The following is a 69,080-nucleotide window of genomic DNA, read 5'->3' on the forward strand; positions in this document are numbered from 1 at the left end:
TTTCCCGAATACAAAAATAGCTTATTTGTGCACAAATTTGTTTACATCCCTGTTAGAGAGAATTTCTCCTTTGCCAAGATAATCCATCTACCTGACAGGTGCGGCATATCAAGAAGCTGATTATACAGCATGATCATTACACAGGTGCACCTTGTGCTGGGGACAATAAAAGGGCACTCTAAAATGTGCAGTTTTTTCACAACACAATACCACAGATGTGTGCAATTGCGTTGCTGACTGCAGGAATGTCCACCAGAGCTGTTGCTAGAGAATTGAATGTTCATTTCTCTACCATAAGCCGCCTCCAATGTCATTTTAGAGAATTTGGCAGTATGTCCAACCGGCCTCACAACCGCAGACCACGTGTAACCACGCCAGCCCAGGACCTCCCCAGACCACGTGTAACCACGCCAGCCCAGGACCTCCACATCCGGCTTCATCACCTGCAGGATCGTCTGAGACCAGCCACCCAGACAGCTGATGAAACTGTGGGTTTGCACAGCCAAAGCATTTCTGCACAAACTGTCAGAAACCGTCTCAGGGAAGCTCATCTGGGTGCTCGTCATCCTCACCAGGGTCTTGAACTGACTGCAGTTTGGCGTCGTAACCGACTTCAGTGGGCAAATGCTCACCTTCGATGGCCACAGGCACGCTGGAGAAGTATGCTCTTCATGGATGAATCCCGGTTTCAACTGTACCGGGCAGATGGCAGACAGAGTGTTTGGCATCGTGTGGGCGATTGGTTTGCTGATGTCAACGTTGTGACCCATGGTGGCAGTGGGGTTATGGTATGGGCAGGCATAAGCTACGGACAACGAACACAATTGCATTTTATCTATGGAAATTTGAATGCACAGAGATACCTTGACGAGACCCTGAGGCCCATTGTCGTGCCATTCATCCACCGCCATCACCTCATGTTTCAGCATGAAAATGCACAGCCCCATTTCTCAAGGATCTGTATACAATTCCATGGCCTGCATATTCACCAGACATGACACCCGTTGAGCATGTTTGGGATGCTCTGGATCAACGTGTGTGACAGCATGTTCCAATTCCCGCCAATATCCAGCAACTTTGTACAGCCATTGAAGAGGAGTGGAACAACATTCCACAGGCCGCAATCAACAGCCTGATCAACTCTATGTGAAGGAGATGTGTCGCGCTACATGAGGCAAATGGTGGTCACACCAGATACTGACTGGTTTTCTGATCCATGCCCCTACTTTTGTTTTGAAAGGTAACTGTGACCAACAGATGCAGATCTGTATTCCCAGTCGTGAAATCCATAGATTAGGGCCTGATTAATTTATTTCAATTGACTGATTTCCTTATTTGAAGTGTAACTCAGTAAAATCTTAATGTTGTCATGTTGTTCAGTATCTGTGAAGACTCAATAGTGCATTTGAAAACAAGGAATTCTGGTTGAGAATGTCATGTGGGAGATCTATGTGGACAGAACATGCGCAGTTTGAGCTACTCTAGGAAGTGACGTTGCAGGCTAGCTCAGTGCTGCCCCCTCTCATTGAGTATCTCAAGTTGAAGGCCGACCAGGGTACTGCAGGCTGCCATTAGCTACTGGTTTTTAAAGTAATCGGTTCAAGGCCCATACATCTGGAGAAATAGTCAATTATTGGTCCCATGATTGTCTTTGAAATTAGTATTTATTTACACGAAGATTGACCACGAAGATTGACCACGAAGATTGCCATTTTCTGTTTTCTGAAAACTTGAACTTTGTTCTCGCCTGCTCCCAACTCATGCTGCACAAACGTTAACACACTTGAAGAATTTAACACGGCATGTAGAAATGTAGAAACTGTTCATTACTGTTCGCAAAACAATGTCCATACAGGCTAGAGTGCAAGACATACCAGGAGCTTTAATTGTAGGCTAACGTTCCTGGCTAGCTGACAGCTGACGCTAACATTCATTCACTACCCTACTACTTGGATTGGGATAATATGCTAAACTATAATGCAAAATATACTGATTTCAAAGATGATTGTCCCCAACTTTATTAATTCACTACTTCGTCTGCCTCGCCCCCCCGTCTGGTTTCCACAAAATTCCACAGCCACGTTCTGCCTCGTGACGTTCTGCCTCGTGACGTTCTGCCTCGTGACGTTCTGCCTCGTGACGTTCTGCCTCGTGTCGTTCTGCCTCGTGACGTTCTGCCTCGTGTCGTTCTGCCTCGTGTCGTTCTGCCTCGTGACGTTCTGCCTCGTGTCGTTCTGCCTCGTGACGTTCTGCCTCGTGACGTTCTGCCTCGTGCCGTTCTGCCTCGTGCCGTTCTGCCTCGTGACGTTCTGCCTCGTGTCGTTCTGCCTCGTGACGTTCTGCCTCGTGTCGTTCTGCCTCGTGTCGTTCTGCCTCGTGCCGTTCTGCCTCGTGCCGTTCTGCCTCGTGACGTTCTGCCTCGTGCCGTTCTGCCTCGTGACGTTCTGCCTCGTGCCGTTCTGCCTCGTGACGTTCTGCCTCGTGCCGTTCTGCCTCGTGACGTTCTGCCTCGTGTCGTTCTGCCTCCCGAACGTCATTCATTTCTTAGAGACACACGGTTATAAAAGAAGAGATTGCTTCTTCTGTGCAAATGTTGTTAATCAGTACAATAAAATAATATGTTCTCGTAGCAGTTGCCAATATAATAAGTCCTAAATGGAAGGGATTGTTTCATCTATAGCTCCATGAAGTCAGCTAAAATAAACTCAATACCTCAGTGCCACACTCCTATTGGATAATATGGATTCACCTCTATTGTGAATAGACCTAGGCTATGTCTTGATCCCACTCCTATTGAATAATATGGATTCACCTCTAGTGTGAATAGACCTAGGCTATGTCTTGATCCCACTCCTATTGAATAATATGGTTTCCCCTCTAGTGTGAATAGACCTAGGCTATGTCTTGATCCCACTCCTATTGAATAATATGGTTTCCCCTCTATTGTGAATAGACCTAGGCTATGTCTTGATCCCACTCCTATTGAATAATATGGATTCACCTCTAGTGTGAATAGACCTAGGCTATGTCTTGATCCCACTCCTATTGAATAATATGGTTTCCCCTCTATTGTGAATAGACCTAGGCTATGTCTTGATCCCACTCCTATTGGATAATATGGATTCACCTCTATTGTGAATAGACCTAGGCTACGTCTTGATCCCACTCCTATTGAATAATATGGTTTCCCCTCTAGTGTGAATAGACCTAGGCTATGTCTTGATCCCACTCCTATTGAATAATATGGTTTCCCCTCTATTGTGAATAGACCTAGGCTATGTCTTGATCCCACTCCTATTGAATAATATGGATTCACCTCTAGTGTGAATAGACCTAGGCTATGTCTTGATCCCACTCCTATTGAATAATATGGATTCACCTCTATTGTGAATAGACCTAGGCTATGTCTTGATCCCACTCCTATTGGATAATATGGATTCCCCTCTATTGTGAATAGACCTAGGCTATGTCTTGATCCCACTCCTATTGGATAATATGGATTCCCCTCTATTGTGAATAGACCTAGGCTATGTCTTGATCCCACTCCTATTGAATAATATGGATTCCCCTCTATTGTGAATAGACCTAGGCTATGTCTTGATTTACTCAGTTTATCAATAGAGATTTACATTTCAAATAAATGATTACCATTGTTGTTTTTGTAGTTAGATTGGTGAAAACAAAGTCAGATCGATTGTATTATTGATTCATTAATGTCTCAAAACAAATGGACATGTTCTAATGTGATGAGACTGAACAGAGCAGGAGCTGAGTTTATCTGTCTGGATAAAGGACATGTTCTAATGTGATGAGACTGAACAGAGCAGGAGCTGAGTTTATCTGTCTGGATAAAGGACATGTTCTAATGTGATGAGACTGAACAGAGCAGGAGCTGAGTTTATCTGTCTGGATAAAGGACATGTTCTAATGTGATGAGACTGAACAGAGCAGGAGCTGAGTTTATCTGTCTGGATAAAGGACATGTTCTAATGTGATGAGACTGAACAGAGCAGGAGCTGAGTTTATCTGTCTGGATAAAGGACATGTTCTAATGTGATGAGACTGAACAGAGCAGGAGCTGAGTTTATCTGTCTGGATAAAGGACATGTTCTAATGTGATGAGACTGAACAGAGCAGGAGCTGAGTTTATCTGTCTGGATAAAGGACATGTTCTAATGTGATGAGACTGAACAGAGCAGGAGCTGAGTTTATCTGTCTGGATAAAGGACATGTTCTAATGTGATGAGACTGAACAGAGCAGGAGCTGAGTTTATCTGTCTGGATAAAGGACATGTTCTAATGTGATGAGACTGAACAGAGCAGGAGCTGAGTTTATCTGTCTGGATAAAGGACATGTTCTAATGTGATGAGACTGAACAGAGCAGGAGCTGAGTTTATCTGTCTGGATAAAGGACATGTTCTAATGTGATGAGACTGAACAGAGCAGGAGCTGAGTTTATCTGTCTGGATAAAGGACATGTTCTAATGTGATGAGACTGAACAGAGCAGGAGCTGAGTTTATCTGTCTGGATAAAGGACATGTTCTAATGTGATGAGACTGAACAGAGCAGGAGCTGAGTTTATCTGTCTGGATAAAGGACATGTTCTAATGTGATGAGACTGAACAGAGCAGGAGCTGAGTTTATCTGTCTGGATAAAGTGCCATTCTAGGACTGGCTAAAACACCTTTGTTGTTTTGGTATCATGATGGTATCGAGTATCATGATACTAAACCTGTAATCGGTATCCAAGTCCAAATTCTGGTATCGTGACAACACTAGTACTGAACTGAACTGTAATCTACTGGGCTTAATGTCCAAAGTTGTGAAACATTGACGTCTATATTTGGTCCGGACCAACCGAATTTGGTCGTGTTTGGGGGAAGAGCTCGTTAAAATAATAGCCAGTATGTAGAATAATACCAAAATATGCAAAGGAGGATATTGTATATTTCTACCTTTTGTACCATTCAGGATACATCCCCATGAAGAGCATGACTTTCATATCATCATTATGGATTTCTGTGTAGTACAGATCAGGGACCCATGATGACGTTCCGTTACCGCAATTCCGTTACCGGGTATAAATCCACTTCACTTACTGTAGTTCATTAACCAAAATAGATTTTTTCAATGTGTCTTGTCATAGCTGACACCCCATTCTTTCTGCAGACATCGTTGAATCTTAATTCGGAGCAGATATGTAAGAGTTTTTGGAAAACATGGACACAAAAGAAACTGAGATTTTACCGAAATTCTGTTACCGAACTTTGCATCTGCACAGCTCCTTCAGGAAATGTGTTTTTGTAAAATGTTCAGTGTAAATTGTTATAAGTAGTCCTTGTGCATAGTTTGTTGAACATGGTTTGTTAAACTTCTATATCAATGTTTTTTTGTTTGGCATACATTTGAAGTGGAAAGTCAGTGTCGGCGCAAATCTGTTACCATGGAAATGCCTCAAGGTTAGGATAGGGGGAGGGGACACTGATCCTAGATCTGTACACAGGGAGCTCTTAAAGGTAGAGAGAAAGAAACCAAACCCCTGCTCTCTCCTCCAGGTGAAACAACATTATAATCCTAGTAGATTTAAAGAAACTAAACCCCTGCTCTCTCCTCCAGGTGAAACAACATTATAATCCTAGTAGATTTAAAGAAACTAAACCCCTGCTCTCTCCTCCAGGTGAAACAACATTATAATCCTAGTAGATTTAAAGAAACCAAACCCCTGCTCTCTCCTCCAGGTGAAACAACATTATAATCCTAGTAGATTTAAAGAAACCAAACCCCTGCTCTCTCCTCCAGGTGAAACAACATTATAATCCTAGTAGATTTAAAGAAACCAAACCCCTGCTCTCTCCTCCAGGTGAAACAACATTATAATCCTAGTAGATTTAAAGAAACCAAACCCCTGCTCTCTCCTCCAGGTGAAACAACATTATAATCCTAGTAGATTTAAAGAAACCAAACCCCTGCTCTCTCCTCCAGGTGAAACAACATTATAATCCTAGTAGATTTAAAGAAACCAAACCCCTGCTCTCTCCTCCAGGTGAAACAACATTATAATCCTAGTAGATTTAAAGAAACCAAACCCCTGCTCTCTCCTCCAGGTGAATCAACATTATAATCCTAGTAGATTTAAAGAAACCAAACCCCTGCTCTCTCCTCCAGGTGCGTGGCAGACTAAGGTGAGTAACCGGGAGAGGCGGAAGCAGAAGAGGAAGGAGAAGGGGCCTGACGGGTCAGGAAGCACGGAGGGGGTAACACACCACCAGGTGGAACAGCCCCCTCTAACCGCCCCGGTCCGCAGGAAGAACAGAGGTATGTCATCTGTATTAGGCTGGTAGGTTTCCCAGAAATCCCAGTTGGAAGTTTCTCGGAATCAGTAAGGAATAAGCAGGAATATCGCTAGCTGCAACAGAATACCACTGCAGATACCATTTTATGTCTCTGTGTCCAGTATGAAGGATGTTTCACGAGCCAATGCTAACTAGCGTTAGCGCAATGACTGGAAGTCTACAGGAACAGTTGGCATGCTAGAAATTGGAGCTAATTACAGGGTTTTTCTGTATAGAAAGTTCTTAGGCGGGCCGTCTAAGTGGTGATTTTCGGGGAAAAACGTTTAAACAACCAAAACCAGATAGAAAACATATTGAACTATACACTACTGGTCAAAAGTTTTAGAACACCTACTCATTTCAAGGGTTTTTCTTTATTTTTACTATTTTCTACATTGTAGAATAATAGTGAAGACATCAAAACTATGAAATAACACATGGAATCATGTAGTAACCAAAAAAGTGTTAAACAAATCAAAATATATTTGAGATTCTTCAAATAGCCGCCCTTTGCCTTGATGACAGCTTTGCACACTCTTGGTATTCTCTCAACCAGCTTCACCTGGAATGCTTTTCCAACAGTCTTGAAGGAGTTCCCACATATGCTGAGCACTTGTTGGCTGCTTTTCCTTCACTCTGCGGTCCGACTCATCCCAAACCATCTCAATTGGGTGGAGGTCGGGGGATTGTGGAGGCCAGGTCATCTGATGCAGCACTCCATCACTCTCCTTCTTGGTAAAACAGCCCTTACACAGCCTGGAGGTGTGTTGGTTCATTGTCCTGTTGAAAAACAAATGATAGTCCCACTAAGCCCAAACCAGATGGGATGGCGTATCGCTGCAGAATGCTGTGGTAGCCATGCTGGTTAAGTGTGCCTTGAATTCCAAATAAATCACAGACAGTGTCACCAGCAAAGCACCCCCACACCATCACACCTCCTCCTCCATGCTTTACGGTGGGAAATACACATGCAGAGATCATCCGTTCACCCACACCGCAACTCTCAAAGACACGGCGGTTGGAACCAAAAATCTCTAATTTGGACTCCAGACCAAAGGACACATTTCCACCGGTCTAATGTCCATTGGTTTCTTTGCAGCAATTCGACCATGAAGGCCTGATTCACACAGTCTCCTCTGAACTGTTGATGTGTCTGTGACTTGGGGCTGCATTTATTTGGGCTGTAATTTCTGAGGCTGGTAACTCTAATGAACGTATCCTCTGCAGCAGAGGTAACTCTGGGTCTTCCATTCCTGTGGCGGTCCTCATGAGAGCCAGTTTCATCATAGCGCTTGATGGTTTTTGAGACTGCACTTGAAGAAACTTTCAAAGTTCTTGATATTTTCCGTGTTGACTGACCTTCATGTCTTAAAGTAAAGATGGACTGTCTTTTCTCTTTGCTTATTTGAGCTGTTCTTGCCATAATATGGACTTGGTCTTGAACCAAATAGGGCTATCTTCTGTAAACCCCCCTACATTGTCACAACATAACTGATTGGCTCAAACGCATTAAGAAATTCCACAAATTAACTTTTAAAAAGGCACACCTGTTAATTGAAATGCATTCCAGGTGACTACCTCATGAAGCTGGTTGAGAGAATACCAAGTGTTCAAAGCTGTCATCAAGGCAAAGGGTGGCTATTTAAAGAATCTCAAATATAAAATATATTTTGATTTGTTTAACACTTATTTGGGCTACTACATTAATCCATATGTGTGATTTCATAGTTTTGATGTCTTCACTATTATTCTACAATGTAGAAAATAGTAAAAATAAAGAAAAACCCTTCAAATCAAATCAAATCAAATTTTATTGGTCATATGCGCCGAATACAACAGGTGCAGACATTACAGTGAAATGCTTACTTACAGCCCTTAACCAACAGTGCATTTATTTTTAATTAAAAAAGTAAAAATAAAACAACAACAAAAAAAGTGTTGAGAAAAAAAAGAGCAGAAGTAAAATAAAGTGACAGTAGGGAGGCTATATATACAGTAAAATAAAGTGACAGTAGGGAGGCTATATATACAGGGGGGTACCGTTGCAGAGTCAATGTGCGGGGGCACCGGCTAGTTGAGGTAGTTGAGGTAATATGTACATGTGGGTAGAGTTAAAGTGACTATGCATAAATAATTAACAGAGTAGCAGCAGCGTAAAAAGGATGGGGTGGGGGGGCAGTGCAAATAGTCCGGGTAGCCATGATTAGCTGTTCAGGAGTCTTATGGCTTGGGGGTAGAAGCTGTTGAGAAGTCTTTTGGACCTAGACTTGGCACTCCGGTACCGCTTGCCGTGCGGTAGCAGAGAGAACAGTCTATGACTAGGGTGGCTGGAGTCTTTGACAATTTTGAGGGCCTTCCTCTGACACCGCCTGGTATAGAGGTCCTGGATGGCAGGAAGCTTTGCCCCAGTGATGTACTGGGCCGTACGCACTACCCTCTGTAGTGCCTTGCGGTCGGAGGCCGAGCAGTTGCCATACCAGGCGGTGATGCAACCAGTCAGGATGCTCTCGATGGTGCAGCTGTAGAATTTTTTGAGGATCTGAGGACCCATGCCAAATCTTTTTAGTCTCCTGAGGGGGAATAGGCTTTGTCGTGCCCTCTTCACGACTGTCTTGGTGTGTTTGGACCATGATAGTTCGTTGGTGATGTGGACACCAAGGAACTTGAAGCTCTCAACCTGTTCCACTACAGCCCCGTCGATGAGAATGGGAGTGTGCTCAGTCCTCTTTTTTTTTTCCTGTAGTCCACAATCATCTCCTTTGTCTTGGTCACGTTGAGGGAGAGGTTGTTGTCCTGGCACCACACGGCCAGATCTCTGACCTCCTCCCTATAGGCTGTCTCATCGTTGTCGGTGATCAGGCCTACCACTGTTGTGTCGTCGGCAAACTTAATGATGGTGTTGGAGTCGTGCCTGGCCATGCAGTCATGGGTGAACAGGGAGTACAGGAGGGGACTGAGCACGCACCCCTGAGGGGCCCCCGTGTTGAGGATCAGTGTGGCAGATGTGTTGTTACCTACCCTTACCACCTGGGGGCGGCCCGTCAGGAAGTCCAGGATCCAGTTGCAGAGGGAGGTGTTTAGTCCCAGGATCCTTAGCTTAGTGATGAGCTTTGAGGGCACTATGGTGTTGAACGCTGAGCTGTAGTCAATGAATAGCATTCTCACGTAGGTGTTCCTCTTGTCCAGGTGGGAAAGGGCAGTGTGGAGTGCAATAGAGATTGAATGAGATCAATGAGTAGGTGTTCTAAAACTTTTGACAGGTAGTGTGTATATATTTTTAAATAATACCATCAGTTAGGGAGAATCAAGAATTACCAAAACCGGGCATTCAGGGCATATGCCCAGAGGAACACAGCATTAGACATGGCAAAATGCGTATGATGAGGGCTCCAGTGTAATGTGATCTCCTGAGTAGGTTGAAGGCTCCAGTGTAATGTGATCTCCTGAGTAGGTTGAAGGCTCCAGTGTAATGTGATCTCCTGAGTAGGTTGAAGGCTCCAGTGTTATGTGATCTCCTGAGTAGGTTGAAGGCTCCAGTGTTATGTGATCTCCTGAGTAGGTTGAAGGCTCCAGTGTTATGTGATCTCCTGAGTAGGTTGAAGGCTCCAGTGTTATGTGATCTCCTGAGTAGGTTGAAGGCTCCAGTGTTATGTGATCTCCTGAGTAGGTTGAAGGCTCCAGTGTTATGTGATCTCCTGAGTAGGTTGAAGGCTCCAGTGTTATGTGATCTCCTGAGTAGGTTGAAGGCTCCAGTGTTATGTGATCTCCTGAGTAGGTTGAAGGCTCCAGTGTTATGTGATCTCCTGAGTAGGTTGAAGGCTCCAGTGTTATGTGATCTCCTGAGTAGGTTGAAGGCTCCAGTGTTATGTGATCTCCTGAGTAGGTTGAAGGCTCCAGTGTTATGTGATCTCCTGAGTAGGTTGAAGGCTCCAGTGTTATGTGATCTCCTGAGTAGGTTGAAGGCTCCAGTGTTATGTGATCTCCTGAGTAGGTTGAAGGCTCCAGTGTTATGTGATCTCCTGAGTAGGTTGAAGGCTCCAGTGTTATGTGATCTCCTGAGTAGGTTGAAGGCTCCAGTGTTATGTGATCTCCTGAGTAGGTTGAAGGCTCCAGTGTTATGTGATCTCCTGAGTAGGTTGAAGGCTCCAGTGTTATGTGATCTCCTGAGTAGGTTGAAGACTCCAGTGTTATGTGATCTCCTGAGTAGGTTGAAGGCTCCAGTGTTATGTGATCTCCTGAGTAGGTTGAAGGCTCCAGTGTTATGTGATCTCCTGAGTAGGTTGAAGGCTCCAGTGTTATGTGATCTCCTGAGTAGGTTGAAGACTCCAGTGTTATGTGATCTCCTGAGTAGGTTGAAGGCTCCAGTGTTATGTGATCTCCTGAGTAGGTTGAAGGCTCCAGTGTTATGTGATCTCCTGAGTAAGTTGAAGGCTCCAGTGTTATGTGATCTCCTGAGTAGGTTGAAGACTCCAGTGTTATGTGATCTCCTGAGTAGGTTGAAGGCTCCAGTGTTATGTGATCTCCTGAGTAGGTTGAAGGCTCCAGTGTTATGAGATCTCCTGAGTAGGTTGAAGGCTCCAGTGTTATGTGATCTCCTGAGTAGGTTGAAGGCTCCAGTGTTATGTGATCTCCTGAGTAGGTTGAAGGCTCCAGTGTTATGTGATCTCCTGAGTAGGTTGAAGGCTCCAGTGTAATGTGATCTCCTGAGTAGGTTGAAGGCTCCAGTGTTATGTGATCTCCTGAGTAGGTTGAAGGCTCCAGTGTTATGTGATCTCCTGAGTAGGTTGAAGGCTCCAGTGTTATGTGATCTCCTGAGTAGGTTGAAGGCTCCAGTGTTATGTGATCTCCTGAGTAGGTTGAAGGCTCCAGTGTTATGTGATCTCCTGAGTAGGTTGAAGGCTCCAGTGTTATGTGATCTCCTGAGAAGGTTGAAGGCTCCAGTGTTATGTGATCTCCTGAGTAGGTTGAAGGCTCCAGTGTTATGTGATCTCCTGAGTAGGTTGAAGGCTCCAGTGTAATGTGATCTCCTGAGTAGGTTGAAGGCTCCAGTGTTATGTGATCTCCTGAGTAGGTTGAAGGCTCCAGTGTTATGTGATCTCCTGAGTAGGTTGAAGGCTCCAGTGTTATGTTATCTCCTGAGTAGGTTGAAGGCTCCAGTGTTATGTGATCTCCTGAGTAGGTTGAAGGCTCCAGTGTTATGTGATCTCCTGAGTAGGTTGAAGGCTCCAGTGTTATGTGATCTCCTGAGTAGGTTGAAGGCTCCAGTGTAATGTGATCTCCTGAGTAGGTTGAAGGCTCCCGTGTGTTAACTTTGTTCCCTTCATCTCCATTGAAAAAGTGTCTTCTCTTTCCCCTTAGAGCCCCTGAGGACCAGGAAAGGAGATTCTATCATGACACCAGGTAAAGTACCACTGTCTCCTAGTCTGATGATTCTATCATGACACCAGGTAAAGTACCACTGTCTCCTAGTCTGATGATTCTTAGAGGATGACACAGGAGTTAAATTCAATCTTGTATTGTCCTGTCCTCCTGTCCTGTCCTCCTGTCCTGTCCTCCTGTCCTGTCCTCCTGTCCTGTCCTCCTGTCCTGTCCTCCTGTCCTGTCCTCCTGTCCTGTCCTCCTGTCCTGTCCTCCTGTCCTCCTGTCCTGTCCTCCTGTCCTGTCCTCCTGTCCTGTCCTGTCCTCCTGTCCTGTCCTCCTGTCCTGTCCTCCTGTCCTGTCCTGTCCTGTCCTCCTGTCCTGTCCTCCTGTCCTGTCCTCCTGTCCTGTCCTCCTGTCCTGTCCTCCTGTCCTGTCCCATCAATAACTAAACTGTTCAATCCTGTACAGATATTTTATCCTGGACTGTCCTTTCCTGTGAATAAAACGGTTTGTTGCATGCAGATGAGTGTGTTCCTGAAAGGATAACATTTCCACTAAGCCAAAGTAACACTGACCGATCAATGTCTCCCTCCCTCTAGTGTCCAGCAGCTGTAGAGAGGAGCCGTCAGTGAATGGTGGAGGGTGGACAGATATCGCCACGAAGCTGCCCGCCCATTTAAGCTCTTCAGACGGGGAGAAGTGGCCGGCCATCTGTAAAGGACCCTAAAGAACTCAGAACCCACCTGGGGACAGGACACAGAAGGTAACCTGCTGGGCTTAACCCTAACCCCCCTGGGGACACCTTACCCTAACCCCCCTGGGGACACCTAACCCTTACCTTAACCCCCCTGGGGACACCTAACCCTTACCCTAACCCCCCTGGGGACACCTTACCCTACCCCCCCTGGGGACACCTAACCCTACCCCCCCTGGGGACACCTAACCCTTACCCTAACCCCCCTGGGGACACCTTACCCTTACCCTAACCCCCCTGGGGACACCTAACCCTTACCCTAACCCCCCTGGGGACACCTAACCCTTACCCTAACCCCCCTGGGGACACCTAACCCTTACCCTAACCCCCCTGGGGACACCTAACCCTTACCCTAACTCACCTGGGGACACCTAACCCTTACCCTAACCCCCCTGGGGACACCTAACCCTTACCCTAACCCCCCTGGGGACACCTAACCCTTACCCTAACCCCCCTGGGGACACCTTACCCTTACCCTAACCCCCCTGGGGACACCTTACCCTAACCCCCCTGGGGACACCTTACCCTTACCCTAACCCCCCTGGGGACACCTTACCCTTACCACTAAACCAGGGTTTTCAAACTTGGGTCCGAGATACTGCAGGGGGTCCACAAATGGACCTGAAAAATAATTATTTTATGAATATCGCTAGCTGCAACAGAATACCATTGCGGATACCATTGTATGTTTCTGCGTCCAGTATAAAGGGTTAGGTTTCACGAGCCAATGCTAACTAGCGTTAGCGCAATGACTGGAAGTCTACAGGAACAGTTGGCATGCTAGCTGTTCCTGTTCATCCGACTCTGGGGAAGTAGGGCAATGGCTTCATGGCCAAAATCTCCAACTATCAAATCCCTGCAGTGAACTATCCCTTTAATATGGAGGAAATTACAGGGAAATGCTTACTGGATCCTGGATGGCAGGGAGCTTTGCCCCAGTGATGTACTGGGCCGTACGCACTACCCTCTGCAGCCTTGGAGGAAATTACAGGAAGTCCTTAGGCGGGCCGTCTAAGTGGTGATTTTCGGGAAGAAATGTTTCAGTGTCAACTTAAACAACCAAAACCAGATAGAAAACATGCAGAAAAGTTATTGAACTATATATATTTTTAAATAATACCATCAGTTAGGGAGAATCGAAAATTACCAAAACCGGGCATTCAGGGCACATGCCTATTTTTAATTTTGTTTAATGTTTGAGCAGAGGAACACAGCATTAGCCATGGCAAACATGGCAAACATGGCAAACATGGCAAAATGCATAGAATTGCAGGAAATGTGTTTTAAAAAGGGAAAATTGTCTCTCCGCTCTAAGCCAAACTGTCTAAATTAGGTTCAAAATTACAAAATGTTCTCCCAGCTCAATGGAAAAAAATGGAATTGCAGAAAATATGCTTTACAATACAGCAACATTTTCTCAACGCTGCAAGGATGTCTTTCTAGCTAATAGACTGTTAGTTTACACTTCCTCTTCCAATGAACTTTGGGGAGGTCACAATAATCAAACTTGACCAAATCTATTCATTTTAAAATAAGAGAAGACGTGACCGTTGTTGCTAACATAAAATATTATGGGGTCGCCTATTTGCCTGGGCGGGGGTTCTTGGGCAAACCCACCTGGGGAAATCCCTGTCCTAACCCACCTGGGGAGACCCCCTGTCCTAACCCTAACCCACCTGGGGAAATCCCTGTCCTAACCCACCTGGGGAGACCCCTGTCCTAACCCACCTGGGGAGACCCCCTGTCCTAACCCACCTGGGGAGACCCCCTGTCCTAACCCACCTGGGGAGACCCCCTGTCCTAACCCACCTGGGGAGACCCCTGTCCTAACCCACCTGGGGAGACCCCTGTCCTAACCCACCTGGGGAGACCCCCTGTCCTAACCCACCTGGGGACACCCCCTGTCCTAACCCACCTGGGGAGACCCCTGTCCTAACCCACCTGGGGAGACCCCCTGTCCTAACCCACCTGGGGAGACCCCCTGTCCTAACCCACCTGGGGAGACCCCCTGTCCTAACCCACCTGGGGAAACCCCTGTCCTAACCCTAACCCACCTGGGGAGACCCCTGTCCTAACCCACCTGGGGAGACCCCTGTCCTAACCCACCTGGGGAGACCCCCTGTCCTAACCCTAACCCACCTGGGGAGACCCCCTGTCCTAACCCACCTGGGGAGACCCCTGTCCTAACCCTAACCCACCTGGGGAGACCCCCTGTCCTAACCCTAACCCACCTGGGGAGACCCCCTGTCCTAACCCACCTGGGGAGACCCCTGTCCTAACCCACCTGGGGAGACCCCCTGTCCTAACCCTAACCCACCTGGGGAGACCCCCTGTCCTAACCCACCTGGGGAGACCCCCTGTCCTAACCCACCTGGGGAGACCCCTGTCCTAACCCTAACCCACCTGGGGAAACCCCCTGTCCTAACCCACCTGGGGAGACCCCTGTCCTAACCCACCTGGGGAGACCCCCTGTCCTAACCCACCTGGGGAGACCCCTGTCCTAACCCACCTGGGGAGACCCCCTGTCCTAACCCACCTGGGGAGACCCCTGTCCTAACCCACCTGGGGAGACCCCCTGTCCTAACCCACCTGGGGAGACCCCTGTCCTAACCCACCTGGGGAGACCCCCTGTCCTAACCCACCTGGGGAGACCCCTGTCCTAAGGTAAGCTACTGGGCTTAACCCTAACCCATAACCCACCTGGGGACACCTAAACCTAACCCGCCTGGGGACACCTAAACCTAACCCGCCTGGGGACACCTAAACCTAACCCGCCTGGGGACACCTAAACCTAACCCGCCTGGGGACACCTAAACCTAACCCACCTGGGGACACCTAAACCTAACCCACCTGGGGACACCTAAACCTAACCCACCTGGGGACACCTAAACCTAACCCACTGGGGGACACCTAAACCTAACCCACCTGGGGACACCTAAACCTAACCCACTGGGGGACACCTAAACCTAACCCACCTGGGGACACCTAAACCTAACCCGCCTGGGGACACCTAAACCTAACCCGCCTGGGGACACCTAAACCTAACCCGCCTGGGGACACCTAAACCTAACCCGCCTGGGGACACCTAAACCTAACCCGCCTGGGGACACCTAAACCTAACCCACCTGGGGACACCTAAACCTAACCCACCTGGGGACACCTAAACCTAACCCGCCGGGGGACACCTAAACCTAACCCACTGGAGGACACCTAAACCTAACCCACCTGGGGACACCTAAACCTAACCCACTGGGGGACACCTAAACCTAACCCACCGGGGGACACCTAAACCTAACCCACCTGGGGACACCTAAACCTAACCCACCGGGGGACACCTAAACCTAACCCACTGGGGGACACCTAAACCTAACCCACCGGGGGACACCTAAACCTAACCCACCTGGGGACACCTAAACCTAACCCACTGGGGGACACCTAAACCTAACCCACCGGGGGACACCTAACCCACCGGGGGACACCTAAACCTAACCCACCGGGGGACACCTAAACCTAACCCACTGGGGGACACCACAAGAAAAAATATTTTGCATCTTCAAAGTGGTAGACATGTTGTGTAAATCAAATGATACAAACCCCCAAAAAAATCCATTTTAATTCCAGGTTGTAAGGCAACAAAATAGGAAAAATGCCAAGGAGGGTGAATACTTTGGCAAGCCACTGTATATTTAGATGGCTTTCTTTCATTGATCCCTAATATTCTGAACCCGTTCTCACAATATATTCTAATGAGTCTGTCGACAACATTCTAACAAAATGGTACACCGTATTTAAAGGGATGGCTTCAGATAAATGTACTGAAAACACTATTGAATTAAAACTCAACAAGAAAATCTGTTGGCCAGCAAGTGGGATGGTTTTCAGCGGTTGAATGACATTTATTCAGAGTGTGCAAGGTAGCCACACCTGCAGAGCGTGTTACACGACTGAATAGAGCCCCACAGTGGACGTGTCATAATACCCATAAAACCTAGCAGTCAAACAGGGAAATGGTTCCAATCATTTTTCCACCATTCAGTTTTCCCATAGGGAATTTTAAAAACACTTAACACTTATCGCTTAAATATTGGGATGCAAACTCAAAATGTAATACATTTCAACTCTATATGGTGGTCCTCTGTAGCTCAGCTGGTAGAGCATGGCGCTTGTAACGCCAAGGTAGTGGGTTCGATCCCCGGGACCACCCACACACAAAAAAAAATGTATGCACGCATGACTGTAAGTCGCTTTGGATAAAAGCGTCTGCTAAATGCATATTATATTATTATATTATATTATATATTATATTATTATATTATATATTATATATTATATTATTATATTATATTAAAATAAGGGCTATGTTTAGTGTAGGCTTACCTGGTGTGACGTTTTGATAACCATGTGAATCTCTCTTGGACAAGGTGACTTTTATCAATATATTCAGCTGTATTTACTCTCTGATTTGAAAAGGTTAATTAGCATGAAAGTAGACATGCAAAACTACAAATCCCAGCAAGCTCCAGCACGTCATCTCTAGCTGACATCTCTGCTAACAGGTAGTGTGTCAATTTAAAACTTACACAAGACAGTTCACAGAATTGTCCATTTAAAGATATTTAGCCAAATCATTACTACTGTTACAGGCTTTGGTTTTTCCATTTATATTTCGAGGTTGGATGTTAGCACATGGGGCTCACTGATTTGGTGTCATCTCGTTAGTCAGTATGTGTCACACCTGTGCTGGCCCAGGTGATATTTAGGAGCGGCTGGCCCAGGTGATATTTAGGAGCGGCTGGCCCAGGTGATATTTAGGAGCGGCTGGCCCAGTGCTCCAGTTGTCTTGAGAGATGTGGAGGATCAACACCTTTAGTTGGCTCTCCCTATTTCACTTTTTTTTATATCCTTCATCTGATCTTCCCTGTTTTCATTTTGCTCCACTTTGTGGTTTGATTTCTGTCTTTCAGTTTGGTGGGTTTTAATTTAGTTTGACTCTTCTTGGGTAAATTTAGTGGGCGCTCATGGTGGGTGTCTTTTAGGGCCCAGTTGTTGTTGCTAGTCAACCTCCAGTGGACACCCCCATGAGTGTCTTTCAGAACCCCTCCTAAAACCCCACCTGTTTCGTTTTGGTTGTTCAGATCACTCATTGTGAAGCCAAACTATTTTCTTACAATGTGTGGTGTCACTACTGTAGACTTGCCTTCCAAAGATCTCCCATAAGTCATTGAAGATGTATTTCCAGGACACATGTCATGTCTTTGTGTTTTCTTTTTTCTTCTTTCTGTTTCTCTTCAGAAATATCCGACCCGAGCTTTGACGTTCCCAAGCCGTCCCAGAAGAAGAAGGAAAGAGACATTAAGTAGAGAAACAAGACCCATATGAATTATATGCAAAAGGAATGTTCAATGTGTTATAAATGCAATCATTATTTTATACAGAATAGGTTTCAATATCCAAAAAAGAGAAAGAGACCAGCTCATTTAGCTGGGGTCTGGTGACCAGCTCATTTAGCTGGGGTCTGGTGACCAGCTCATTTAGCTGGGGTCTGGTGACCAGCTCATTTAGCTGGGGTCTGGTGACCAGCTCATTTAGCTGGGGTCTGGTGACCAGCTCATTTAGCTGGGGTCTGGTGACCAGCTCATTTAGCTGGGGTCTGGTGACCAGCTCATTTAGCTGGGGTTCTGGCCCTATCAGCCTATGTACATTATTATTTTCGTCTTTTTGAAGTTCTATGTTTGATTAATAACCCAAATGTGGAATTTATTTTACAAACTTTCTCAGTTTACTTTTGCTGTTCTGTTGTGGCACTTTTGTACTGGTGGATTGATTGCACACAGTGTCACCCCACCTGTGTCCCAGAGTCCTAGCTAGCTAGCACACCGTGTCAGCACACAGTGTCACCCCACCTGTATACCAGAGTCCTAGCTAGCTAGCACACAGTGTCACCCCACCTGTGTACCAGAGTCCTAGCTAGCTAGCACACAGTGTCACCCCACCTGTATACCAGAGTCCTAGCTAGCTAGCACACAGTGTCACCCCACCTGTATACCAGAGTCCTAGCTAGCTAGTACACAGTCCTTCGCCCGTGCCTGCCGAGCACCTGCCCTCACCGTAACGTTAACAGAACTGCGGGAAAGCTGTACTCGGCCGGCAGGAGTGAAGGAAGTCGCTCCAATTTGTAAGTCGCTCTGGATAAGAGCGTCTGCTAAATGACGAAAATGTAAAATGTAAGGACACTGTCTACTGGTGTTCTAGCTAGCTAGCGCTCTCTTCTTCTGTGGGGTTTATCAGACACCAGCAGAGACCAGGAGTATTGGGCTCCATTGGTTTATCAGACACCAGTAGAGACCAGGAGTATTGGGCTCCATTGGTTTATCAGACACCAGTAGGGACCAGGAGTATTGGGCTCCCATTGGTTATCAGACACCAGTAGGGACCAGGAGTATTGGGCTCCCATTGGTTATCAGACACCAGTAGGGACCAGGAGTATTGGGCTTCCATTGGTTTATCAGACACCAGTAGGGACCAGGAGTATTGGGCTCCATTGGTTATCAGACACCAGTAGGGACCAGGAGTATTGGGCTCCATTGGTTATCAGACACCAGTAGGGACCAGGAGTATTGGGCTCCCATTGGTTATCAGACACCAGTAGAGACCAGGAGTATTGGGCTCCCATTGGTTATCAGACACCAGTAGGGACCAGGAGTATTGGGCTCCCATTGGTTTATCAGACACCAGTAGGGACCAGGAGTATTGGGCTCCATTGGTTATCAGACACCAGTAGGGACCAGGAGTATTGGGCTCCATTGGTTATCAGACACCAGTAGGGACCAGGAGTATTGGGCTCCCATTGGTTATCAGACACCAGTAGGGACCAGGAGTATTGGGCTCCATTGGTTATCAGACACCAGTAGGGACCAGGAGTATTGGGCTCCATTGGTTATCAGACACCAGTAGGGACCAGGAGTATTGGGCTCCCATTGGTTATCAGACACCAGTAGGGACCAGGAGTATTGGGCTCCCATTGGTTATCAGACACCAGTAGGGACCAGGAGTATTGGGCTCCATTGGTTATCAGACACCAGTAGGGACCAGGAGTATTGGGCTCCCATTGGTTATCAGACACCAGTAGGGACCAGGAGTATTGGGCTCCATTGGGTTCTTAACCAGTCTTTTCTTCCAACCTCTGGTGAACAAAGCCGTGCCATATGTACAGAATACAAGGGCTTTTTCTAATGTGTAATTTTTCTGGAATTGATTGCACTGTGCAGGCTGGATCCTATGCATTATCTTTGTCTTTTCATGATTCTTTTTCAAGAAGACCGTTTAGCAGAATGTGAAGGTGTAATTCCTGGTTGTGATTTTAGATGGAGGTCAATGTGATGATGAGGGAGGGGAGGTACTGAAGAGGAGACGGCGTGTAGAATGGCTTTAATTCCATGTCAGTCATTTTAAACGGTATCAGGAATTGAATTATATTGCCTTAACCTGTAGTAAATTAGTATGTGCATTTCTTTACATCTCCTTTTTGATAGTGTTCAGATCAAGGACTGGGGAGTTACCGCATCCATCCTCTTGTACATTGGGTTTTAAAAAATATGACTGACAACCATCCTCATACAGTATGATTAAAGAATGGGCAGGTTAGTACTTCTGATTAGTGTTACTGTATATAGCCTTGGATGGGAGGAAGGACTGGGCTTGGATGGGAGGAAGGACTGGCCTTGGATGGGAGGAAGGACTGGGCTTGGATGGGAGGAAGGACTGGCCTTGGATGGGAGGAAGGACTGGCCTTGGATGGGAGGAAGGACTGGGCTTGGATGGGAGGAAGGACTGGCCTTGGATGGGAGGAAGGACTGGCCTTGGATGGGAGGAAGGACTGGGCTTGGATGGGAGGAAGGACTGGCCTTGGATGGGAGGAAGGACTGGCCTTGGATGGGAGGAAGGACTGGGCTTGGATGGGAGGAAGGACTGGCCTTGGATGGGAGGAAGGACTGGCCTTGGATGGGAGGAAGGACTGGCCTTGGATGGGAGGAAGGACTGGCCTTGGATGGGAGGAAGGACTGGGCTTGGATGGGAGGAAGGACTGGCCTTGGATGGGAGGAAGGACTGGCCTTGGATGGGAGGAAGGACTGGCCTTGGATGGGAGGAAGGACTTGAAGATTGAGGGCTGACAGCCTGGCTACGCTTTAGCTGAAATCAAATGGACTGTATTATTGGTAGCTTTTGAGTGTGTAAAGAAGACCATTGCTGAATGGAGGCTCTTAGCCCGGTGGTTCAGTGTTTTACAGCCCATAGTTCTCTGTAGACTGTCTCTCTCTGTTGATCATTAACCTTTAAAAGATGATTAAATCATGTATTTATACCTCGACTTTTAGGATTTTCAATAAGGATTTTGTCTATGAAGAAATGCAATGACTTTTCTATGTTTGTTGAAATAAAAATAAATAAAACCCAAAATGTTTTACTGCAACTATGACCCATCTCTTATTAGACACCAATTCAACAAATTCACATCATTTAATGTATACATACTAGGGCTTATGGCCGATTCGCAATATATACAGATGAAATGTTTTCTCCTTGTTGTACAATTAAAGGTAAAATACAGTTCAGTCAGTCAGTAATAATCTAATGTAAAATTATACCTAGGCTAGATCGAAGCCTTCCACAACCATAAGACCAACTAATTAAATTATTTTATCAAAATAGTTTAACCTGCTTTTTTGCAATAACCACTGATGTTGCTTTCAAGTCTGTCTGAAAATACGCTTTTGTTACTAATTTAACCAGAACCATGCATAATGCACATCCACTAATAATGACTAACTTCTTGTAGCAGGCATTATAGAAAATGAACACGGGTCTCAAACAATCTCTCAAGCACAAGCCCACGTGCTAGTGAGTAGCCAGCTGATCTTTATAGTTCAGTGAGTAGCCAGCTGATCTTTATAGTTCAGTGAGTAGCCAGCTGATCTTTATAGTTCAGTGAGTAGCCAGCTGATCTTTATAGTTCAGTGAGTAGCCAGCTGATCTTTATAGTTCAGTGAGTAGCCAGCTGATCTTTATAGTTCAGTGAGTAGCCAGCTGATCTTTATAGTTCAGTGAGTAGCCAGCTGATCTTTATAGTTCAGTGAGTAGCCAGCTGATCTTTATAGTTCAGTGAGTAGCCAGCTGATCTCTATAGTTCAGTGAGTAGCCAGCTGATCTTTATAGTTCAGTGAGTAGCCAGCTGATCTTTATAGTTCAGTGAGTAGCCAGCTGATCTTTATAGTTCAGTGAGTAGCCAGCTGATCTTTATAGTTCAGTGAGTAGCCAGCTGATCTTTATAGTTCAGTGAGTAGCCAGCTGATCTTTATAGTTCAGTGAGTAGCCAGCTGATCTTTATAGTTCAGTGAGTAGCCAGCTGATCTTTATAGTTCAACTTTAGCCAACTTGGATCTAGTACTGAACAGAAATATGAACGCAACAATTTCAACGACTTTACTGAGTTACAGTTCATATAAGGAAATCAGTCAATTAAAATAAATGCCTTAGGCCCTGATCTATGGATTTCACATGACTGGGCAGGGGCACAGCCATGGGTGGGCCTGGGAGGGCATAGGCCCACCCACTGAGGAACCAGGCCCAGCCAATCAGAATGAGTTTTTCCCCACAAAAGGGCTTTATTACAGGCAGAAATACTCCTCATCAGCTGTCCGGGTGGCTGGTCTCAGACTGGTCCTGGGCTGGCGTGGAGGTCCTGGGCTGGCGTGGTTACACGTGAGACATAAAAAGGGTATCGTTAGAAAGGTTAACTTCTCTATTCCTGTAAAATAATGTCTCAGTAGTCTGTGTCCATATGACCGATGACCGATTCTGTTGGACCAAACCTCAAATGCAAATACCGAGTTGGCGTAACAGTGCGTCGTGTACTTTGTAGTGTGTCGGTGTAAATAGCCTGTTTTGTTTTTTGTCTCTTTCATATATATTTCCCTATCACACTTTTCATCCTTTAACTAAATCTACTTTCCTGCAACCCGCCTCCCCAATGTGGAACGGATTCTATTATTTATTTTACCTTTTCATCCAGAACCTCCAGTTGAAACTAGCCAGCTAGCTAACTAGCTACATGCTATTAGCCACCGTTAGCGGTTTTCACCATTGTCCGTGGCCTGCACTACCTACCGGCCAGCTCTAACCTGGACTATTATCGGCCAGTCTGCACTGTCTGCACAGCACGTTATCGACCCAGAACATATCGGACTTTCTGCCGGAATCACTGAATCACTGGACCTTAACACCGGATCATCGCAACTAGCTAGCTGCAACCAAATGGCTGTTGTTGTTGTTGGCTAATCACCACCGCCCCCGAAGCAAGCACCAGTTAGCCTTGAGCTAGCCTTGAGCCAGGCCCATCTCCCGGCTATCTACCTCTCTGTCAACCGGACGGGACCTCCTAGTGTCGACACGGAGCCCCGCCGATCCATCACGACTGGTCTGCCGACATAATCGTCTGATGTGGTTTCAACAGGCTTCCCGTTGCGACGACCACGAAGATCCATCTTCTATCCCCGGCCCGCTAGCAATCAACAGCCGTGCTTCCTGCTCGCCTGTGCTGTAGCAGCCATTCAAACTGCTCCTGGTCTCACCTATTGCTGTTCACTGGACCTTATGATCACTCAGCTGCACAGCTGATGCCTGCTGGACTGTTCCTTTACACGGTACCCCATCCTGTTTATCTGTTCAGCCTCAGCCCAAACTTTCGTCGCAATTACCAGTTGTTGTCTTAGCTCTCTCGAATAACACCTGTGCTTTATGCCTCTCTCCCATGTCATTATGCCTTGCTTATTGCTGTTTCGGTTATTTCTTATTGTACTATTTCACTGTAGATCCCCCAGCCCAGCTCAACCTGCCTTAGATAGCTCCTTTGTCCCACCCCCCATACACACGGAGACCGACTCAATCGGTGCCTCCAGTGATGCTATCTCGTTCATCGTTACCCAACGCTTAGGTTTACCTCCACTGTACTCATATCCTTCCATATCCTTGTCTGTACATAATGCCCTGAATCTATTCTACAACGCCCGGAAATCTGCCCCTTTTATTCTCTGTACCCAACGCACTAGAATACCAGTTCTTAAAGCCTTTAGCCGTATCCTTATTCTACTCCTCCTCTGTTCCTCTGGTGATGTAGAGGCTAACCCAGGCCCTGTAGCCCCCAGTATCACTCCTACTCCCCAGGCGCTATCATTTGTTGACTTCTGTAACAGTAAAAGCCTTGCTTTTTTGCATGTTAACATCCGAAGCCTCCTCCCTAAGTTTGAGTTACTCACTGCATTAGCACACTCCGCCAACCCTGATGTTCTAGCAGTGTCTGAATCCTGGCTTAGGAAGACACCGAAAACTCTGAAATTTCCATCCCCAATAATAACATTTTCCGTCTAGATAGAGCTGCCAAAGGGGGCGGAGTTGCAGTCTAATGTGGAGAGAGCCTGCAGAGCTCTATCATACTATCCAGGTCTGGGCCCAAACAGTTTGAGCTTCTACTTCTAAAAATGTGGTTCTTCTTGAGCCACTCCTTTGTTGCCTTGGCCGTGTGTTTTGGGTCATTGTCATGCTGGAATACCCATCCACGACCCATTTCCAATGCCCTGGCTGAGGGAAGGAGGTTCTCACCCAAGATTTGACGGTACATGGCCCCGTCCATCGTCCCTTTGATGCAGTAAAGTTGTCCTGTCCCCTTAGCAGAAAAACACCCCCAAAGCATAATGTTTCCACCTCCATGTTTGACGGCGAGTTGAGTTGATGCCAAAGAGCTCGATTTTGGTCTCATCTGACCACAACACTTTCACCCAGTTCTCCTCTGAATCATTCAGATGTTCATTGGCAAACTTCAGACGGGCATGTATATGTGCTTTCTTGAGCAGGGGGACCTTGCGGGCGCTGCAGGATTTCAGTCCTTCACGGCGTAGTGTGTTACCAATTGTTTTCTTGGTGACTATGGTCCCAGCTGCCTTGAGATCATTGACAAGATCCTCCCGTGTAGTTCTGGGCTGATTCCTCACCGTTCTCATGATCATTGCAACTCCACGAGGTGAGATCTTGCATGGAGCCAGAAATCTTTCTGATTTGAGAGGGGGTCAAATACTTATTTCCCTCATTAAAATGAAAAATAAATTTACAACATTTGACATGCGTTTTTCTGGATTTTTTGGTTGTTATTCTGTCTCTCACTATTCAAATAAACCTACCATTAAAATTATAGACTGATCATTTCTTTGTCAGTGGGCAAACGTACAAAATCAGCAGGGGATCAAATACTTTTTTCCCTCACTGTATACAGTGGGGGAAAAAAGTATTTAGTCAGCCACCAATTGTGCAAGTTCTCCCACTTAAAAAGATGAGGCCTTTAATTTTCACCATAGGTACACGTCAACTATGACAGACAAAATGAGAGAAAAAAATCCAGAAAATCACATTGTAGGATTTTTAATGAATTTATTTGCAAATTATGGTGGAAAATAAGTATTTGGTCAATAACAAAAGTTTCTCAATACTTTGTTATATACCCTTTGTTGGCAATGACACAGGTCAAACGTTTTCTGTAAGTCTTCACAAGGTTTTCACACACTGTTGCTGGTATTTTGGCCCATTCCTCCATGCAGATCTCCTCTAGAGCAGTGATGTTTTGGGGCTGTCGCTGGGCAACACGGACTTTCAACTCCCTCCAAAGATTTTCTATGGGGTTGAGATCTGAAGACTGGCTAGGCCACTCCAGGACCTTGAAATGCTTCTTAAGAAGCCACTCCTTCGTTGCCCGGGCGGTGTGTTTGGGATCATTGTCATGCTGAAAGACCCAGCCACGTTTCATCTTCAATGCCCTTGCTGATGGAAGGAGGTTTTCACACAAAATCTCACGATACATGGCCCCATTCATTCTTTCCTTTACACGGATCAGTCGTCCTGGTCCCTTTGCAGAAAAACAGCCCCAAAGCATGATGTTTCCACCCCCATGCTTCACAGTAGGTATGGTGTTCTTTGTCCTCCAAACACGACGAGTTGAGTTTTTACCAAAAAGTTCTATTTTGGTTTCATCTGACCATATGACATTCTCCCAATCCTCTTCTGGATCATCCAAATGCACTCTAGCAAACTTCAGACGGTCCTGGACATGTACTGGCTTAAGCAGGGGGACACGTCTGGCACTGCAGGATTTGAGTCCCTGGCGGCGTAGTGTGTTACTGATGGTAGGCTTTGTTACTCTGCAGGTCATTCACTAAGTCCCCCCGTGTGGTTCTGGGATTTTTGCTCACCGTTCTTGTGATCATTTTGACCCCATGGGGTGAGATCTTGCGTGGAGCCCCAGATCGAGGGAGATTATCAGTGGTCTTGTATGTCTTCCATTTCCTAATAATTGCTCCCACAGTTGATTTCTTCAAACCAAGCTGCTTACCTATTGCAGATTCAGTCTTCCCAGCCTGGTGCAGGTCTACAATTTTGTTTCTGGTGTCCTTTGACAGCTCTTTGGTCTTGGCCATAGTGGAGTTTGGAGTGTGACTGTTTGAGGTTGTGGACAGGTGTCTTTTATACTGATAACAAGTTCAAACAGGTGCCATTAATACAGGTAACGAGTGGAGGACAGAGGAGCCTCTTAAAGAAGAAGTTACAGGTCTGTGAGAGCCAGAAATCTTGCTTGTTTGTAGGTGACCAAATACTTATTTTCCATCATAATTTGCAAATAAATTCATTAAAAATCCTTCAATGTGATTTTCTGGATTTTTCTTGCTTAATTTGTCTGTCATAGTTGACATGTACCTATGATGAAAATTACAGGCCTCTCTCATATTTTTAAGTGGGATAACTTGCACAATTGGTGGCTGACTAAATACTTTTTTTCCCCACTGTATATATATATATATACATACACTACCAGTCAAAAGTTTGGACACACCTACTCATTCAAGGGTTTTTCTTTATTTTCTACATTGTAGAATAATATTGAAGACATCAAAACTATGAAATATCACATATGGAATCATGTAATAACCAACAAAGTGTTAAACAAATCAAAATATATTTTATATTTGAGATTCTTCAAATAGCCACCCTTTGCCTTGATGACAGCTTTGCACACTCTTGGCATTCTCTCAACCAGCTTCACCTGGAATGCTTTTCCAACAGTCTTGAAGGAGTTCCCACATATGCTGAGCACTTGTTGGCTGCTTTTCCTTCACTCTGCCGTCCGACTCATCCCAAACCATCTCAATTGGGTTGAGGTCGGGGGATTGTGGAGGCCAGGTCATCTGATGCAGCACTCCATCACTCTCCTTCTTGGTAAAATAGCCCTTACACAGCCTGGAGGTGTGTTGGGTCATTGTCCTGTTGAAAAACAAATGATAGTCCCACTAAGCCCAAACCAGATGGGATGGCGTAACACTGCAGAATGCTGTGGTAGCCATGTTGGTTAAGTGTGCCTTGAATTCTAAAGAAATCACAGACAGTGTCACCAGCAAAGCACCCCCACACCATAACACCTCCTCCTCCATGCTTTACGGTGGGAACTACACATGCGGATATCATCCGTTCACCCACACCGCGTCTCACAAAGACACGGCGGTTTGAACCAAAAATCTCCAATTTGGACTCCAGGCAAAAGGACACATTTCCACCGGTCTAATGTCCACTGCTCGTGTTTCTTGGCCCAAGCAGGTCTCTTCTTATTATTGGTGTCCTTTAGTAGTGGTTTCTTTGCAGCAATTCGACCATGAAGGCCTGATTCACACAGTCCCCTCAACATGTTGAGATGTGTCTGTTACTTGAACTCTGTGAAGCATTTATTTGGGCTGCAATTTCTGAGGCTGGTAACTCTAATGAACTTATCCTCTGCAGCAGAGGTAACTCTGGGTCTTCCTTTCCTGTGGCGGTCCTCATGAGAGCCAGTTTCATCATAGGGGTTGATGGTTTTTGCAACTGCACTTGAAGAAACATTCAGTTCTTGAAATGTTCAGTATTGACTGAGTAATGATGGACTGTCGTTTCGCTTTGCTTATTTGAGCTGTTCTTGCCATAATACGGACTTGGTCTTTTACCAAATAGGGTATACTTCTGTATATTTAGTGACAATGACTGAGGGCCAGAGAAATATGGTGGAGAGGTCACAGAGAAAGACTAGGAAGTACTGTAGCATAGCCTTTGGTTTAGACAACAATATCCTGAGGAAGTACTGTAGCATAGCCTTTGGTTTAGTTTCAACAGAGGATGCAGAAAGACAACAATATCATGCAGGTGACAGTGGTTGTTGCCAGGGTTAGGGTTAGTCACCAGAGGCATCTGCCAGGCTGTGGCTGCGTGTGAAATGATGTTATTCCCTATATATATTGTTCCCTACCTTTAGCACCCTACTTTTGACCTGAGCCTAGTGTCCCATTGGGGATATAGCCTGGGTCTCTGGACTACACACCACCCTAACCCTAACCCTAGCCTGGGTCTCTGGACTACACACCACTCTAACTCTAACCCTAACCCATTGGGGATATAGCCTGGGTCTCTGGACTACACACCACTCTAACTCTAACCCTAACCCATTGGGGATATAGCCTGGGTCTCTGGACTACACACCACTCTAACCCTAACCCTAGCCTGGGTCTCTGGACTACACACCACTCTAACTCTAACCCTAACCCATTGGGGATATAGCCTGGGTCTCTGGACTACACACCACTCTGACCAAACATGCAAACTGCAGTTCTTGTACATTAAAAAAAAAATGCTACGCTGCCCTTTTTCCAATTCAATGGTTACAGAATGCATTTCAGCACATACAACACATTGCAGCCTTTGCCTTGTAATGTTGCAACTTAACAGACACGTCTTTCGACTGTAGCGGACATCTTTAGTAGGTCATGTGATCCCTGCAGGACTTGAACCCATGACCTGGGGGGTAATTTCACCTGTATTTATCATGGCCAAAAAGCACATTTTTGTTATGAATTTGTAAAATATAATTTTTACTTTGTGGCTGTGGAATATAGTGGAAACTGTATAACCATCAATCACAAAGGCTTGAACATAACTGCACCAGTTTAAGCACCGCCTTCGCCCAATCCTGATACGTCCAAATAATCGGCAAAAAGCCAAAACCAGGAACTACTGGCTCGTAATCACAATTCTACTTGAGCTTTGACAGATTGTCAGTTTCATTTGAGAGAGATGATGCTCTTACCAACAGCCACACAGAACGGTGTTAAATATTTGAATAAGACGTGTGGGAGTACTGGGAGGAACGCCTACATTACTGTCAACAAACTAGAATGGTCAGTTCATGTGGTGGCGCAGCGTAGCTGTCAGCAAGCGGTACAAATCATGTCTAAAAATATGAAATGTCATATGGTTACACCATTCCTTCCAGTTCTCTGCTGCCAATGACTGGAACGAACTGCAAAAATCTCTGAAGCTGGAGACTCTTATCTCCCTCACTAACTTTAAGCATCAGTTGTCAGAGCACCTTACCGATCACTGCACCTGTACACAGCCCATCTGAAATTATCCCACCCAACTACCTCATCCCCATATTGTTATTTATTTTGCTCATTTGCACCCCAGTATCTCTATTTGCACATCATCTCTTGCACATCTATCATTCCAGTGTTAATACTAATTGTAATTATTGTGCACTATAGCCTATTTATTGCCTTACCTCCATAACTTGCTACATTTGCACACACTGTATATATATTTATTTATTTTCTATTGTGTTATTGACTGTACATTTTGTTTACCCCATATGTAACTCTGTGTTGTTGTTTTTATCGCACTGCTTTGCTTTATCTTGGCCAGGTCGCAGTTGTAAATGAGAACTTATTCTCAACTGGTTTACCTGGTTCCAATCGTTTTTCCACCATTCATCTTTCCATGTGGGATTTTTCATTTAAGGTCTGTGTTCGTGTACCCAGGCGTGTCCCTCAGACAAGGTAACGCATCACTAATTAGCATTGCTAATTTTTGCGAGTAAATGGAGGCAAATATTGATTAAAATCACCTTGTCCGAGAGAGAATTACACAGCTATCAAAACATCACGCCAAGGTAAGCCTACACCAAAAATGTAATTATATTTTGTGAAATTCACAATGTGAAAAAATGGCAGAAAAAACATTGGAACCATTTCCGTGTTATGGGTATTGACGCGTCCACTGTGGCAGAGTGTAAAACCCTTCCATAACTCTAGCCTCAAGGCCTTGGCCTACTGCAACAGGATAGAATACAACTACAGTTGAAGTCAGAAGTTTACATACACTTAGGTTGGAGTCATTCAAACTCGTTTTTCAACCACTCCACAAATGTCTTGTTAACAAACTATAGTTTTGGCAAGTCGGTTAGGACATCTACTTTGTGCATGACACAAGTAATTTTTCCAACAATTGTTTACAGATTATTTCACTTATAATTCACTGCATCACAATTCCAGTGGGTCAGAAGTTTACATACACTAAATTGACTGTGCCTTTAAACAGCTTGGGAAATTCCAGAAAATTGGCTTTAGAAGCTTCTGTTAGGCTAATTGACATAATTTGAGTCAATTGGAGGTGTACCTGTGGATGTATTTCAAGGCCTACCTTAAAACTCAGTGCCTCTTTGCTTGACATCATGGGAAAATCAAAAGAAATCAGCCAAGACCTTAGGAAAAAATTGTAGACCTCCACAAGTCTGGTTCATCCTTGGGAGCAATTTCCAAACGCCTGAAGGTACCACGTTCATCTGTACAAACAATAGTACACAAGTATAAACACCATGGGACCACGTAGCCGTCATACCGCTCAGGAAGGAGACACGTTCTGTCTCCTAGAGATGAACGTACCTTGGTGCGAAAAGTGCAAATCAATCCCAGAACAACAGCAAAGGGACCTTGTGAAGATGCTGGAGGAAACAGGTACAAAAGTATCTATATCCACAGTAAAACAAGTCCTATATTGACATAACCTCAAAGGCCGCTCAGCAAGGAAGAAGCCACTGCTCCAAAACCACCATAAAAAAGCCAGACTACGGTTTGCAACTGCACATGGGGACAAAGATTGTACTTTTTGGAGAAATGTCCTCTGGTCTGATTAAACAAAAATAGAACTGTTTGGCCATAATGACCATCGTTATGTTTGGAGGAAAAAGGGGGTTGCTTGCAAGCCGAATAACACAATCCCAAACGTGAAGCACGGGGGTGTGGCAAAATGGCTTAAGGACAACAGTCAGCTTGTGGAAGGCTACCCGAAATGTTTGACCCAAGTTAAACAATTTAAAGGCAATGCTACCAAATACTAATTGAGTGTATGTAAACTTCTGACCCACTGGGAATGTGATGAAAGAAATAAAAGCTTAAATAAATCATTCTCTCTACTATTATTCTGACATTTCACATTCTTTAAATAAAGTGGTGATCCTAACTGACCTAAAACAGGGAATTTTTACTAGGATTAAATGTCAGGAATTGTGAAAAACTGAGGTTAAATTTATTTGGCTAAGGTGTATGTAAACTTCCAACTTCAACTGTCCATTATATCCTGACACGGCCTACTAACCCAAGTAGCTAAATGTTTCACTAACAAGAGAAAGACAGACCAAAGAAAGAACATTCAACCAAGTTTATTTCTAACAACAAGAGTCTGAAATGTCTACTTCTCCCCCTGCGGCTGGTCCGGCATACTCCTGATGATGTCTGAATCACCTGTTGAGAGAACAATATTACATTTAGCATACAAGATCCAATCAACAGCACAGGTGATATACTTAAAACCAAGCTTTAGTTTGACAGTGTTTAACCCATATGAGTCTAAACTCAGTCTATGCCGGGGAAGGTTCTACTAAGCTATATAGAATTGTTTTAAGGTCATACCAAGGATCATTTTGCTATTTGATTTGGAATTTTAAGACCCCCTGAAGTATCCCAAAAAAGGATTGATTAAAAAAAGATTTGGGCCTTACTGCTATTAGCCCATACAAACACATTGAATAACAGATTCACTACAGGGAACAGATAGTCCCCAAAACAATAATCTAAGTGAAGTTTGTTCTGAAGTGTTTGTCCTGTCTTAGATGTAAGAAAGATCAGGAAACATTTTTCTTCATGTATTTAACCCCTTATTTTGTCAGTAAACAATTCAAATCAAATTCTATTTGTCACATGCACCAAATACTACAGGTATAGACCTTAGAGTGAAAAGCTTACTTACAAGCCCTTAACATTTATTTTTCTTAACTGCATTGTTGGTTAAGTAAACAATAGATAATTAGAAAATAAAAGCAGTAAAATAACAATAAAAATAACAGTAGGGAGGCTATATACAGGGGGTACCGGTACAGAGTCAATGGGAAATAACAGTAGGGAGGCTATATACAGGGGGTACCGGTAGAGTCAATGGGAAATAACAGTAGGGAGGCTATATACAGGGGGTACCGGTACAGAGTCAATGTGAAATAACAGTAGGGAGGCTATATACAGGGGGTACCGGTACAGAGTCAATGGGAAATAACAGTAGGGAGGCTATATACAGGGGGTACTGGTACAGAGTCAATGGGAAATAACAGAGTCAATATGCAGGCTATATACAGGGGGTACCGGTACAGAGGCAATGGGCGGGGCACCGGTTAGTCGAGGTAATATGTAACTGTAGGTAGAGTTAAAGTGAAAATGCATAGATAATAAACAGAGTAGCAGCAGCGTAAAAGAGGGGGGGACAATGCAAATAGTCCGGGTAGCCATGATTAGCTGTTCAGGAGTCTTATGGCTTGGGGGTAGAAGCTGTTAAGAAGCCTTTTGGACCTAGACTTGGCGCTCTGGTACCGCTTGCCGTGCGGTAGCAGAGAGAACAGTCTATGACTAGGGTGGCTGGAGTCTGACAATTTTGAGGGCCTTCCTCTGACACCGCCTGGTATAGAGGTCCTGGATGGCAGGAAGCTTGGCCCCAGTGATGTACTGGGCCGTACGCACTACCCTCTGTAGTGCCTTGCGGTCGGAGGCCAAGCAGTTACCATACCAGGCAGTAATGCAACCAGTCAGGATGCTCTCGATGGTGCAGATGTAGAACTTTGAGGATCTGAGAACCCATGCCAAATCTTTTCAGTCTCCCGAGGGGGAATAGGCTTGGTCGTGCCCTCTTCACGACTGTCTTGGTGTATTTGGACCATGATAGTTTGTTGGTGATGTGGACACCAAGTCCACAATCATCTCCTTTGTCTTGATCACGTTGAGGGAGAGGTTGTTATCCTGGCACCACACGGCCAGATCTCTGACCTCCTCCCTATAGGCTGTCTCATCGTTGTCGGTGATCAGGCCTCCCACTGTCGTGTCGTCAGCAAACTTAATGATGGTGTTGGAGTCGTACCTGGCCACGCAGTCATGGGTGAACAGGGAGTACAGGAGGGGACTGAGCACGCACCCCTGAGGGGCCCCTGTGTTGAGGATCAGCGTGGCAGATGTGTTGTTACCTACCCTTACCACCTGGGGGCGGCCCGTCAGGAAGTCCAGGATCCAGTTGCAGAGGGAGGTGTTTAGTCCCAGGATCCTTAGCTTAGTGATGAGCTTTGAGGGCACTATGGTGTTGAACGCTGAGCTGTAGTCAATGAATAGCATTCTCACGTAGGTGTTTCTCTTGTCCAGGTGGGAAAGGGCAGTGTGGAGTGCAATAGAGATTGCATCATCTGTGGATCTGTTGGGGCGGTATGCAAATTGGAGTGGGTCTAGGGTTTCTGGGATAATGGTGTTGATGTGAGCCATGACCAGCCTTTCAAAGCACTTCATGGCTACAGACGTCAGTGCTACGGGTCGGTAGTCATTTAGGCAGGTTATCTTAGTGTCCTTGGGCACGGGGACTATGGTGGTCTGCTTGAAACATGTTGGTATTACAGACTCAGTCAGGGACATGTTGAAAATGTCAGTGAAGACACTTGCCAGTTGGTCAGCACATGCTCGGAGTACACGTCCTGGTAATCCGTCTGGCCCTGCGGCCTTGTGAATGTTGACCTGCTTAAAAGTCTTACTCACATCGGCTACGGAGAGCGTGATCACATAGTCATCCGGAACAGCTGGTGCTCTCATGCATGCTTCAGTGTTGCTTGCCTCGAAGCGAGCATAGAAGTGGTTTAGCTCGTCTGGAAGTCTTGTGTTACTGGGCAGCTCGCGGCTGTGCTTCCCTTTGTAGTCTGTAATAGTTTTCAAGCCCTGCCACATCCGACGAGCATCAGAGCCGGTGTAGTACGATTCAATCTTAGTCCTGTATTGACTCTTTGCCTGTTTGATGGTTCGTCAGAGGGCATAGCGGGATTTCTTATAAGCGACCGGGTTAGGCAAACTATTAGAATTTTAGCAACCGGGAAATGGTGGAGCGATTTCGGCGTAGTGCGTTTAACTTCAGGAGAACTAAGGCATTGTCACCAATGAAGCAGGAAGTAACTGGCTAGAGAGGCCAGTCAGTTCAGGTAAACGCTCCATTGGGCGTTTATCTAGTGAATCACTAGTGCTAGTCAGACCACCAGGCGCAAAAATTCACAACGGGCAAATTTGAGAGCAGCAGTGAAAGAAAAATATCTACACATTCGCGAGTACAAAACGATTAAATTTAACATGCTCATGTCATTTGAAAGTAGAGCAGTTTGATACGGTTTATTCTACATTCAGACAGTTTCACCATTCTCCTCAGATGTTCATGTCATCTTTGAAAACAATGATAAATGTATGGATGAAAACTAAACGGTATCAAACTGCTCACTACTAAAGGATTGTCCAACTCTGCAGACAACAATACATCAACAGAATGGCCGTGGTAAACAGGACACCCAGACACTCACCGGGGTCGATGATGGCCAGTGTGCACACCCTGAAGTACTTTCCGCAGGCTGTGCCCAGCTCGATGTTGTTCCCGCTGTAGTGGTGGACGCCAGTCTTGGCCAACATGGCATAGTACTCCACTTCAGACTTCCTGAGGAGCCAGAAATACCTTTTAGAAAAGTGTGACGCAGGCAGCAAAATTCTGAACAAACAATACAAGTTTTTATATATCACCATTCAATTAAACATGATCCTTTTCGGAGTGAGGGGAAAGCAACATGAGTACAAGCTACACTGCAACGTAACATGTTTCCGTTGTGTGAAGGGAGACAACGTAACAGTGATCCACTTCAGTCTAACGCTGTAGTTGTACCGGTTGTTTTCTCAAGGTGTCTGATTGGCTGAATGACCAACTGCAGGTGCAGCCAGTAACACCAAATCATTTTAATGTTCCTCCGGTTCTTACGCACCTGCAAGCAGACCAATACAGGTGCGCTTTTGTGGGAGGACTACATAAAAAAAACATAAGAACGCACAAGCAACACTTGATATAGTTATTTGGTCAATGCAATATGACTTGTTCAATATCTAAATCAATCAATATGACTTGTTCAATATCTAATCAATCAATATCTAACTACTGGGCTGGCTTTACTGGGGCCCCATTAGGAAGAAGTCATCATGCCAAGCCTAACTACTGGGCTGGCTTTACTGGGGCCCCATTAGGAAGAAGTCATCATGCCAAGACTAACTACTGGGCTGGCTTTACTGGGGCCCCATTAGGAAGAAGTCATCATGCCAAGACTAACTACTGGGCTGGCTTTACTGGGGCCCCATTAGGAAGAAGTCATCATGCCAAGACTAACTACTGGGCTGGCTTTACTGGGGCCCCATTAGGAAGAAGTCATCATGCCAAGACTAACTACTGGGCTGGCTTTACTGGGGCCCCATTAGGAAGAAGTCATCATGCCAAGACTAACTACTGGGCTGGCTTTACTGGGGCCCCATTAGGAAGAAGTCATCATGCCAAGACTAACTACTGGGCTGGCTTTACTGGGGCCCCATTAGGAAGAAGTCATCATGCCAAGACTAACTACTGGGCTGGCTTTACTGGGGCCCCATTAGGAAGAAGTCATCATGCCAAGACTAACTACTGGGCTGGCTTTACTGGGGCCCCATTAGGAAGAAGTCATCATGCCAAGACTAACTACTGGGCTGGCTTTACTGGGGCCCCATTAGGAAGAAGTCATCATGCCAAGCCTAACTACTGGGCTGGCTTTACTGGGGCCCCATTAGGAAGAAGTCATCATGCCAAGACTAACTACTGGGCTGGCTTTGATCATCCTTTCACGTGGTCTGTTCCACATGGTTCCAGACACTATGGTGGATGAGGGATCTGGGTTGTATTCATTAATCGGATTCCGTTACAAAATGCTTTGCAACGGAACCTGTTAACTATTTACTCTAGGAACCAAACGTGGAAGAGACCTACATGAATTTGTCCAATAGCAACTCTAGTTTTCGTTGCAAAACGTTTTCCATTTGACGTAAAGGTTTTCCATTGCAAAACTTTAGCTCACCAAATGTATTAGTGATAGCTTTAACATCAGCTAATACCGCTAAATAATTGTAATGCAGGCCTTAGTTACCTGAGGGCAGGTGTGTTGTTGGCCAGGATGACCAGCTTGGCTTTGCCCTGGCGGATCATCTTCTGAGACTGCTTGTATCCCAGAACGTATTTACCGCTCTTCATCACCAACTGGAGACGGGAGTTGATGGACTCCAGGGACTTTTTCTGCCACCAAAGAAACAATTGTGTTAAGTGACAAACATTTTGGTGAACTATGAACCAAACATGTTATTTGGTCTTCTAATGTGATTTGAGTACATAAAACAAGCTAGTTTATTTCTTCATCCACTATCAACATTCCACCCCGCTGAGTAGATAACTAGTTATACACGCCACCATTGCATTGCAGAAGAGCTGTTAACTAGCTAACTGGATTTATCAAATCAAATTGTATTTGTCACATGGCAGAATACAACAGGTGTAGACCTTACCATGAAATGCTTACTTTACAAGCCCTTAACCAACAATGCAGTTCAAGAAATAGAGTGAAGAAAATATTTACTAAATAAACTAAAGTAAAAAAATAAAATAAAAAGTTACCATAAAATGACATAACAATAACGAGTCTATATACAGGGGGTACCGGTTCCGAGTCAATGTGCGGGGGTACAGGATAGTCGAGGTAATTTCTACATGTAGGTAGGGGTAAAGGGACTATGCATAGATAATAAACAGACATGTAGGTAGGGGTAAAGGGACTATGCATAGATAATAAACAGACATGTAGGTAGGGGTAAAGGGACTATGCATAGATAATAAACAGACATGTGGGTAGGGGTAAAGGGACTATGCATAGATAATAAACAGACATGTAGGTAGGGGTAAAGGGACTATGCATAGATAATAAACAGACATGTAGGTAGGGGTAAAGGGACTATGCATAGATAATAAACAGACATGTAGGTAGGGGTAAAGGGACTATGCATAGATAATAAACAGACATGTGGGTAGGGGTAAAGGGACTATGCATAGATAATAAACAGACATGTAGGTAGGGGTAAAGGGACTATGCATAGATAATAAACAGACATGTAGGTAGGGGTAAAGGGACTATGCATAGATAATAAACAGACATGTAGGTAGGGGTAAAGGGACTATGCATAGATAATAAACAGACATGTGGGTAGGGGTAAAGGGACTATGCATAGATAATAAACAGACATGTAGGTAGGGGTAAAGGGACTATGCATAGATAATAAACAGACATGTAGGTAGGGGTAAAGTGACTATGCATAGATAATACACAGACATGTAGGTAGGGGTAAAGGGACTATGCATAGATAATACACATCAGACAGAATATTTCCGATGACTGTACTGTTACATAGCGTTTCTTGATTAGCCAACTATAATGTCAAAATACCCCCAAAGCAATCATTCAACTTGCCGTTTGGCTAACTAGTTAACGAGTTGCTAACCGATAGAGCTAGCTATCTGGCTAGATTAAGCAAGTTGGCAACAACTAAAGCTAGACATGTCCTGGAAATTAGAAAATGGTAGGTTGGAGCAAGTTAAACATATGTACGGGCCACATCGACAGTTAATAAAAACGTGTAAACCCAGACAGCACCACGCTGCCACCATGCATGCGTTCACGACAGCTCGACTCACCGTCTTCTTTGCGGCCACCATAGCTGCGGTCTAGTCCGTTCTGGCCAACCTGAACACAACATTTAACATTGGACAATCTTACGTTAGTGATCAACCGGGCGACGTGCACCAAAATGGCCTAAATAGATTTATTTTAAAGAATAAACACAGAGCTGAACTTACAAGCTTCTCGCTCCAATATGGCCTCAGGAAGAAAGGAAGTCCCAGCGTGCTTTGCGGCCGTTTGGACCGGGGACCGGGGACCGGGACCGGGACCGGGGTGGTCCTGCGCAGATTCACTGATCTGTGAAGAAGACATATAAAAGAAAGCCAGTGTGCGCCAGTTGAGGTGATTTGTAGATCAGATCATGTACGCAGCCCGACATGTTATCGCGAGAAAGCAAGGGCCCAATACACTACAGATCTAGAAACAGCTTTTATAATGGAACGTGTGTTTTTACCAACTGGAGGACAAACACAAAACTGATCCTGATCTGCTTTTAGTCTGCTGTTTGTGTAATAATAATGTCACGGAGTCGGAGCGTTGAGTAGAATTAGCCCAATTCGGCAGAAAATCTGTCTCCCTCCAGCAAGGACTTTTTGTATGTAGGTCAATGAGTGTCGAATTTGGTCAACAAAAAAGGAATGGCTTATTTGCTACGTGAGGTTTATTTGATCTAATAGAAGTTTCGTAATGACTAAGTTGTTAAGAGTGTACTGATATAAGTAGGACACGTGACATCCCGGCAACTTTATATCGGAGTTGTCTCGAGATGGCTATGCATATTCATATCCATCTACCCTACAAACAGACCCCACACAGCCCCAGGACAACAACAACAACACAATTAGACCCAACCAAATCATGAGAAAACAAAAAGAGAATTACTTGACAAATTGGAAAGAACAAACAAAAAAACAGAGCAAACTAGAATGCTATTTGGCCCTAAACAGAGAGTACACAGTGGCAGAATACTTGACCACTGTGACTGACCCAAAATTAGGGAAAGCTTTGACTATGTACAGACTCAGTGAGCATAGCCTTGCTATTGAGAAAGGCCGCCGTAGGCAGACCTGGCTCTCAAGAGAAGACAGGCTATGTGCACACTGCCCACAAAATGAGGTGGAAACTGAGCTGCACTTCCTAACCTTCTGCCAAATGTATGACCATATTAGAGACACATATTTCCCTCAGATTACAGCGATCCACAAAGAATTCGAAAACAAACCCAATTTTGATAAACTCCCATATCTACTGGGTGAAAAACCACAGTGTGCCATCACAGCTGCAAGATTTGTGACCTGTTGCCACAAGAAAAGGGCAACCAGTGAAGAACAAACACCATTGTAAATACAACCCATATTTATGTTTATTTATTTTCCCATTTGTACTTTAACTATTTGCACATTGTTACAACACTGTATATATACATAATATGACATTTGAAATGTCTTTATTCTTTTGAAACTTCTGAGTGTAATGTTTACTGTTCATATTTATTGTTTATTTCACGTTTGTTTATTATCTACTTCACTTGCTTTGGCAATGTTAACATACGTTTCCCATGCCAATAAAGCCCTTAAATTGAAATTGAATTGAATTGACATTGAATTGAGAGAGAGAGAGAGAGACAGAGAGAGAGACAGAGAGACAGAGAGAGAGGGGAGAGAGATATACATAGAGGGGAGAGAGAGAGACAGAGAGAGAGAGAGAGACAGAGAGAGAGAGAGACAGAGAGAGAGAGAGAGAGAGAGAGAGAGAGAGAGAGACAGAGATATAGAGGGGAGAGAGAGAGAGAGAGAGAGAGGTTAGAATCACCATTTGGAAGAGTATTACATCTTTAATATGAAGTAGATACATAATAAGTAGATACTTGTGGTCAGGGGCGCAACTTTGGTTTTAGAAGTGGGGGGGACATATATATATATTTGATCCAGTTGGATAAACACTCCAAACAGCCTTCCTGACCGCTCAGAAGCGCCCGCATGGTCCCAAAGCACACCGTTGCCTCGTTTTGTATCACATTCCAATGATAAAATTGGGGGGGACATGTGAGACATCATGAGAGATGTTATGTCGTCTTATTCTGGAGTCACGAGGAAGTAGATTGAAGCTAAAGATTAATGATTTGAGGGAGTACAGTGGAATTATCTTCATCATGTTTTGTTTGTAATTAAAATGTTTGGGTAGCTGATTAAGATGTGCTATAGTGAATGTTAACGACATGTACACTTTCTCTTCCAGGAGAATAGGGGTTTCATTATCTCTCTTTGGAATGTTTCCAGAGTCTGTTGTCTTGGGGAGAGGAGTTGGTGAAATTCAGCAGTTTTATAAGTATACAAGTATCCGGATTAGTCCATAGAAGGGGCTCCCAGATAAGTAAGGTCTGTTCATGTGTGTGTTTTTGGCCTACGGTTTACCATACACACACCCCAGTACGCACACACAACTTACCGGTTATGTTTATGGGTTAGTACCGAAGTATCTTAAAGGGGCACACATGGAGTTTTCTGAAGTTTTAAACACGTGATTTCTTTTGATACATTTTACATTTTAGTCATTTAGCAGACGCTCTTATCCAGAGCGACTTACAGTTAGTGAATACATATCTTTTTATACTGGCCCCCCGTGGGAATCGAACCCACAACCCTGGCGTTGCAAACGCCATGCTCTATCAACTGAGCTACATCCCTGCCGGCCATTCCCTCCCCTACCCTGGACGACGCTGGGCCAATTGTGCGCCACCCATGAGTCTCCCGGTCGCGGCCGGCTGCGACAGAGCCTGGATTTGAACCAGGATCTCTAGTGGCACAGTTAGCACTGCGATGCAGTGCCTTAGACCACTGCGCCACTCAGGAGATAAGAACTGTACTGAAGACTTACTGTACACCTGGCATACGAAATGTATGAAATGTTTGACTGTTTTTTAATAATTAGTCTACTATAGAATGAAGCACTTCTTTGAAGGGTTTGAATGACCTCTGACATCGGTCCTGACTTTCTAGTGTGGTTTGATCACCTTCACTGCCGAGAGAAATTGTGTGAAGCTTTAAAGGTCATATGTGATACTGATTTGAAGGTTATTTGTAATACTGATCATTAGGATGAAGTTTGTAGTTCATAGCCCTATTTGTGATTCGGTCCACGGGGGTCAGAGACGGCTGTCTTAACTCTATTTTCCTATGACCGTATGCATATTTTTATTTATTTATGGAGTTATTATGGATGTTATTTTAAATAGGTTTTTATTTCACCAGTAATGTTGTTGTTTTTACACATTAATCACATTGGAGTTACCAAATTTACACACCTTGAGTGATATGAAGGAGTGTATCGAGTGATGTATGAAGGAGTGTATCGAGTGATATGTAGGAGTGTATCGAGTGATGTATGAAGGAGTGTATCGAGTGATGTATGTAGGAGTGTATCGAGTGATGTATGAAGGAGTGTATCGAGTGATGTATGAAGGAGTGTATCGAGTGATGTATGAAGGAGTGTATCGAGTGATGTATGTAGGAGTGTATCGAGTGATGTATGAAGGAGTGTATCGAGTGATGTATGAAGGAGTGTATCGAGTGATGTATGAAGGAGTGTATCGAGTGATGTATGAAGGAGTGTATCGAGTGATGTATGAAGGAGTGTATCGAGTGATGTATGAAGGAGTGTATCGAGTGATGTATGTAGGAGTGTATCGAGTGATGTATGTAGGAGTGTATCGAGTGATGTATGAAGGAGTGTATCGAGTGATGTATGTAGGAGTGTATCGAGTGATGTATGAAGGAGTGTATCGAGTGATGTATGAAGGAGTGTATCGAGTGATGTATGAAGGAGTGTATCGAGTGATGTATGAAGGAGTGTATCGAGTGATGAATGAAGGAGTGTATCGAGTGATGAATGAAGGAGTGTATCGAGTGATGTATGAAGGAGTGTATCGAGTGATGTATGTAGGAGTGTATCGAGTGATGTATGAAGGAGTGTATCGAGTGATGTATGAAGGAGTGTATCGAGTGATGTATGAAGGAGTGTATCGAGTGATGTATGAAGGAGTGTATCGAGTGATGTATGTAGGAGTGTATCGAGTGATGTATGAAGGAGTGTATAGAGTGATTTATGTAGGAGTGTATCGAGAAATGTATGAAGGAGTGTATCGAGTGATGTATGTAGGACTGTATCGAGTGATGTATGTAGGAGTGTATCGAGTGATGTATGAAGGAGTGTATCGAGTGATGTATGAAGGAGTGTATCGAGTGATGTATGAAGGAGTGTATCGAGTGATGTATGTAGGAGTGTATCGAGTGATGTATGAAGGAGTGTATCGAGTGATGTATGATGGAGTGTATCGAGTGATGTATGAAGGAGTGTATTGAGTGATGTATGAAGGAGTGTATCGAGTGATGTATGAAGGAGTGTATCGAGTGATGTATGAAGGAGTGTATCGAGTGATGTATGAAGGAGTGTATCGAGTGATGTATGAAGGAGTGTATCGAGTGATGTATGAAGGAGTGTATTGTATTATTCTGTTTTGTTCCGATACAAATCTCACCAGATTGGGTCTGCTGGATTGTTGGGATTTCTCCCGAAGGGTTAGAGGTCTAACTTCCTGATCATGTGACACTACGGTGAAGCCGACAGGTATTAAATTGGTATTAAGAATAATTGGTAAAAGTAATAATTTGTCATATAGTTAATGCTTGTCTGGATTTCCTGAATCAGAAATTAACTAAACTGTTGTTCTGTCCCCTCGAGGTGTCCCCTCGAGGTGACTACAGATGGTATATAGATGTATGGAAGGGACAATTTGACCAAACTGTGTGAAACTCAAAACCCCTCTAACCGGCTGAAGAAAGAGAGAGATGGCGTTCAATACGGTCCCTGTCCTGCACCACTTCTACCGAGAGACCTGAGTCCGAGCCAGAAACCTGTACACAGCATCCAATCTAAGCTATCAACTGCTTTTTCTCTCATGCCTTTTCTCTCAGGAGCGTGATGATGACATGAGTCCACGTGGAGTGTGCATGGAGAGAGATCTGTTCCAAAACTTCTCTCATGTTGCTGGTATACTGGTTGGCAAATGGACAAGACATAATAGGCGTTGTGGTGGGGCTCAGGTGAGACATTAGTCTGTCTGGGAAAATCAGATTATTTCTTAGACATTGAAATTGGGCCATCATCATGGGCCATCCATTTGGAACTATAAAGCTATCTGAAGAAGAAAATGAAGAGACGCCAGAAGATTGAGTGCCGGGAAGGAGGGGGGTGGTCAACTGTACCCGTAATTTATTTAGGCTTGTCTAAAATGGTTTATTTTGGGGTATCAGGTTGATTGTGGGAGGTCTATACATGGCTAAATGTATAGTAATTTAGACTAAGAATGCATTGAGATACCGATCTGTAATTATGAACCGTGATGAGAAAGTTAATACAAAAATTATAAGATGAATTATACTGTATGTTAATAGAAATGTACATTCTGCCAGTGTTGACGTGTCCTACATTGAGGGTTTTAACTATAAGTGATAGGACCAATGTGAATCACTAAGAATTGTCATTCTAAATTTGGGTTGGATAATTAGTTGGGTTTTGATTCTGATTTGTAAACTGACTGATTGATTTGAGTAAGTTGTTAGTACGTTAAAACGATATGAGTGAAGTAATTAATGTATAAGGGATTGATTGTTTTGATTGTTGTTATACTAACTGTGACATGGGTGGAGAGGTTGTGTGAACTAAAGATGTTGACACTATTCTCAGCATGTCCTGGTGAATGGAGAGGGTGAACTCTGACCCTGGTGAACTCTGACCCTGGTGATCTATGACCCTGGTGAATGGAGAGGGTGAACTCTGACCCTGGTGAACTCTGACCCTGGTGATCTCTGACCCTGGTGAATGGAGAGGGTGAACTCTGACCCTGGTGAACTCTGACCCTGGTGATCTATGACCCTGGTGAATGGAGAGGGTGATCTCTGATCCTGAGAGTGAAACTGATCCTAATCTATTTGACCTATGTCCATTACCAAATTACATTTTGATGATAATGATAATGCTCAGGATGATGCGTGTCCTGGGTCATGTTCATTAGGCACTAAACAGAAAACATTTTACTTAAACCGGGAGTCACTACCTGGATTTATCCAACAAGATATGCTAATTTTAGTTTCTACAGATGGTGTTATGGGGATGGAAAGAGTTCTTTCCTCCATGCTGATCCATCGGAGTGTGATGGAAAACTAAAGCTTATTTTATTAAACTCCATTGTTGCATGCACTGCATTATGCATTAAATATTTGCTTTTCACTGTCTAGGAAGATATAGCCTTGAATCATTTTATTTTTTAATATTTTTAGTCATTTTAGCAGAGGCTCTTATCCAGAGCGACTTACAGTTAGTGAGTGCATACATTTTCATATAAACTGTATGCATCTTTTGTTTTTCTTCATGGGTTCGTGCAGGTGACTGTGTATCATGACCTCCCCAGACAAATTGGTAGAATGTTTAGAAAACGTGTTGGAGGTTGAAATGGGAGACATCGCTAAGAGGCTGAGCCCGTGCTATAGCAGCCGGTCACACGTAGGAACCCATGCAATTAATTATTGCTTTTATGCTTCTTGTTCTATGAAGAACGTATGCACTTTCTACATGTGTATTAATGTCTCTTTAAACCTTGTAATTTTCTTTTAAATTGAGGGAATTCTCAAAATGGGGGAATGTGAGAGCAAAATTTCAAGATTATGTTATAATACTGTTATTGCATCAAATGGTTGTTTTCTGCAATATATTAGGGTTCTTAGAACTGTCCTGTATCTGTGTTAACACTGACAGTAGATTAGGGTTCTTAGAACTGTCCTGTATCTGTGTTAACACTGACAGTAGATTAGGGTTCTTAGAACTGTCCTGTATCTGTGTTAACACTGACAGTAGATTAGGGTTCTTAGAACTGTCCTGTATCTGTATTAACACTGACAGTAGATTAGGGTTCTTAGAACTGTCCTGTATCTGTGTTAACACTGACAGTAGATTAGGGTTCTTAGAACTGTCCTGTATCTGTGTTAACGCTGACAGTAGATTAGGGTTCTTAGAACTGTCCTGTATCTGTGTTAACGCTGACAGTAGATTAGGGTTCTTAGAACTGTCCTGTATCTGTGTTAACACTGACAGTAGATTAGGGTTCTTAGAACTGTCCTGTATCTGTGTTAACGCTGACAGTAGATTAGGGTTCTTAGAACTGTCCTGTATCTGTGTTAACGCTGACAGTAGATTAGGGTTCTTAGAACTGTCCTGTATCTGTGTTAACGCTGACAGTAGATTAGGGTTCTTAGAACTGTCCTGTATCTGTGTTAACGCTGACAGTAGATTAGGGTTCTTAGAACTGTCCTGTATCTGTGTTAACACTGACAGTAGATTAGGGTTCTTAGAACTGTCCTGTATCTGTGTTAACACTGACAGTAGAGTAGGGTTCTTAGAACTGTCCTGTATCTGTGTTAACACTGACAGTAGATTAGGGTTCTTAGAACTGTCCTGTATCTGTGTTAACACTGACAGTAGATTAGGGTTCTTAGACCTGTCCTGTATCTGTGTTAACACTGACAGTAGATTAGGGTTCTTAGAACTGTCCTGTATCTGTGTTAACACTGACAGTAGATTAGGGTTCTTAGAACTGTCCTGTATCTGTGTTAACACTGACAGTAGATTAGGGTTCTTAGAACTGTCCTGTATCTGTGTTAATACTGACAGTAGATTAGGGTTCTTAGAACTGTCCTGTATCTGTGTTAACACTGACAGTAGATTAGGGTTCTTAGAACTGTCCTGTATCTGTGTTAACACTGACAGTAGATTAGGGTTCTTAGAACTGTCCTGTATCTGTGTTAACACTGACAGTAGATTAGGGTTCTTAGAACTGTCCTGTATCTGTGTTAACACTGACAGTAGATTAGGGTTCTTAGAACTGTCCTGTATCTGTGTTAACACTGACAGTAGATTAGGGTTCTTAGAACTGTCCTGTATCTGTGTTAACACTGACAGTAGATTAGGGTTCTTAGAACTGTCCTGTATCTGTGTTAACACTGACAGTAGATTAGGGTTCTTAGAACTGTCCTGTATCTGTGTTAACACTGACAGTAGATTAGGGTTCTTAGAACTGTCCTGTATCTGTGTTAACACTGACAGTAGATTAGGGTTCTTAGAACTGTCCTGTATCTGTATTAACACTGACAGTAGATTAGGGTTCTTAGAACTGTCCTGTATCTGTATTAACACTGACAGTAGATTAGGGTTCTTAGAACTGTCCTGTATCTGTGTTAACACTGACAGTAGATTAGGGTTCTTAGAACTGTCCTGTATCTGTATTAACACTGACAGTAGATTAGGGTTCTTAGAACTGTCCTGTATCTGTGTTAACACTGACAGTAGATTAGGGTTCTTAGAACTGTCCTGTATCTGTGTTAACACTGACAGTAGATTAGGGTTCTTAGAACTGTCCTGTATCTGTGTTAACACTGACAGTAGATTAGGGTTCTTAGAACTGTCCTGTATCTGTGTTAACACTGACAGTAGATTAGGGTTCTTAGAACTGTCCTGTATCTGTGTTAACACTGACAGTAGATTAGGGTTCTTAGAACTGTCCTGTATCTGTGTTAACACTGACAGTAGATTAGGGTTCTTAGAACTGTCCTGTATCTGTGTTAACACTGACAGTAGATTAGGGTTCTTAGAACTGTCCTGTATCTGTGTTAACACTGACAGTAGATTAGGGTTCTTAGAACTGTCCTGTATCTGTGTTAACACTGACAGTAGATTAGGGTTCTTAGAACTGTCCTGTATCTGTGTTAACACTGACAGTAGATTAGGGTTCTTAGAACTGTCCTGTATCTGTGTTAACACTGACAGTAGATTAGGGTTCTTAGAACTGTCCTGTATCTGTGTTAACACTGACAGTAGATTAGGGTTCTTAGAACTGTCCTGTATCTGTATTAACACTGACAGTAGATTAGGGTTCTTAGAACTGTCCTGTATCTGTGTTAACACTGACAGTAGATTAGGGTTCTTAGAACTGTCCTGTATCTGTGTTAACACTGACAGTAGATTAGGGTTCTTAGAACTGTCCTGTATCTGTGTTAACACTGACAGTAGATTAGGGTTCTTAGAACTGTCCTGTATCTGTGTTAACACTGACAGTAGATTAGGGTTCTTAGAACTGTCCTGTATCTGTGTTAACACTGACAGTAGATTAGGGTTCTTAGAACTGTCCTGTATCTGTGTTAACACTGACAGTAGATTAGGGTTCTTAGAACTGTCCTGTATCTGTGTTAACACTGACAGTAGATTAGGGTTCTTAGAACTGCCCTGTATCTGTGTTAACACTGACAGTAGATTAGGGTTCTTAGAACTGCCCTGTATCTGTGTTAACACTGACAGTAGATTAGGGTTCTTAGAACTGCCCTGTATCTGTGTTAACACTGACAGTAGATTAGGGTTCTTAGAACTGTCCTGTATCTGTGTTAACACTGACAGTAGATTAGGGTTCTTAGAACTGCCCTGTATCTGTGTTAACACTGACAGTAGATTAGGGTTCTTAGAACTGCCCTGTATCTGTGTTAACACTGACAGTAGATTAGGGTTCTTAGAACTGTCCTGTATCTGTGTTAACACTGACAGTAGATTAGGGTTCTTAGAACTGTCCTGTATCTGTGTTAACACTGACAGTAGATTAGGGTTCTTAGAACTGTCCTGTATCTGTGTTAACACTGACAGTAGATTAGGGTTCTTAGAACTGTCCTGTATCTGTGTTAACACTGACAGTAGATTAGGGTTCTTAGAACTGTCCTGTATCTGTGTTAACACTGACAGTAGATTAGGGTTCTTAGAACTGTCCTGTATCTGTGTTAACACTGACAGTAGATTAGGGTTCTTAGAACCGTCCTGTATCTGTGTTAACACTGACAGTAGATTAGGGTTCTTAGAACCGTCCTGTATCTGTGTTAACACTGACAGTAGATTAGGGTTCTTAGAACTGTCCTGTATCTGTGTTAACACTGACAGTAGATTAGGGTTCTTAGAACTGTCTTGTATCTGTGTTAACACTGACAGTAGATTAGGGTTCTTAGAACTGTCCTGTATCTGTGTTAACACTGACAGTAGATTAGGGTTCTTAGAACTGTCCTGTATCTGTGTTAACGCTGACAGTAGATTAGGGTTCTTAGAACTGTCCTGTATCTGTGTTAACGCTGACAGTAGATTAGGGTTCTTAGAACTGTCCTGTATCTGTGTTAACGCTGACAGTGGATTAGGGTTCTTAGAACTGTCCTGTATCTGTGTTAACGCTGACAGTGGATTAGGGTTCTTAGAACTGTCCTGTATCTGTGTTAACGCTGACAGTAGATTAGGGTTCTTAGAACTGTCCTGTATCTGTGTTAACGCTGACAGTAGATTAGGGTTCTTAGAACTGTCCTGTATCTGTGTTAACGCTGACAGTAGATTAGGGTTCTTAGAACTGTCCTGTATCTGTGTTAACGCTGACAGTAGATTAGGGTTCTTAGAACTGTCCTGTATCTGTGTTAACGCTGACAGTAGATTAGGGTTCTTAGAACTGTCCTGTATCTGTGTTAACGCTGACAGTAGATTAGGGTTCTTAGAACTGTCCTGTATCTGTGTTAACGCTGACAGTAGATTAGGGTTCTTAGAACTGTCCTGTATCTGTGTTAACGCTGACAGTAGATTAGGGTTCTTAGAACTGTCCTGTAGCTGTGTTAACACTGACAGTAGATTAGGGTTCTTAGAACTGTCCTGTATCTGTGTTAACACTGACAGTAGATTAGGGTTCTTAGAACTGTCCTGTATCTGTGTTAACACTGACAGTAGATTAGGGTTCTTAGAACTGTCCTGTATCTGTGTTAACACTGACAGTAGATTAGGGTTCTTAGAACTGTCCTGTATCTGTGTTAACACTGACAGTAGATTAGGGTTCTTAGAACTGTCCTGTATCTGTGTTAACACTGACAGTAGATTAGGGTTCTTAGAACTGTCCTGTATCTGTGTTAACACTGACAGTAGATTAGGGTTCTTAGAACTATCCTGTATCTGTGTTAACACTGACAGTAGATTAGGGTTCTTAGAACTGTCCTGTATCTGTGTGAACACTGACAGTAGATTAGGGTTCTTAGAACTGTCCTGTATCTGTGTTAACACTGACAGTAGATTAGGGTTCTTAGAACTGTCCTGTATCTGTGTTAACGCTGACAGTAGATTAGGGTTCTTAGAACTGTCCTGTATCTGTGTTAACGCTGACAGTAGATTAGGGTTCTTAGAACTGTCCTGTATCTGTGTTAACGCTGACAGTAGATTAGGGTTCTTAGAACTGTCCTGTATCTGTGTTAACGCTGACAGTAGATTAGGGTTCTTAGAACTGTCCTGTATCTGTGTTAACGCTGACAGTAGATTAGGGTTCTTAGAACTGTCCTGTATCTGTGTTAACGCTGACAGTAGATTAGGGTTCTTAGAACTGTCCTGTATCTGTGTTAACGCTGACAGTAGATTAGGGTTCTTAGAACTGTCCTGTATCTGTATTAACGCTGACAGTAGATTAGGGTTCTTAGAACTGTCCTGTATCTGTGTTAACACTGACAGTAGATTAGGGTTCTTAGAACTGTCCTGTATCTGTGTTAACACTGACAGTAGATTAGGGTTCTTAGAACTGTCCTGTATCTGCGTTAACACTGACAGTAGATTTATGATGGTTTGGTGATAGAACCTACAGCATTCCATAGAATGAGTTGGTGTTTGTGAGGGCTGGACTTCACACCTGGCTGAACACTGTGACTTTAAGAAACTCTGAGCATAACCACATCACATCGTATATTCATGGTCACATCAAAATCACCCAGCTGGTCCAAGCTTCTGCCTCTTTTTACCACACTGCTTGAGAGTACAGTTGGTAGTATTCACTCTAAACTAAGGTCATGGGCATGAGACGTATTCTCCAGGCCATATATTAGATCTAGTTCTATGAACTTCATGGCTGGTTGCAGTATTGGCTGACTGGACCCGTGTGGCTACAGGCAGGACCCAGGGAGAGGGTTGGGTCGGGTCGGGTTTCAGACAGGACCCAGGGAGAGGGTTGGGTCGGGTTTCAGACAGGACCCAGGGAGAGGGTCGGGTCGGGTTGGGTTTCAGACAGGACCCAGGGAGAGGGTTGGGTCGGGTCGGGTTTCAGGCAGGACCCAGGGAGAGGGTTGGGTCGGGTCGGGTTTCAGGCAGGACCCAGGGAGAGGGTTGGGTCGGGTCGGGTTTCAGGCAGGACCCAGGGAGAGGGTTGGGTCGGGTCGGGTTTCAGGCAGGACCCAGGGAGAGGGTTGGGTCGGGTTGGGTTTCACAGAGCTTCCCTGTATCCTCTTCCACTCTGACACACACCAGGGTTCAGTTCCACTGTGATCAAAGAGGAAATACCCATGCAGCCAGAGTACCATTGAGGCCTCTGGAAAAGGAACTATGGGAAACGTACCTTGGCAAGGCAAAGCCAGACAATAGTTTAATTATGAAGGGCAGAGGTACAGCTATGCATCAATTTGAACTTTAGCAATGTGTGACGATGTGAACACATCCTCATTTAAGACTGAACATTTACCCCCAAGTTTTGCTATTTGTATATTTTTGTATAGGACCCTAGCCAGGCCATTCCATCACGACCCCTCCTACGATTAGCACCAGTGGCCCCCAATCTATCTTGGCACACTGACCTTCTGGCCCCCCATCTGTGACCGACACAACTCATGGCGTGTCCTTCTCCTCTCTCTCACCTAGAGCTCATGAGTTTACAGACATTGACAAATCCTGTATAAAAAGTCGTTATATATCAGGGATATTAAACTCTCTGTGGATAGGAAACTGGACCCCTACCCGTTTGAATCCCTGCTGTTTGTTGTTTTCAATCTTCCCTGTGACCTGCCCTTTCTGGAACTGAGAGGAGTAACAGCGTAACCTACGTTGCTAGCTACCATGACAAAGACCAAAGCCGGCGGGAGTACCGTTGAGGACAGTGGTGTCTCTCTATCACACGTGAAAGATATTTTCAACTAACAAAAATAGTTCTACAAGCAGTTGTTACAATAAGAAGAAAATAGCTTCAAGTATTTTGTCCAAATACTGGTGGATTCAACTAAAACTAATGGGAGGACCTGCCCAGAGAGGTCCAGGACCTGAAGAACAGTTCTCCCAGGGTCAACTCGATGAGTTGAAACAGGAGAATGGCAAGATGACAGCAATCTGTAAGTCATTGAGAGAGGACATCAGTTCGGTGTGTGAATCCATTATAACATTGACGGATAAATCAGAATATCTCGAGGGACAATCAAGGCGGAATAACATGGTTGTGGACGGAATAGCAGAATCTCCACATGAGACCAGGACGGAGTCTGAGGACAATGTGAGGGAAAGGATCTCTGAGAAACTGAAGATGGACCTCAGGAAGATTGAGGTGGAGCGTGTCCACAGGACTGGAAAACCCACCACCTGCCCAGGTGACAGGCCCAGGCTGATAGTGGTCAAGTTCCTGAGGTTCAAGGACAAGGTAGCTGTTCTGGAAAGAGGGGACATTGCTTCCATCCGCCATGACAGGCTCATTGTCCTCCCTCCCTCCAAACAGCCTGGAAGGGATGAGAGCCAAGCCTATGGGTTCGTAGCTTCAACCCTGCAGCACACAAACACACACTAATTGATTAATGTATATTTTTTTCTCTTGCTTTGTTTGCTCTTTTCAGTATTATGTCTATCTCTGATAAGCTACCCAGGAAAGGGCTGAAAATAGCCCATATTAATATATGTAGCCTTAGAAATAAGGTTCATGAAATCAATAACTTGCTAACATCTGATAACATTAATATATTAGCCATTTCTGAGACTCACTTAGATAACTCATTTGATGATACAGCAGTAGCAATACAAGGATATAACATCTATAGAAGAGACAGAAATGCTTATGGGGGAGGTGTTGCTGTATATATTGAGAGCCATATCCCTGTAATGCTTAGAGACGATCTTATGTCAAGTGTGGTCCTCTGTAGCTCAACTGGTAGAGCACGGCGCTTATAACGCCAAGGTAGTGGGTTCGATCCCCGGGACCATCCATACACAAAAATGTATGCACGCATGACTGTAAGTCGCTTTGGATAAAAGCGTCTGCTAAATGGCATATTATTATTATTATTATTATTGAAGTGTTGTGGTTGCAGGTTCACCTGGCACATCTAAAGCCTTTTCTTTTGGGGTGTTGCTATAGGCCACCAAGTGCTAACAGTCAGTATCTAAATAATATGTGTGAAATGCTTGATAGTGTATGTGATGTAAACAGAGAGGTCTACTTTCTTGGGGACCTGAATATTGACTGGTTTTCATCAAGCTGTCCGCTTAAGAGCTTCTTACTGTAACCAGTGCCTGTAATCTGGTTCAGGTTATTAATCAACCTACCAGGGTGTTTACAAACACTACAGGAACAAGATCATCCACATGTATCGATCACATTTTTACTAATACTGTAGAACTTTGTTCTAAAGCTGTATCCGTACCCATTGGATGCAGTGATCACAATATAGTGGCTATATCCAGGAAAGACAAAGTTCCAACAGCTGGGCCTAAAATAGTATACAGTAGGGAAAAAAAGTATTTAGTCAGCCACCAATTGTGCAAGTTCTCCCACTTAAAAATATGAGAGAGGCCTGTAATTTTCATCATAGGTACACGTCAACTATGACAGACAAATTGAGGGGAAAAAATCCAGAAAATCACATTGTAGGATTTTTTATGAATTTATTTGCAAATTATGGTGGAAAATAAGTATTTGGTCACCTACAAACAAGCAAGATTTCTGGCTCTCACAGACCTGTAACAACTTCTTTAAGAGGCTCCTCTGTCCTCCACTCGTTACCTGTATTAATGGCACCTGTTTGAACTTATCAGTATAAAAGACACCTGTCCACAACCTCAAACAGTCACACTCCAAACTCCACTATGGCCAAGACCAAAGAGCTGTCAAAGGACACCAGAAACAAAATTGTAGACCTGCACCAGGCTGGGAAGACTGAATCTGCAATAGGTAAGCAGCTTGGTTTGAAGAAATCAACTGTGGGAGCAATTATTAGGAAATGGAAGACATACAAGACCACTGATAATCTCCCTCGATCTGGGGCTCCACGCAAGATCTCACCCCGTGGGGTCAAAATGATCACAAGAACGGTGAGCAAAATGGATGAGGTGGCGGATGGTCTCCTGAGGGATCTCCTCCCAGACCTGGACTAAAGCATCCGCCAACTCCTGGACAGTCTGTGGTGCCACGTGGCGTTGGTGGATGGAGCGAGACATGATGTCCCAGATGTGCTCAATTGGATTCAGGTCTGGGGAACGGGCGGGCCAGTCCATAGCATCAATGCCTTCCTCTTGCAGGAACTGCTGACACACTCCAGCCACATGAGGTCTAGCATTGTCTTGCATTAGGAGGAACCCAGGGCCAACTGCACCAGCATATGGTCTCACAAGGGGTCTGAGGATCTCATCTCGGTACCTAATGGCAGTCAGGCTACATCTGGCGAGCACATGGAGGGCTGTGCGGCCCCCCAAAGAAATGCCACCCCACACCATGACTGACCCACCGCCAAACTGGTCATGCTGGAGGATGTTGCAGGCAGCAGAACGTTCTCCACGGCGTCTCCAGACTCTGTCACGTCTGTCACATGTGGTCAGTCAAAACTGTTCGCTGCTCTGGCACCCCAATGGTGGAACAAGCTCCCCCCCAGGACAGCGGAGTCACTCACCACCTTCCGGAGACACTTGAAACCCCACCTCTTTAAGGAATACCTGGGATAGGATAAAGTAATCCTTCTACCCCCCCCCCAAAAAAACAAAATAATAATAAAAAAAAACATTGTAAAGTGGTTATCCCACTGGCTATAAGGTGAATGCACCAAATTGTAAGTCGCTCTGGATAAGAGCGTCTGCTAAATGACGTAAATGTAAATGTAAATGTCAGTGTGAACCTGCTTTCATCTGTGAAGAGCACAGGGCGCCAGTGGCGAATTTGCCAATCTTGGTGTTCTCTGGCAAATGCCAAACGTCCTGCACGGTGTTGGGCTGTAAGCACAACCCCCACCTGTGGACGTCGGGCCCTCATACCACCCTCATGGAGTCTGTTTCTGACCGTTTGAGCAGACACATGCACATTTGTGGCCTGCTGGAGGTCATTTTGCAGGGCTCTGGCAGTGCTCCTCCTGCTCCTCCTTGCACAAAGGCGGAGGTAGCAGTCCTGCTGCTGGGTTGTTGCCCTCCTACAGCCTCCTCCACGTCTCCTGATGTACTGGCCTGTCTCCTGGTAGCGCCTCCATGCTCTGGACACTACGCTGACAGACACAGCAAACCTTCTTGCCACAGCTCGCATTGATGTGCCATCCTGGATGAGCTGCACTACCTGAGCCACTTGTGTGGGTTGTAGACTCCGTCTCATGCTACCACTAGAGTGAAAGCACCGCCAGCATTCAAAAGTGACCAAAACATCAGCCAGGAAGCATAGGAACTGAGAAGTGGTCTGTGGTCACCACCTGCAGAACCATTTCTTTATTGGGGATGTCTTGCTAATTGCCTATAATTTCCACCTGTTGTCTATTCCATTTGCACAACAGCATGTGAAATGTATTGTCAATCAGTGTTGCTTCCTAAGTGGACAGTTTGATTTCACAGAAGTAATTGACTTGGAGTTACATTGTGTTGTTTAAGTGTTCCCTTTATTTTTTTGAGCAGTGTATAATACATTTAGGAAACTATACCCTTTTATTTGCTCCTTAAACTCAAAACTTATGCAGGATGTAGCATCAAAGCTGACTGCCAAGGAACACCATGAGCCCTAAGGGCAGACCCTGGAGAACACCATGAGCCCCAAGGGCAGACCCCTGGAGAACACCATGAGCCCTAAGGGCAGACCCTGGAGAACACCATGAGCCCTAAGGGCAGACCCTGGAGAACACCATGAGCCCTAAGGGCAGACCCCTGGGGAACACCATGAGCCCTAAGGGCAGACCCCTGGAGAACACCATGAGCCCTAAGGGCAGACCCCTGGAGAACACCATGAGCCCTAAGGGCAGACCCCTGGAGAACACCATGAGCCCTAAGGGCAGACCCTGGAGAACACCATGAGCCCCAAGGGCAGACCCCTGGAGAACACCATGAGCCCTCAGGGCAGACCCTGGAGAACACCATGAGCCCTAAGGGCAGACCCTGGAGAACACCATGAGCCCTAAGGGCAGACCCTGGAGAACACCATGAGCCCCAAGGGCAGACCCCTGGAGAACACCATGAGCCCTAAGGGCAGACCAGTTGGAGATAAAATAAAAATTATGAGCCAGGTAGTTTAAAACTGTCTTTAAGATCTTGGAATGAACGAAGGCCGTCATCCCCGTAGATATCACCCAGTATATGAATTCCCCTACCCTTCCATTGAGGAAAACGTGTTGTTCGACGACCAAGTAAAAGACCTGAGTTGTTGAAAACAGGGGAACCCACATGCCATTTACATGAGATATTACAGAATTGTTCTGCAGTGCGCCAGGTAATAACTTGCTGCGTTACAAAAACGTAGCTTGGCATTGTTTGATAGAAATATTAGAAAATAGATCTTGGAGTCTCCAAGGGTGCACCAACCTTTCCTCCAAAGCACGCCATGACACCGTAGAGGAAGAATCAACCTTTCCTCCAAAGCACGCCATGACACCGTAGAGGAAGAATCAACCTTTCCTCCAAAGCACGCCATGACACCGTAGAGGAAGAATCAACCTTTCCTCCAAAGCACGCCATGACACCGTAGAGGAAGAATCAACCTTTCCTCCAAAGCACGCCATGACACCGTAGAGGAAGAATCAACCTTTCCTCCAAAGCACGCCATGACACCGTAGAGGAAGAATCAACCTTTCCTCCAAAGCACGCCATGACACCGTAGAGGAAGAATCAACCAAGTGACTAGAGGGTGTAAACTAAAAAGACCAGTAATACAGTTACACATTTGGAAGAGATAAACGTCCATCTAGAGTACCATTTGTATTATTGAGAATTCCACAAGAGGGCGTTTGCTCTCCCAAATGAACTTGGAGATAGCTGAATGCAGTTACTCCAGTATCCCGCAGGGGGAGCAAGCAGCAACATTGAGCTGAAAAAATTTACACGGGGAAGCGCATTCATTTTAATAATAGCAAATCGAGCTCAAAGGGAAATTTGGCAAGCTAGACCATCTGTCTAGATCACTAGTGACCTTATTGATAGTGTATGCAGTTACTCTTAGCAATACCATTTAAGGAGGGGGAGATTTCAATACCAAGATATTTGAAATGCTGAACTACTGAGATAAAAACAGGAAGGCTGGTGAACTTTGCAGCATCATTGAGCGGCAATAGCGCGGATTTCAGCCAATTGATCTTAAAACCTGATAAGCTACCAAAATGATCAAATATCAACAACAGGTGAGGAATAGACTTGCATCCTCACCAAACAGCAGTACATCACCGTCATATAGAGAGATATGATGAGGAGTGGATTGTTATCGGTGAGACAAGGGTAGACTAACATACGGTCCGAGCTAAAGGCTTAAGAGCTGGGGAGAAAAGCAGAGGCGACAGTGGGCATCCCTGGTGACTTCCTCTACAAACAGGAAATAGAGGACAGCAATTCTTACCTGTCAAAGTGTTTGATGGGATATCTCCAGAGGCCCATTATCAGCAACCATCAGTCCTGTGCTCCAATGGCACGTTGTGTTTACTAATCCAAGTTTATCATTTTAAAAGGCTAATTGATCATTAGAAAACCCTTTTGCAATTATGTTAGCACAGCTGAAAACTGTTGTGCTGCTTAAAGAAGCAATAAAACTGGCCTTCTTGAGACTAGTTGAGTATCTGGAGCATCAGCAATTGTGGGTTCGATTACAGGCTCAAAATGGCCAGAAACAAATAACTTTCTTATGAAACTTGTCAGTCTATTATTTTTTCTGAGAAATGAAGGCTATTCCATGCGAAAAATTGCCAAGAAACTGAAGATGTCGTACAACGCTGTGTACTACTCCCTTCACAGAACAGCGCAAACTGGCTCTAACCAGAATAGAAAGAGGAGTGGGAGGCCCCGGTGCACAACTGAGCAAGAGGACAAATACATTAGAGTGTCTAGTTTGAGAAACAGACGTCTCACAGGTCCTCAACTGGCAGCTTCATTAAATAGTACCCGCAAAACACCAGTCTCAACGTCAACAGTGAAGAGGCGACTCTGGGATGCTGACCTTCTAGGCAGAGTTGCAAAGAAGAAGCCATATCTCAGACTGGCCAATAAAAAGAAAAGATTAAGATGGGCAGTCTGAGATATAGCTTTTTCTTTGCAACTCTGCCTAGAAGGTCAGCATCCCAGAGAAGAAGAAAGTTATTTGTTTCTGGCCATTTTGAGCCTGTAATCGAACCCACAATTGCTGATGCTCCAGATACTCAACTAGTCTCAAGAAGGCCAGTTTTATTGCTTCTTTAATCAGCACAACAGTTTTCAGCTGTGCTAACATAATTGCAAAAGGGTTTTCTAATGATCAATTAGCCTTTTAAAATGATAAACTTGGATTAGCAAACACAACGTGCCATTGGAGCACAGGACTGATGGTTGCTGATAATGGGCCTCTGTACGCCTATGTAGATATTCCATTAAAAATCAGCCGTTTCCAGCTACAATAGCCATTTACAACATTAACAATGTCTACACTGTATTTCTAAACACTTTGATGTTATTTTAATGGACAAAAAAATTGCTTTTCTTTCGAAAACAAGGACATTTCTAAGTGACCCCAAACTTTTGAATGGTAGTGTATATATATATTTATTTTAACAACAAAAGAATAATTTTACAATCTGAAATACTGAAATTTCCAACTTTAATTACTGAACAGTAATTCCATTATTGCCAGCAGTCTAAATGACACCCTGCAACATCGCCTATAGCTTTATTAAATGTTAGGATAAATAAATAAAACGTTTTACAACCAATAAATATTTAACCATTAGCTAAAGCAAAGCTATTAGGCTACATGCCCTGGCACCACAGAAAGCCTATGATCAATTCGATAGGCAGCCAACTCCAACCTTGCAGGGGTCCAGAGAAACTGCGTACAGGTTAGGGAACTAAATGAAGAGGAACTACTGCTAAATATTAAAAGCTGAAGAGTTTTTCCATATTACAAATACTTCATATGGGAATCTCCCATCTATGGAAAGGGTCTTCCAGGTTGTGTAATGGTACTGTAAAGTAGTTTGTTAAAAGCTGAGGAAGAGAAGTGTGAACCATGACAGTACTATACACAGATACATTCTGTATAGTATATCAATGTCATTCTGATGAAAAGATCGACATGCAGAGTATTAGTCAAACATAATGAAGCATTAAAGAAACCAGAGACATCTGATAGGACCACAACAAGTCTTCCAGAAATGTTTCAGAACATTAAATAATGAAGGTTTTGCTACGTGAATAGACGATGCAAGGTAAATCCATGGTTAGCGTCAAAAGGAGTTCAGTCTTCCTTCACTCTCACTGTCCACCTAAAGCAATGCTGGTCCTATTGGGCTTAGTGATTCTCATCAAGCAGTAGTAGCCTCTGTCTGAACCCTACAATGTAAGATATTACACAATGCCATCAATCATCAACTGGATAAATACCCTTTGATATGATTGTAAAAGAGCAGTTATTAGGATACATTATTACATGTTTGACAGGAGATAATCTCTCTTCTGTCCATCAAGGTTTGTTTCCTTCACTATTATCAAACCTCCCAGGGAACAAAGAACAGTCAGTAATCTCTAGAGAAAGTCCTACAGAATCACTACTCACAGGAGTAACATGCATGTTAGAGAGGAGCTGCTCTCTGTCTCTAGGAATATACATGGTCAGTCTGGGACAGGGAGAGGAGCTGCTCTCTAGGAATATACATGGTCAGGCAGAGACAGGGAGAGGAGCTGCTCTCTAGGAATATACATGGTCAGGCAGAGACAGGGAGAGGAGCTGCTCTCTAGGAATATACATGGTCAGGCAGAGACAGGGAGAGGAGCTGCTCTCTAGGAATATACATGGTCAGGCAGAGACAGGGAGAGGAGCTGCTCTCTAGGAATATACATGGTCAGTCAGAGACAGGGAGAGGAGCTGCTCTCTAGGAATATACATGGTCAGGCAGAGACAGGGAGAGGAGCTGCTCTCTAGGAATATACATGGTCAGGCAGAGACAGGGAGAGGAGCTGCTCTCTAGGAATATACATGGTCAGGCAGAGACAGGGAGAGGAGCTGCTCTCTAGGAATATACATGGTCAGTCAGAGACAGGGAGAGGAGCTGCTCTCTAGGAATATACATGGTCAGGCAGAGACAGGGAGAGGAGCTGCTCTCTAGGAATAGGGTTAGGGTTAGGGTTAGGGTTAATATACATGGTCCAAATGGCACACTATCCCCTATGTAGTACCTATGGGTCCTGGTCTAAAGTAGTGCACTATATAGGGAATAGGGTTCCATTCTCTGGTCTAAAGTAGTGCACTATATAGGGAATAGGGTGCCATTCTCTGGTCTAAAGTAGTGCACTATATAGGGAATAGGGTGCCATTCTCTGGTCTAAAGTAGTGCACTATATAGGGAATAGGGTGCCATTCTCTGGTCTAAAGTAGTGCACTATATAGGGAATAGGGTGCCATTCTCTGGTCTAAAGTAGTGCACTATATAGGGAATAGGGTGCCATTCTCTGGTCTAAAGTAGTGCACTATATAGGGGATAGGGTTCCATTCTCTGGTCTAAAGTAGTGCACTATATAGGGAATAGGGTGCCATTCTCTGGTCTAAAGTAGTGCACTATATAGGGAATAGGGTTCCATTCTCTGGTCTAAAGTAGTGCACTATATAGGGAATAGGGTGCCATTCTCTGGTCTAAAGTAGTGCACTATATAGGGGATAGGGTGCCATTTGGGACATAAGCCAGAGAGTATGGAAATCATATGACAGTGAGATCACGTTATGAAAACAACTAGCTCAGAATATGGAGAAACTACTAGCAGACGAAGGTTTAACTTCATGGTGCACATAAGATCACATCACCTCCATTAGGTTTCCAGATCTATCTATCTATCTATCTATCTATCTATCTATCTATCTATCTATCTATCTATCTATCTATCTATCTATCTATCTATCTCTATCTCTCTCTCTCTCTCTCTCTCTCTCTATCTATCACATCACCTCCATTAGGTTTCCAGATCTATCTATCTATCTATCTATCTATCTATCTATCTATCTATCTCTCTCTCTCTCTCTCCTATTGGGAGAAAACAGTCTGTTCACTCAGATCACAGGAATTCATTCCTGTTTTTAAACTAACTTTCACTATTTTAAGGCTCTTTCTCATCAAGATCATCTTTGGTAGTGGACAAACCTCCACAGCTTTCTGTAACTAGATTATATACAGTATTACATCATGATAATATCAGAACACACACCACAGGTTGGGGTTGGGGTTAGGGTTAGGGTAACCCTAACCCTAACCCTAACCCAAACCTCCACCGCTTTCTGTAACTAGATTATATACAGTATTACATCATGATAATATCAGAACACACACCACAGGTTGGGGTTAGGGTTAGGGTTAGGGTTAGGCTAACCCTAACCCTAACCCTAACCCAAACCTCCACCGCTTTCTGTAACTAGATTATATACAGTATTACATCATGATAATATCAGAACACACACCACAGGTTGGGGTTAGGGTTAGGGTTAGGGTTAGGCTAACCCTAACCCTAACCCTAACCCAAACCTCCACCGCTTTCTGTAACTAGATTATATACAGTATTACATCATGATAATATCAGAACACACACCACAGGTTGGGGTTAGGGTTAGGGTTAGGGAAAGAGGTTGTTCTACTGTCCCCAAGGCTGGCTATCACTCCCATAGTGGAATGTACCAACAGCTATGAATAGTAGGGCTATATTCAAGGTGCTGCTGTAGATGGACAATGTCCCACCCATGTGGAAGCTTGGTGAACTGCAACTAGGCTGCACTCCAAACAACTTCCATCCCTACCCTAAACATAACACTAACCCTAACCCCAACCCCAACCCCAACCCTAACCCTAACCCTAACCCCAACCCCAACCCTAACCCTAACCCTAACAACTTCCATCCCTACCCTAAACATAACACTAACCCCAACCCCAACCCCAACCCCAACCCTAACAACTTCCATCCCTACCCTAAACATAACACTAACCCCAACCCTAACCCCAACCCCAACCCTAACAACTTCCATCCCTACCCTAAACATAACACTAACCCCAACCCTAACCCTAACCCTAACCCCAACCCCAACCCCAACCCCAACAACTTCCATCCCTACCCTAAACATAACACTAACCCCAACCCCAACCCTAACCCTAACCCCAACCCCAACCCTAACCCTAACCCCAACCCCAACCCTAACCCTAACCCTAACAACTTCCATCCCTACCCTAAACATAACACTAACCCCAACCCTAACAACTTCCATCCCTACCCTAACCCTAACCCCAACCCCAACCCCAACCCCAACCCTAACCCCAACCCTAACAACTTCCATCCCTACCCTAAACATAACACTAACCCCAACCCTAACCCTAACCCTAACCCCAACCCTAACAACTTCCATCCCTACCCTAAACATAACACTAACCCCAACCCTAACCCTAACCCCAACCCCAACCCCAACCCCAACCCTAACAACTTCCATCCCAACCCCAACCCTAACCCTAACCTCAACCCTAACCCCAACCCTAACCCTAACCCCAACCCTAACCTCAACCCTAACCCCAACCCTAACAACTTCCATCCCTACCCTAAACATAACCCTAACCTAACCCCAACCCTAACCCCAACCCCAACCCCAACCCTAACCCCAACCCTAACCCCAACCCTAACCCTAACCCTAACCCTAACCCCAACCCTAACCCTAACCTCAACCCTAACCCCAACCCTAACCCCAACCCTAACCCTAACCTCAACCCTAACCCCAACCCCAACCCTAACAACTTCCATCCCTACCCTAAACATAACCCTAACCCTAACCCCAACCCCAACCCTAACCCTAACCTCAACCCTAACCCCAACCCTAACCCTAACCCTAACCTCAACCCCAACCCTAACCCCAACAACTTCCATCCCTACCCTAAACATAACCCTAACCTAACCCTAACCCTTCATAACACTAACCTAACCTTAACCCTAAACATAACCCTAACCTAACCTTAACCCTAACCCTAACCCTTCCATCCCTACCCTAAACATAACACTAACCTAACCTTAACCCTAACCCTTCCATCCCTACCCTAAACATAACCCTAACCTAACCTTAACCCTAACCCTAACCCTAACCCTTCCATCCCTACCCTAAACATAACACTAACCTAACCTTAACCATTTTAAATGTTCAACTTCCATGGGGTAACGTTAGAGTTACATTCTCAGGTCCAATACAGTCGTTATGGTTACAGATTGTACAAGGATACCGGATAGCATGGACAATAGTGGTGGACGTCCTAAGGATCCCGGATAACAATTTACTTTCAGTTTTGTCCACCATCTTTAAACAGCCGTAAAAACGTAATTTTTTGTTATTGAAAATATATTTAATAGCGATTTAGATGGTTTCTCACACAAATTATTGTTTTTCTCACAATCTGATATTGAGCGAAAAGTGAAGGATTTCAGCACCTGGAAATGACAGAGCGATTTCTACATTGGCCGCTTTCCCCAGTCTGCCATTGTTCGTTGTGCTTGAGGAGACGACCACGCCTCTGAGTGAGCCCGATGTAAGAGGGAGGGAAGTAGGAAGTCAGCATTTTACAATGCCTTCTTGTATCCTCCTTTAACATTATTTTCCATATCTGCTGGTCATTTCCCAAGAGCCAAATAACATAGTAGCAGAGTTGGAGAAACCCAGCCAGTACTGATCAGTCAGAGGTCGCTTTAAAAGGGGAGAAACTTCTCTTTAAGAAAATATGTTATCAATCATACTTTGGGACGTAAGGCTACCTCCGGGTTCATAACTAACAGAGGGGGAGTCACAGGAAGATAGGATGACTCCAGGTCACACTGACTACTGGGGTGGTGATGATGAGAGACAAAATGGAGGACATGTAGGAGCACAGGGTGAATTCATTTCCAGACAGGTTTCAGGTCTCTCCTCTCCCTTGGCCAGGTCAGAATGCCTTCTCTAAGGTCCTCAGCAGTTCTGCTGCAAGAGTGCTGATCTAGCATCAGTTGTCCCTTTTAGATCATAAGGAAAAAGGTGACATGGAAAGTGGACGACCTTATCCTAGATCAGCACTCCTGAATCTGAGACGCTGTCTGAAAACGGGCCCAGGTCAGAATGTCTTCCTCAGGTCAGGCTCTTCAGAAGTTCTGCTGTCTGCGTTTCTTTGCGTCCATTGCGTCGAGGATGGGTTGTCTCTTGGCGGTGTAACGCTGTCGGAGCTCCTCGATCTCTCGCTCCATCATGGGGTCCAGAGCCGTCAGACGCTGCTGCAACTCCTCAAAGTCAAGGTTCTTCAGCTGCTTAGACAGAGAACACACACACACACACACACACACACACAACGCAGGGAGACACACACAGGGACGCAGACAGACAGGGACACACACACACACACACACACACACACACAGGGAGAGAGGCAACTTTAGAACCAGTGTGTCAGAGAGGAAGTAAAGACCAAGAGATGAACAGAGATGCTGTCACATGACTATTGATCACAGAGATGCTGTCACATGACTATTGATCACAGAGATGCTGTCACATGACTATTGATCACAGAGATGCTGTCACATGACTATTGATCACAGAGATGCTGTCACATGACTATTGATCGCAGAGATGCTGTCACATGACTATTGATCACAGAGATGCTGTCACATGACTATTGATCAGAGATGCTGTCACATGACTATTGATCACAGAGATGCTGTCACATGACTATTGATCACAGAGATGCTGTCACATGACTATTGATCACAGAGATGCTGTCACATGACTATTGATCAGAGATGCTGTCACATGACTATTGATCCCAGAGATGCTGTCACATGACTAATGATCAGAGATGCTGTCACATGACTATTGATCCCAGAGATGCTGTCACATGACTATTGATCACAGAGATGCTGTCACATGACTATTGATCACAGAGATGCTGTCACATGACTATTGATCAGAGATGCTGTCACATGACTATTGATCCCAGAGATGCTGTCACATGACTATTGATCAGAGATGCTGTCACATGACTATTGATCACAGAGATGCTGTCACATGACTATTGATCAGAGATGCTGTCACATGACTATTGATCAGAGATGCTGTCACATGACTATTGATCCCAGAGATGCTGTCACATGACTATTGATCCCAGAGATGCTGTCACATGACTATTGATCAGAGATGCTGTCACATGACTATTGATCCCAGAGATGCCGTCACATGACTATTGATCCCAGAGATGCTGTCACATGACTATTGATCACAGAGATGCTGTCACATGACTATTGATCACAGAGATGCTGTCACATGACTATTGATCAGAGATGCTGTCACATGACTATTGATCACAGAGATGCTGTCACATGACTATTGATCACAGAGATGCTGTCACATGACTATTGATCAGAGATGCTGTCACATGACTATTGATCCCAGAGATGCTGTCACATGACTATTGATCCCAGAGATGCTGTCACATGACTATTGATCCCAGAGATGCTGTCACATGACTATTGATCCCAGAGATGCTGTCACATGACTATTGATCCCAGAGATGCTGTCACATGACTATTGATCACAGAGATGCTGTCACATGACTATTGATCAGAGATGCTGTCACATAACTATTGATCAGAGATGCTGTCACATGACTATTGATCACAGAGATGCTGTCACATGACTATTGATCACAGAGATGCTGTCACATGACTATTGATCAGAGATGCTGTCACATGACTATTGATCCCAGAGATGCTGTCACATGACTATTGATCCCAGAGATGCTGTCACATGACTATTGATCCCAGAGATGCTGTCACGTGACTATTGATCACAGAGATGCTGTCACATGACTATTGATCCCAGAGATGCTGTCACATGACTATTGATCCCAGAGATGCTGTCACATGACTAATAATCACAGAGATGCTGTCACATGACTATTGATCACAGAGATGCTATCACATGAATATTGATCACACAGATGCTATCACATGACTATTGATCACAGAGATGCTATTAAATTACTATTGGGATTCTAGATGTAGTTCTATGGATGGTTCTACAGTGCATTCGTAAAGTATTCAGACCCCTTGACTTTTTCCAAATTTTGTTACGTTACAGCCTTATTCTAAAACGGATCAAATAAAAAAAATGCTCATCAATATAGACACAGTACCCCATAATGACAAAGTGAAAACAGGTTATTAAAAATAAAAAAAAGTACCGTATTTTCCGCACTATAAGGCGCACCGGAGTATAAGCCGCAGCAGCTAAATTGAATGATATTGAATGATGTGTACATATATAAGCCGCACTGGACTATAAGCCGCAGGTGTTTTAATGTTTAATTACCATATGTAAGGGTTCGTGCACAGAGGGGATTGTCGGGAAAGAGATGGCTGCTTGAGGAAGCTCCCATTTATTAACATTTCAACAAACAAGTTGCATATTTGCATAACGTATTCAAGTGTTACCATTTAGTGCAATAGTAGCTACAGAACATATCCTGTGCTGTGTAAACTGTACTGTATCACATAGCGTTTCAGACACACAAACTTTTCAACTTTCAAACTTCAAACTGTCTCGCTCTCGTAATGTCTGTCTGTCTTGCTCTCGTTCTGTCTCTCGTATCACTCTCGGTTCCACTTTTGCGCGCTACCTGTCTCACTCTTTTCCGGCCTCCAGCTTTTCCTGCTGGAGCCCGCCGCTTAAAGGTGGGGGGGCGCGGACCGGTCATAGAGCCCATAGAGTTAAAGTTGGTGGACTGTAACCTGTAAAATCCATAGATTTAGGAGGTCTTCTAGTGGCCGTTAGCTGTAAGAATCCATAGATTAGCCGCACCGTTATATAAGCCGCAGGGTCGAAAAATTGGAAAAAATGCGTGGCTTATAGTCCGAAAATTACGGTACTCAGACCCTTTGCTATGAGACTCAAAATTGAGTTCGGGTGCATCCTGTTTCCATTGATCATCCTTGAGATGTTTCTACAACTTGATTGGAGTCCACCTGTGGTAAATTCAATTGATTGGACATGATTAGGAAAGGCACACACCTGTCTATATAAGGTCCCACAGTTGACAGTGCATGTCAGAGCAAAAACCAAGCCAAGAGGTCGAAGGAATTGTGCATAGAGCTCCGAGACAGGATTGTGTCGAGGCACAGATCTGGGGAAGGGTACCAAAACATGTCTGCAGAATGGGAGAAAGTCCCCAAATACAGGTGTGCCAAGCTTGTAGCATCATACCCAAGAAGACTCAAGGCTGTAATCGCTGCCAAAGGTGCTACAACAAGGTACTGGGTAAAGGGTCTGAATACTGTAAACGTCATTTTTCAGTTTTTATTTTTAATACATTTCCCAAAATGTCTAAAAACCTGTTTTTGCTTTGTCATTATGGGGTATTGGGTCGTTATGGGGCATTGGGTCGTTATGGGGCATTGGGTCGTTATGGGGCATTGGGTCGTTATGGGGCATTGGGTCGTTATGGGGCATTGGGTCGTTATGGGGCATTGGGTCGTTATGGGGCATTGGGTCATTATGGGGCATTGGGTCATTATGGGGTATTGGGTCATTATGGGGTATTGGGTCATTATGGGGTATTGGGTCATTATGGGGTATTGGGTCATTATGGGGTATTGGGTCATTATGGGGTATTGGGTCATTATGGGGTATTGGGTCATTATGGGGTATTGGGTCATTATGGGGTATTGGGTCATTATGGGGTATTGGGTCATTATGGGGTATTGGGTCATTATGGGGTATTGGGTCATTATGGGGTATTGTGTGTAGATTGATGAGGGGGAAAAAACTATTTAATCCATTTTAGAATAAGGCTGTAACGTAACAAAATGTGGAAAAAGTCAAGGGGTCTGAATACTTTCAGAATGCACTATATGTAGTTCTATAGATGGTTCTAGATGTAGTTCTATGGATGGTTCTAGATGTAGTTCTATGGATGGTTCTAGATGGTTCTATGGATGGTTCTAGATGTAGTTCTATAGATGGTTCTAGATGTAGTTCTATGGATGGTTCTAGATGTAGTTCTATGGATGGTTCTAGATGTAGTTCTATGGATGGTTCTAGATGTAGTTCTATAGATGGTTCTAGATGTAGTTCTATGGATGGTTCTAGATGTAGTTCTATGGATGGTTCTAGATGTAGTTCTATGGATGGTTCTAGATGTTCTATGGATGGTTCTAGATGTCAGTTCTATAGATGTTCTAGATGTAGTTCTATGGATGGTTCTAGATGTAGTTCTATGGATGGTTTCTAGATGTAGTTCTATAGATGGTTCTAAGATGTAGTTCTATGATGGTTCTAGATGTAGTTCTATGGATGGTTCTAGATGGTTCTATGGATGTTCTAGATGTAGTTCTATGGATGATTCTAGATGTAGTTCTATGGATGGTTCTAGATGTAGTTCTAGATGGTTCTAGATGTAGTTCTATGGATGGTTCTAGATGTAGTTCTATGGATGGTTCTAGATGTAGTTCTATGGATGGTTCTAGATGTAGTTCTATGGATGGTTCTAGATGTAGTTCTATGGATGGTTCTAGATGTAATTCTATGGATGGTTCTAGATGTAGTTCTATGGATGGTTCTAGATGTAGTTCTATGGATGGTTCTAGATGTAGTTCTATGGATGGTTCTAGATGTAGTTCTATAGATGGTTCTAGATGTAGTTCTATGGATGTTCTAGATGTAGTTCTATGGAGGTTCTAGATGTAGTTCTATAGATGTTCTGATGTAGTTCTATAGATGGTCTAGATGTAGTTCTATGGATGGTTCTAGATGTAGTTCTATGGATGGTTCTAGATGTAGTTCTATGGATGGTTCTAGATGTAGTTCTGGATGGTTCTAGATGTAGTTCTATGGATGGTTCTAGATGTAGTTCTATGATGGTTCTAGATGTAGTTCTATAGATGGTTCTAGATGTAGTTCTATGGATGGTTCTAGATGTAGTTTATGGATGGTTCTAGATGTAGTTCTATGGATGGTTCTAGATGTAGTTCTATGGATGGTTCTAGATGTAGTTCTATGGATGGTTCTAGATGTAGTTCTATGGATGGTTCTAGATGTATTCTATGGATGGTTCTAGATGTAGTTCTATGGATGGTTCTAGATGTAGTTCTATGGATGGTTCTAGATGTAGTTCTATAGATGGTTCTAGATGTAGTTCTATGGATGGTTCTAGATGTAGTTCTATGGATGGTTCTAGATGTAGTTCTATAGATGGTTCTAGATGTAGTTTCTATGGATGGTTCTAGATGTAGTTCAATGGATGGTTCTAGATGGTTCTATGGATGGTTCTAGATGTAGTTCTATGGATGGTTCTAGATGTAGTTCTATGAGTTAGGTTCTAGATGTAGTTTCTATGGATGGTTCTAGATGTAGTTCTATGGATGGTTCTAGATGTAGTTCTATGGATGGTTCCTAGATGTAGTTCTATGATGGTTCTAGATGTAGATTCTATGGATGGTTCTAGATGTAGTTCTATGGATGGTTCTAGATGTAGTTCTATGGATGGTTCTAGATGTAGTTCTATGGATGGTTCTAGATGTAGTTCTATGGATGGTTCTAGATGTAGTTCTATGGATGGTTCTAGATGTAGTTCTATGGATGGTTCTAGATGTAGTTCTATGGATGGTTCTAGATGTAGTTCTATAGATGGTTCTAGATGTAGTTTCTATGGATGGTTCTTAGATGTAGTTCTATGGATGGTTCTAGATGTAGTTCTATGGATGGTTCTAGATGTAGTTCTATGGATGGTTCTAGATGTAGTTCTATAGATGGTTCTAGATGTAGTTCTATGGATGTTCTAGATGTAGTCATGATGGTTCTAGTATTCTATTGTTCTAGATGTAGTTCTATGGATGTTCTAGATGTATTCTTGGATGGTTCTAGATGTAGTTCTATGGATGGTTCTAGATGTAGTTCTATGGATGGTTCTAGATGTATTTCTATGGATGGTTCTAGATGTAGTTCTATGGATGGTTCTAGATGTAGTTTCATGTTTAGATGGATGGTTCTAGATGTAGTTCTATGGATGGTTCTAGATGTAGTTCTATGATGGTTCTAGATGTAGTTCTATAGATGGTTCTAGATGTAGTTCTATAGATGGTTCTAGATGTAGTTCTATGGATGGTTCTAGATGTAGTTCTATGGATGGTTCTAGATGTAGTTCTATGGATGGTTCTAGATGTAGTTCTATGGATGGTTCTAGATGTAGTTCTATGGATGCGATGGGGTGCAACTCACAAAGTCAAAGTCTCCGTCCTGAGGAACCTTCCAGTTGTCAGGGGAAGACGTTCTTAGC

General features: G+C 44.1%; 2 protein-coding genes across 2 annotated transcripts in view; one reads left to right on the plus strand and one right to left on the minus strand.

Annotated features, from left to right (window-relative positions):
* Positions 1-12,472, plus strand: part of LOC311115978 (protein LYRIC-like) — a gene marked incomplete at its 3' end in the record, with an annotated part of 22,942 nt that extends 10,470 nt beyond the window's left edge. Inside the window, 4 exon segments of the mRNA XM_084191094.1 lie at positions 6,168-6,317; positions 11,693-11,734; positions 12,295-12,419; positions 12,422-12,472. Of these exon segments, the coding sequence (XP_084047220.1) occupies positions 6,168-6,317; positions 11,693-11,734; positions 12,295-12,419; positions 12,422-12,472 (368 nt within the window).
* Positions 12,473-31,043: 18,571 nt separating this feature from the next.
* On the minus strand, positions 31,044-37,764 carry rpl30 (ribosomal protein L30). The gene is made up of 5 exons (XM_084191095.1): positions 37,644-37,764; positions 37,482-37,530; positions 35,890-36,035; positions 34,261-34,391; positions 31,044-31,141 (listed from the first exon to the last, which is right to left on the minus strand). Exons 2-5 carry the CDS (start codon positions 37,500-37,502, stop codon positions 31,089-31,091), a joined length of 351 nt encoding a protein of 116 aa, XP_084047221.1. The 5' UTR covers positions 37,503-37,530; positions 37,644-37,764; the 3' UTR covers positions 31,044-31,088.
* Positions 37,765-69,080: the final 31,316 nt, after the last annotated feature.

Source organism: Coregonus lavaretus, assembly GCF_964263955.1.
Source record: "Coregonus lavaretus genome assembly, contig: HAP1_SCAFFOLD_1831, whole genome shotgun sequence".
Classification (NCBI taxonomy): domain Eukaryota; kingdom Metazoa; phylum Chordata; class Actinopteri; order Salmoniformes; family Salmonidae; genus Coregonus; species Coregonus lavaretus.

Excerpts from the sequence above, each read along its gene's own strand:
- rpl30 (XM_084191095.1), bottom strand. The coding sequence starts at position 37,502 with ATGGTGGCCGCAAAGAAGACG. Across the intron at positions 36,036-37,481 it reads TGGTGGCCGCAAAGAAGACG|AAAAAGTCCCTGGAGTCCAT; the intron begins GTGAGTCGAGCT and ends CTTTGGTGGCAG. Across the intron at positions 31,142-34,260 it reads ACTGGCCATCATCGACCCCG|GTGATTCAGACATCATCAGG; the intron begins GTGAGTGTCTGG and ends TTCTCTCAACAG.